General features: G+C 43.1%; 1 protein-coding gene across 1 annotated transcript; it reads right to left on the bottom strand.

Annotated features, from left to right (window-relative positions):
* Positions 1-20493: 20493 nt before the first annotated feature.
* On the bottom strand, positions 20494-69559 carry LOC146968249 (ephrin type-B receptor 4b-like). The gene is made up of 21 exons (XM_085759936.1): positions 69446-69559; positions 53155-53225; positions 52624-52766; positions 48107-48470; positions 45298-45460; positions 42387-42542; positions 39951-40084; positions 37236-37440; positions 35762-35889; positions 32027-32195; positions 30383-30476; positions 28946-29004; positions 28751-28864; positions 27032-27279; positions 26306-26452; positions 25260-25328; positions 25090-25139; positions 24799-24898; positions 24075-24268; positions 21848-22006; positions 20494-20629 (listed from the first exon to the last, which is right to left on the bottom strand). Exons 1-21 carry the CDS (start codon positions 69471-69473, stop codon positions 20524-20526), a joined length of 2901 nt encoding a protein of 966 aa, XP_085616062.1. The 5' UTR covers positions 69474-69559; the 3' UTR covers positions 20494-20523.
* Between the last annotated feature and the right edge of the window lie 2530 nt (positions 69560-72089).

The raw sequence follows: 72089 nt of genomic DNA, 5'->3' as shown, positions 1-72089 counted from the left end.
CTGCTGTTAGCTTAGCTACCGCCGTTAGCATAGCGACCGCCGTTAGCTTTGCTGCCGCCGTTAGCTTAGTTGGCGCCGTTAGCTTAATTAGCTACCGTCGTTAGCTCTGCCGTTACCTTAGCAACCATCGTTAACTTCGCAACCGTCGTTAGCTTAGCTGCTGTTAGCTGTCCCTGTCAGCTGAGCCACTGATGCTTTCTAGACATTGTGATTCCCTCAAACGTAATAAATACAACACATAGCAACACAAAACACACACAGATTAATAGTAATGTTTCTTTAATCATTTCAGATTTGTCTAAAAGGTGATAGGGCGTGAAAAATATGATATATTATACAGCTAAACTCTGGTTCGTTACTACTGTTCTCATTCAAATTACGTGCTGGTTTTCTACCCAGAAGTAGTTTGTTAACAACAGGGAGATTCGGTCTATTAAATGAAACATAAAGAGGATGGACAGGAAGCATGGATGTGTTATAACAGATCCCTGACAGGAACACTGCTCACCTCTCCCACAGAGCACCGGGGCCAGAGAGGGAGAGTTTTGGCGGGACAAGGGTCTTTATAGAAACATGGAGTTACACCGGAAGAGGACCGGGGGGAAACACAGGCTGATGAAGGTTCCACCTGAGGAGGACGAGGAGGAGGAGGAGGAGCTCACAGACATCAGGTATGGAAACAAAAAAAAATACATTTAGTGTAATTATATAATCGTATGCATAACGACATGTTACACTTTGAGTTGTTGGATTGTGTATTTGATGAGTTGTGAGGGAAGCAGTCCTAGCGTTGCATCCTGACAGACAGCGACCGAGACAAACGGCGATGAAAAGGTGTATTTATTTAGTTGATATGGACATCACAAATACATTGAGACTGTTCCAGTGGACAGACCAGATGCTTTTGCTTGAGTGTGTTTAGCACATGTGCTAATTTTCAACACCAGTCCATAGGCGGCTAATCTAAAAATACAGAACATATTATCAACATAAAGATATAAGATAAAACCAAGTGCATGACGACAGTAGCAGACTAAAAAATACAGAGCACAAGATCAACGAGAGGAGATTGAGCAAACAGAAATCATGATCCTAACAGTAAAAATAGTAACAATGAAAAAGTCCATATTCATATGTGAGCGTTGTTGTTTTGCTTTTACAGTTTTTCTCAATTGCTAAAACACTAAACCCTGTTGTCTGAACCAAATTCTCAGTTGTCTGAACCCACTGATTGAATCAGTCACTTCTTTTGGCAAAACCATCAGCACTTTTCACCTGTTTAGACACAACTTACCAACACATTTTCATTGTGATGCAGCTGTGTTGCATAATGCTGAGCACAGGTGGCAAAAGTCAAACACAAGTAAAGCACAAGTTTTACCGGTTGAACACAACAACTCAATCTGATCACACTTGTGTCCAATGATGTGAGGGAACATATACTGTAGCTAGTTCAGGATGAAGTCCTGTGGTCTGACCCAGTACAGAGAAACATTTATTTCTACAGTTTCATGTGCTGAGCATTGTGTTTTCTATTTGTCTATGTAGTGTTTAGTGACTGGCTCAGTAGTATTTTTAATTCTGATTGACTCGGGGCACGATTTGACAACATAGTTCAGTTTGGAGCACAGATTGAACTGTTTTGAGGTGAAAGTTTGGTTTTGCAAGAAGAGTCTGAGGTTTTGTGAATGTAGCTTGAAAATTGGGGGTTTGTGTTCACAGTTTAGAGAAAAGGAGAGACAGCAGCTTTCAAGAAATGTGTCTTAGCAATCGAGAAAAACTGTAATCCTCTGTTAAACGAGTTTGTATCAGTCTCCAGTTTCAGGTGAGTGGGTAAAGTGTTCCATAGGTTAACTAACCCCTTTTATCGAGAAGGCAGACTGTCCAGATGATGTTGTACACTTGGGAACAATGCAGTCGCCACTGTGGGAGGCTCGTGTGTTTACTCGGCTTGAGCTAGGGGAGTGCCGGGTCGATCGATTGATACACTTTTCATTTAAACGTCTTTTTCAAAGATGACACAAACATTTGTATCATGTGATCAACAACTCACATGTGTATTCTCTTAGTTACAAGTGTAATTTAACACATATGTTGGATGATCGCGCTGTTTTATAACTTTGAACGTAAGTTGACATTTGTCTCAAACGCCCCACCTACTGTATGCGGGTCGTTTGAGAGACAGAGGAGGGACGGTTGAAACAGCGTTTTAAACAGAAACTACTGACATTACTCTCGTTTTTATGCAGCATATCGGACAACATACTAGTGTACTCGTCATTGCCAAAATGTCACATAATTTCTCACAATATAAATAGGTCAAATAAATATTTTTGTCCTGTGCGTAATTGTCAAGATCCGCATTTCGATTAAACTCATCTTTCTTCTTTTGTACGAGTTGTTGGATGACTACATTTTCATTTTATTTACTTATTTCCCTGTCCTAAGTCATGTTTATGGAGACACAGTTGAACATATTGTCATTTTACCCTCGGCATTTTCCCCTCACTTTGCTGAATATCTGTTGATTCATGTCATAAACACGAACATTAAAAATATGTGGTGTTTATTAAAAATACATGTTGTTCATTCAAATCGGTTGTTGTTCATTGCAAAACAGTTAGGCTATTAATCCGGTGATTTATACAGATATTGATCGCGCAGTGTGACCACAATCACTACGCACGGTGGCGTGAGGGACATTTGAAACAGCTGCAGCGACTACTGACACTTCAACCTGTTTTGCCTCTAAACTTCAAAACTATGACATTGCATAGTTTAGGACCTGTTTATGTACGACTTCATCTGTTGTTAGGTCATATTATTATTGCATGAAACACACAATACAACTTTTGATCACAAAAAAACTACCGCACGTAACATTTTACTTTCCGTAGTAAAAAAACAGGTTCGCGCTAATAACTTCTGAATGACGTGACGTAATTTCACGAGCTTTCCCAGGATTGGTCGGTGTTGAGTGCTGAAGGTAGTGACAAAATCTGACGGCTCAAGCTTGTGTGGTTTTCGAGGAAATCGCTGTGTATCAATCGACCCGGCGCTCCCCTACAGCGTCTTTTTATCAGTGCAGAAAACAGGGCTGATACACAGTTATGAAGACATGTGCATAACTGTACAGAGTAGAGTAGAGTAGAGAGTGTATTCTACTGGTTTAGAGTCCAAACCAGTGTGTGTGTGTGTGTGTGTGTGTGTGTGTGTGAGGTCATTGCTGGGTCAGGAGGTGGTGATGAGGTGTCTTCCTATCAGCTGACAGATTACCTGTTGATTGACAGGTATGATCATTACCATGGCGACAGGCTGCCGGTCTCCTCTTTCAAAACACACATCTGTCAACTGTGTGTGTTACAGTGAAACTAGAGGACAGCAGATCAGATAACGTGTGTGTGTCTGTGTGTGTGAGAGACTAATGACTCTTCACACAGTCTGTACTTCTGTCTCATTATTTCCTCCTCACCTAGACCTGGACCTGCTTGGACCTGCTTGGACCTGCTTGGACCTTGGAGGTTCATAAAGTTTAAATCATCTGCCATTAGATCCACACGAGGTGCATCCAAAAAAGACTCTGCATCATCCCACTCAGGAAAACCTCGTTCAGCACAGACGCTGTTTTCTCCTTCAGAGCGTCACACCAATGGAACTCAGTGCCACAATCTATCAGAGAATCACCGTCATTTCACTCATTTACAGTTTTTCTCGATTGTTTACACACAATTTTTGGTGCTTGAGACACAATGGCCTGAACATCTAACTCATGCACCGACCCCCTGAACCAAGTCTGCTAAACTACAAGCACGATTCCTGCTTTACACTCAAATTGCATTTGGCTCAATTTTCATTAAGAAAATCTCTTGTTTTCACGAGTAACACACTGTTATTCAAAAGTCTAAAGTTAGTTTCCCTACTATGCACACCGACTCATCACATGGGTAAACACCTGTCACACACTTTTACAATTAGCAATCAGAGCTTTAGCAAAAAAGGGAAACATAACAGGCAGTGATGGACTGACACCAAAAAGAGAGACACCAAACAGAGAGGCCACACAACACAAACACACACACACACACACACACACATATATAGCAGTGATCATACTGTAATGATGATGAGAAAAGAAAATGCATTGATCACCAAAATTGCACGTTGATGGAAGGATTTGAACCCAGACTAGAACAAAGTCTTTGACTACACAGAGTGCTGCTCTACTAGGTGAGCTACATGTTACAGTAGTTTCATCTCATCAAAATTATGTTTTCAGTCTTTCAAAATTGTTCGGCCGTAAACCAGCTGACCCTGACCAACTTTTTTTCTTTTTTTTGTGGTCACATTAGCGCTGCTGTATCTTCACACGACCACCTCGGTCGCGTCTTCACGCATTTCATTTGTTACTGTGTATTGGAGTGTTCTGAGTATAAAAACAATATTCTAAAATATTTTACAACACATTTACATACTGTCTGTAGTTACTGTAAAAAAAAGAAAAAAAAGTCATTATGATGAATGGAGTAGAAGTGTTTTCCATTCATCCTAGTGTTTTACACTGAGCACATCAGTGTTCAACTGGTTCTTATAAATGTCTAGTCATATGATGGTTTGTGTCATTTGAGACTAAAATAGCATTTTGAGAATAAGTAACATTGTTTTGAATGTAAAGTTTCATTTCGCAGGAGCAGTGAGGGGTTTTGCCCATTGTGTGTGTGTTTTTTTGGATGTTTGATGATTTGTGTGGAGAGTTCTGAGAGTATGAGGCATGCTTTCAGAAAATGTGTGTAAACAAAAAAAACTGTAAAGTTAACGTAAAGAACTGGCTCGTTGACAACCAAAAATGTGAGCACTAACTATGTCGTGCATTGAGTATTTGTCATGTATTTCCCTATATGTAGTTTAGACATTGAGTATCCTGTCATGTATTTTCCTATATAGTTTTGGCATTGAGTATTCTGTCATGTATTTTCCCACATGTGGTAACCACATAGTTATGTAGGACAGGCACTGAGTATTCTGTCATGTATTTCCCTATATGTAGTAACTAGATAGTTATTAGATAATAACCAGACAGTTATAGTGATTTGTTTAATGAATCCCATTCCTTAATACTATGTATTGCTGATGCCCTGTGACGGCAGCACTAAGAACCTATTAGCTATATTATGAGAGCTAACTACCTTGTGCCATCGCAAATGTGTGTTATGATCTTACAAATATTTATTAATGTGTACCAAACGTGTCCTTGGTATTTTGGTGCCATCGCAAATGTGTGTTATTTTAATGTGTACCGAATGTGTCTTGGTACTTTACCTCATTGTTGCTCTTTCTTAAGGTTGCCCTTTAAAGGACAATTCCAGGCGAATTCAACTCAGGGGTGTATTTTCATATCATTTTAGGTCTAAAAGAATGAATCTGAAGATTTTCAGTTTAATGTCTCCTATTTTGCGGTAGTGGCGTCTGTCCCTGCATCGCCACGGCAGCGATGAATGGGAGTGGATGTAAGTTCCGCTGGTTAGACTGTTTACATCCCTCAAAGCTGCAATTTTTTTCCACAGACAGCGTCAGATGGAGACTCAAACATGCACCGAGAAGTTTATTTACTTCAACAAGCCGACATGTTTGTAAAACTAGATCTAATTCAAAGTCTCCCGGAGTCTCGCGCGAGACCCAGTTGCAGTGCTGGTGTGTTCAGGTGCAGTAGGAGCTACCGCTTGTGTCATAAACACAGGAATATCAACTCTTGACTTGCTTGAAGTGTACATTTTTTTCCACAGACAGCGTCAGGTGGCTACTCAAACATGCGCCGAGAAGTTTTTTTTACTTGAAGCAAGTAAAGAGTTGATATTCCTGTGTTTATGACACAAACGGTAGCTCCGACTGCACCTGAACACACCGAGCGTCAACTTGGGTCTCGCGCGAGACTCCGGGAGACTTTGAATTAGATCTAGTTTTACAAACATGTCGGCTTGTTGAAGTAAATAAACTTCTGGCTGCATGTTTGAGTCTCCATCTGACGCTGTCTGTGGCTTTGAGGGATGGAAACAGCCTAAACAGCGGAACTTACATCCACTCCCATTCATTGCTGCCGTGGCGATGCGGGGACAGACACAACTACCGCAAAACAGGAGACATTAAACTGAAAACCTTCAGATTCCTTCTTTTAGACCTAAAATTATATGAAAATACACCCCCCAGTTGAATTCGCCTGGAATTGTCCTTTAACATCGGGCAGAGGGACTGGCGATGAAAACTAGCTTTTTAGCTAACTCAGGTACATTTACATATGTTTTTTTGTTTTTTTTACAATGTTTTATTAATGTACATTGTCCCTTGACATATAAATTAAACTGAAACTGAAACCTGACTGGACCTGATTGGACCTGGATCTGGACTAGTACCAGATAAACGAGGTTAGAGAGGGAAGTCCAAGTAATGTGACATATTTGAGAGTTTTATACAATAGTAACGCAATAGTTCCTTCGTAGCGTAGCTCTGAGCAGCTCGCGGCTCTGCTCCGCCGTTCTAAAAACAGCTTGCACCGACAATTAAAGGTAACGAACCTTTACTTTACTTTATTGTTTTATTGGATAGAACAGGTAGGCATCAGTACAATCATGCAGAGACAGCACATAGAAACATACAAGAGCAGCACATGCAATATACCAGCACATACATGTAGGGGAGACCGGGGTTGGTTGGCACTTTTCACTCTCTGCCATAGCACTCTGGCATCATTTATGTGAGAATATTCAAACCAGCATTAAATGAAAGGTTAAGGTGTCAGCTTTAACTAAACACATTTCAATGTCCACAGTTATATTCTAAAATTAATCAATTTATGAATAAAATCATACTGTGCACTTGTGCCAACCAGCCCCGACACGGGGTTGGTTGGCACACTTCATGGGGTTGGTTGGCACAATGTAAAAATGAATGGATGAAGCAACCAATATAATAATAAATTGGAAATTTAATTCTAATATATTCAAATTTAAGAAGATATCATGTATATGCATGCATATATTTGCATGTATAACACTAAAACAGGGCATTTAAGGCCACGAACAAGATAACACATACACAGAACATCAAACAGTAAATTATTTGAGCTTTTTAAAGAGAAAATATTCACTGAACATAGAATTTATTCTTAAATATAGCATATCACCTCTTTGTATTTTTATTTATTTCCATCTCACTGTGTTTTACAGTTTCATCAGTTTCATCCCCCAGGCCATAAGACTGCTGAACCTCCAATACGGCTGATTTCTTAACTTTTGCACATGCCACTTTTAACTTTTAACATGTTTAACATTTTAACTGTGATCCTTTTAACATTTTTAACATTTTAATTGTGATCCTTTTAAATATAAAATAGTATTCTGTTTGCACATATGCAAATAGAGCACTTTATTGATCGATCAACCTCACTTGTTTTGTTTTTTTTTAATTTTAATTTTATTTATACATATCAAGAGTCAGTGAAACGAAATTTCGTTCTATGCACACTGTGTATTTTTGAATGACAATAATGTAGCTATTCTCTTCTATTCTCTTTAGATTTGCTGTGTGGGGTGGATGCAGATTATTTACATTAAGGCCTATAGCCTATAAAACAGAAAACAGGGGTGTGCCAACCAACCCCGGTCTCCCCTACTACACATTCTGGGATGCAGACAGACAGGGCTGCATGCAGACATCACGTAGACAGATAGAACACAGGCAGGCAGCATGATCATGGCGCAAATAGCACAATATCTTAGTGGGTACAGGTGTAGTTATGAGCGAGCCATGTTTTAGTTTGGATGTAAAAGTACAGTATGTATGTTTCTTTAATATGGTGGGAAGTGAGTTCCAGTTTTGTAATGCTTTAACAGAAAATGATAGCTGGTCAAATGTACTTTTCCTGAATGGGACTGTTAAGTCACCACGAGTGGCGCTTCTAGTGATCTGACCAGTGTTATTGCGTTGGTTTATGAATGAGTTCAGTGGTGGAGGAGCTAAACCATGCAGGATTTTAAAGACCAGGGGCCTCATTTATCATTGTGGATACACCTTTTTTTACACCCTTTTTCCCCCGTTTTGTGCGTACGCACTTTTCTCCGCCAAATTTGGGATCTATCAAACCAAAACCTGACAGGGAAAAGTGCGGACATTTACACCCATTTTGACCCTGGCGTACCATGATTTACACCTTTTTTGAGGACCAGGAGGAATTGGCGACACCGTTGCTGAGTCAGAGAACTGCAGTGTGAGAGGGAGAGAGGAGCGGAGTACATTTAGAAGAGACAGTAGGATTTTTTGAAGTAATTGTGGTAGTGGTGGACCGTTGATGCTGGCAATCCAACCCGCTCTTTAATAACACTAGGCTTTATGTTAATTGATAAACAGAGCGGATTGAGGATTTTGCTTTTTTGATTAGGGTGTGTGACGTCCGACAAGGATCAAACCATCCAAGTTTAAAAACACACCGGCAGCAGCACACACTGATCTGCAGCTACTGAGACTGTTATTATTCTGTCACCTGAGTTAACGAGGTGCACGTGTGTTTGGAGCTGACGAGAGAAGAGAATAAAGAGTGAGACAACGCGGCCCTGAGGAGGAACTGTGAAGGACTCAGCTTTATGGAAAATGACCTAAACCGAGTCCAGTAGAGCTGTAACTGTGTAGTGGAAAGGCCTGCAAAGTAATGGTAACTATCGTTGATTTAGCCTACATTGTTTTAACATCAAGGTAAAAAGAAAAAAAAAAAAGATTTTCTGGGATAAAGGGGCAGATTAGGAAGATTCTTCTTCTTTCTGCTCCCTTTTGTTGAGATTTGGGAGGTTTTTGTTTTTATTGTAGCTTATTAAAATGCAAGATCATTTTTCTGACTGAGTTATTGCCCGTGTATCTGCTTTCGGAGAAGCGGAGAAGTTCCGCTTCTTTCCCCCGTCCTCCGCCCGTTGTCTCCGTTGTCACCAGGGCCGGCCCTGTACATCTGGGGGCCCTAAGCAGGATAAAATTGGGGGCCCTGCCTCACAGTGTATATATGTACGATCAAATATTCATAAAACCAGCTACCGTATGCAACCCTTGCATATTTTATTGTACCTCTATCAACATGATGGCGAGCATATATTTTATTACTAATTAGAGTCACTGAAACACTTCAAGCTGTCTAATTGCACTTGTCATTTTTTCTTCTACTTTGTTTTTGTCTGAATGTTAATGTTAATATTGTGAATGGCAATAGGTGGCTCCAAACCGGCAGTATTAAATCACTACTTTTGATGTAGCAGAAAGATAAAAGATTCTACAAAAGATTACAGTTTGAACAGATTTATTTTCTTTAAATTATCTGTACAGCTAAATTCTAGAACCCTTAAAACAAAACTTCAGTTGAGAAGAAGATAGAGGATGTTGGTTGGTCAGCAGCATCATCAGCAGTAACCATTGGAGCTGTGGAGAAGATTAGTAGAATTTTTTAGCCACTTGTGTACACACAATTTAATTTTCCAACAGAGATAAACATATTGTGGCAACATGACATGTCTAATCAGCCATTAATAAATGGGTGATTGATCCTTTATCCCCTCACAGGAAAACAGCTGTTATCTTTTCACTGTAAGCAGACCTTAAAATCAGCCAGGACATGTGAACTACAGCAGGCTACATGTAGCAGCTAGCCAGCTAAGTGAGCTAACACAAGCACCGACATGTTTTTCGGCTAAACGTACATCTAGTAAACATAACATTAATTAGCCTTACCTTGTCCTTGTTTTTTTTTCATCCTCGGCCTTCTTCTTTTTCCTATTTTCTGCACCTGACGGATATATCCTTTTGGACATCGTCGCTGTCCAAAAGCCAATCACCTCCTCGCAAATCGCGATCTCAGTGAGTGAGGGTGGGAGGGGGCCAGGGGGGAGAGAAGGGGAAGGGGTGGTGCGCTCGTTACCGGACAACGGCCACAGTCTGCGTTACGTTTACGTATGCGTGTCACGGTCATTGTTGCCAGTTGGGTCAAGGGTTACACGTTGCCGTTGTCAGAGACGGTTAGACAAATGATTGAGCAAAGTTTGGGGGCCCCCTAGTGGTTGCGGGGCCCTAAGCAGCTGCTTAGTTCGCTTATAGGGAGGGCCGGCTCTGGTTGTCACCGATGTCACTTTGTTGTCACTTTGTAGCCGCTCCACAGAGCGCACATGGCTAATTAATATGCACGTGCTGACCATATATGGCATTCTGGGGGTGGAGCAAGAGGTGTGTTCACGTGTGCACCATTCTTGGGTCCGGTGTGATTTACCAAAGGCAAATTGCGGAGAGTTGTGCGTACGCACAGTTTGATTGATCTGAAAAAGGTGTAAATATTTTGAGTGTACGCAATTTTCGTCTTTTCGCCGTACGCAAAACTTTAGTAGCAGTTTTACACCCTCTTTGATAAATGAGACAGATGTTCCTATATTTTATGATATCCTCCCAGCTCAGAAGCTGATGTTTGTGTAAGATGGTGCAAGGATGTGAGCTGTTCGGTTTCTGGTCCAAAACTTTAAGGGTTTGCTTGTACAGCGTTTCCAGTGGCTTCACGGGCTATACAAATAAAATCGCCTTGCCTCGCCTTGAGCTGTTGGTTTGTCCCCAGCTTGTGAGGCGGTATGTTATGTGCGACATGATCATTGGCATTCACATATAATTTGGCAGCATTAAAGGTCACCTACTGCTATGACTATAGGGGTTATGGCAATGGGCCAATTGGACTAAATGTTAAACTATCCCTTTAAACGGGAATTCACTGTTTTTTGTTTTTTTTTGTGATCAATTTTTTATTTTGTTTTATTTCTTTACAATTCCGTTTATCCATTCCCCTTGACCCCACCCTTGTCCCGGGTCCCGGGGGTAACATTAGGTTAGGGTGATTACAGGGCAAAACAACAAACAAACGAAAATAAATAAATAGTTATCAATAATTATCAACAGTACATAGCAGACATATTCATGAAACAGAGAAAAACAAAACAAAAAAAGCTTGTGAGGCAGTATGTTATGTGCATATATTCACATATAATTTGGCAGCATTAAAGGTCACCTACTGCTATGACTATAGGGGCTATGGCAATGGGCCAATTGGACTAAATGTTGAACTATCCCTTTAAAAACGGGAATTCACTGTTGTTACCAGGCCCTGAGGCAGACGACTGTGTCTGTAGCAGCAGTGGATCTAACAGAGGAGAGCGTCTAAGTCTTTATAAACACAGACGGATTAACCCTTTAACTACACCAACAACTACACAGAGAGGAGGAGATCTCAGGAGCCAATCAGAGGTCAGAGGTCGACCGGGACCGACCTGAGTCGTGATCGAGTCCTTCAGATGGAGATCAGGAGCTGGTCAGAGACTGGAAAATATTAAACACACACACACAGAGACACACACAGACACACTAAACACACACACACATATTAAACACACATGTATCCAGGCACTTCAGAGCTGTCAGTATTGATCGGCTTGGAGAGAAGAGACACAGAGCAGGAGGGCAGCCAAACTCTCTCAGGATAACACACACACACAATTTAAACACACACACACACACGATGAAACACACACACACGATGAAACGCACACACACACACAGACACACACAGATGAAACACAACCCTTGTGTTTTTTTCATTTCCCTGCGTCGCTGCCAACAATGTGCTCATTAAAGTGAAATAACATGTCGACATGTTCCTTCCTATACATCACACACACACACACACACACACACTGAATGCACCTCACACACACACACACACACACACACACACACACACACACACAGACACACACACTCAGCTGCTCTTCATAAAGCCTCTCAGCGTCTGGAAGTGATTTCTGGGGGACGAGCGGCGGCGGCCGATGATGATGGTGATGATGATGATGTGATGAAGACTGAAGGGTTTCAATGGGAGGAGGAGGGGGAGGGGGGGGGGGGGGGGGGTGAGGGGGGGGGTCAGCACATTCCAACCAGCTCAGCTCAGCCAATCAGAGGCCAGATGTGACCCATGTGACCAGCTGTGAGATCTCATCGTCCTGGATACGACTGGGTTTTTCCTGGAGTTTCCTGTTTCTGAGAACTCCTGGAGAAACCAGCTACTGAGTCGACACCTGAGGAATAACTGTGGTGATGAATTAAGAATGTGTAGTTCAATTTCCTCTTTCAAAAATATGTTTAAAGGGACAACCAACGAGGAGTTTTGTAAAAGCGAAGTGTTTTCACACTACATTTATGAGCCTCCGCACCGTGAAATTCTTTGACCGGCGCAAGACAGACTCATGTTTTCATTCATCAAGAATTAAAGTCAGAGGCTGTCTTTCCACCACTGATGCGCAGAGGGTCAGAGGTGTGTGGGAGAAGGAGTTGTCGGTAACCATAGATGAAGAAAAGTGGGATACCATTTGGTCTCTTGCAAAAAGGATTTCAATTTGTACTCGGACAAGAGCAATACAAGTTAAAGGACAATTCCAGGCGAATTCAACTCAGGGTGTATTTTCATATCATTTTAGGTCTAAAAGAATGAATCTGAAGATTTTCAGTTTAATGTCTCCTGTTTTGCGGTAGCTGCGTCTGTCCGCGCATCGCCGCGGCAGCAATGAATGGGAGTGGATGTAAGTTCTGCTGTTTAGGCTGTTTCCAGCCCTCAAAGCCGCAATTTTTTTCCACAGACAGCGTCAGATGGCTACACAAACATGCAGCCAAAAGTTTATTTACTTCAAGCAAGTCGACATGTTTGTAAAACTAGATCTAATTCAAAGTCTCCCGGAGTCTCGCGCGAGACCCAGTTGCCGTGCTCGGTGTGTTCAGGAGCAGTGGGAAAAGCTACCGTTTGTGTCATAAACACAGGAATATCAACTCTTTACTTGCTTCAAGTAAAAAAAACTTCTCGGCGCATGTTTGAGTAGCCACCTGACGCTGTCTGTGGAAAAAAATTGCGGCTTTGAGGGCTGGAAACAGCCTAAACAGCGGAACTTACATCCACTCCCATTCATTGCTGCCGTGGCGATGCGGGGACAGACGCAACAACCGCAAAACAGGAGCGATTAAACTGAAAATCTTCAGATTCATTCTTTTAGACCTAAAATGATATGAAAATACACCCCCGAGTTGAATTCGCCTGGAATTGTCCTTTAAGATTTTACACAGATTACATATATCCCCTCACCGCAGGCACCTCTTCAACCGCTCTCTTTCCCCTTTGTGTCTCAAGTGTAAAACTGATGTGGGAACTTTAACTCATTGTTTCTGGTTTTGTCATAAACTTCAAAGATATTGGGTTGAAATTATAAGTGAAATGGAGAGAATTTTTCACATTAATATAGAAATGGATCCCATATCACTGATTCTAGGTTTTCCAAGTGACCGTCTAAAAACAGCAGTCAACAAAAGATTGTATAACATTCTAACATTTGCAGCTAGGAAAAATATTCTCTTGCAGTGGGTCAGTGATAAGATTCCCTCTGTCTGTGGTTGGCGTAAAATAATTTTTGAACTGATCCCTCTAGAATATCTTACCAACGTCATACACCACAGCGTAGATCAGTTCTACAGAGTGTGGCGCCCCTTTTTGGACTATATCGGACCGGACCTTTCCTCCATTCTATTGAAAGGACTATTGTGCACTTGATCGTCATCCGGGCGGGTACTGTAAGAATGAACCTCTTGTATTACGCCATATGTTGATTTCTTATGTAAGAGCTATTGTGTACGTTTTGTGTTTGTTTTGTTGTTGTGTGTCTAGTTTTGTAGACACTGTTTTGTTGAATGTAAACAAAAACTGCAATAAAAACAATGAAGAAAAAAAAAAAGTCAGAGGTTGGAAGACGATCACATACCGTCGTAGTTCCCACCATAAACGGAGATTCATACGGCGGCGTTATTCTCATGACTCGCCACGAAACCGAAAGTAAAGAAACGCTGGTCGGCTCGCCCAGCATTTCCACCACCACTAATAATAACAAAATAACCATAGAGACAAAACCATAGATTTATCTAAAATGGACCATTAACAAGTGGTAACGTAGATTCATCCACATTAATATCAGACTTTTTTATTGTTGCGGAATTTTTTGTTCTGCCGATGGAGAAACTCCTGGTTGTCCCTTTAAAACCAAAGTACTAAAAGAATATACGGTACAAATTTGTTGTGAAAGCTAAATGCTTGTTTGATCTGAATTCTTATGGTGTAACTCGGACCATGTAGTAACTCCTAGACCTAGAGAAACCAGTCAACACCTCATCCTGGTTTCTGACGGCTGACGCTGAGCAGGTCTGACGCAATGAGGAAAACACACATCGTACGTCACCGTGTCACACAGTCGACCAAAGAAGCCCTGGAAGTTTTCCCTCCACTCACATGTCGTCACTCTCCCCCCGTTGGTAAATATAAGATGAATGAGTCGTATATGTCAGTGGTTCTCAACTAGTCTCACTCTGGGCTCCACATCTTCCCATGGTCATTAAGTCGCGACCCACTTTTATAGAATTCAAACCAAGATTATTATTTTTTAAAGCCTTTAAAAACTCATTTATCTCTTTATTGAGCAAAGTGCATTTCAGGGCACATGAATGAAACTGAGGAGTTACCATGACAACTGCATGTACGGAAGTGAATAAAATAATATCAAACTGCACAAAATGGAGACCAACAAAACGATATTTGACTTCTAATGCATCTCTGCATTCAGAGCATGTTCACTAAAGTGAATCAATACCAAATTGCACAAAACAAAGACCCACAAAACAAAACAAGATTCACTGCATCAGGCCACATTAATAAGAAACTGATATCTTTGCATTCAGAGCAAATAATAAGAAACCAGTTCTGCATGTGTTCACGTGTCTCGTGTGCCTTTCAATATAAGTTATTTTTCAAAATAAAAGACATGTCCAACATCAGATGTGCATTAAATATTATTTACTTTTCTGACCAGCTGTCTGCGACCCATCCAGAACGGGTCTAGACCCACTTTGAGTTGAGAACCACTGGTATATGCAACGTGATCACCGTTTAACAGCAACAAACCTGCAAAAGTTTGTGTTAAATAAACTAATGAGACACAGAGACCAGGAACCAGGACGCTGGTGTTCATCATGTCAACAGGAGGTTAATAACCAGGTTTCTCTGTCTGCATGTGAACACAGCTTCCTGTTTATGATCAGAACCAGGAAACTGCATTGACTGCTTCTCCTTGGATCACTGAGCCGGCTGGTTGGTCTATATAGGGCTTAAAGTGAGGAAGATTTTTTATTTTCTGGGGGTGCGGTGCACATTTGGACTTTTTTTTCTTCCTGACCATAAATCGATGCTGGATGCTGCAGGATTTCTCCCGTGGCTCTGCTACATTTTTACCTTAATTAAAAAGCTCTGTAGTAATTGTGATAGTTAAAGCAGAAGTAAGTGATATATTTGTGTTAATATAAGTCTTAAATAGTTGTATCTTCCGACAGCAATCACTTCTATAGAGTGTTTGGTCTGAAACACGGGTCTGTCAGTCACTCTGCTCTGCTCTGAGCCCAGGAGAAAACTTTCCTCGTATCCTACAACCTTTATCCAATGAGGAGAGAGAACGGCATGCAGGGCTGTGTGTGCAGCCAAGGGACGCCGTGAATGTGGTGACGTAGCGACGAGGACTGTTATGGTGCGTTCAAGGAAACTCGTATTTTTCCGACCGTGAAGTGGTACCAGTTCGATCTGGTACGAGTTCACGGGTCAGAAGTTACGAGTGGCCGTTATAGTGACTTTCACAGGTAAAACAGGTCGGAAAAACACGAGTGGGTTGCCTGGAACGCTACAAAGTCGTAAGTTGTGACTTGAAGCTGTAATTTACGATTTCAAAAGCCTGCCTGGAACGCAGCATTAGCGAAAACGACCGGACCACTCACTTCTGCTTTAACTACATGACTTGTAACTTGTTACAGTGAGAATGGAGGATCTCTGTCTTCACCTGGCCTCTCACAGCGCCCCCCGGTGTCCCAGCTCTCGTCTCTGCACACCGTGACACAAACGCGCTCCGTAACACGCAATCTTTTGTTTATGACGTTTAAAACTACACAAATATACACTTCGTAACATCGTATATGTTATGTAACGTTATCCACCGCTCCATGTATTGATTTTTCGCCGGCTTCGTTGTCAACAAACGCACACGGCCAGACGGAGCGGCAACAAAACAGCTGAAAAGCGACCAGACTTGCATAGTTTGTTCATTTTAAAACATTTATTAATTGAAATGTGGTGATATCTGATGACCCGCGGCCGCTGGTGACCACTCTCTGACCAATCAGCGCTCTGCAATGTTTACACGTCACATTTTAGTACATTTAGTACCACTTCAGCCGTTTTGGAACCGCGGCCGAGCAGGTACTAAAAAAATAGTACCGGGTACCAGATTCCAGGTACTTTTACATAGTGGAAACAGAAAAAGGTCGAGTCGAGTTGAGCCGGTACCATGTAGTGGAAACCAGAGGTGGGGACTTGGACTCGAGCCCCGATTTTGATGACTTAAGACTTGCTTGGTCAAATCAAAAAAAGACTTGGACTCGCTTGGGACTTGATGCCAAAGACTTGAGACTCTACTTGGACTTAACCCTCTTGACTTGAAATTCAAGTCAAGTCACATGCAGCACAAATATTAAAATATTTTTAAAAGTGTCACATCAATGTTACTGTAGCAGCCAGCCAGAGACGTTCTATATAGAACCCACTCCTTATCAGTCTTGGCTGTATAATTAATGCCAACACACTAATTCCTACCACACATAAAGATAATCTGGCTGATTTTGCCCCGATTTTCCCTCTTCCGACCAAAGACAAAAATCGCCCAATTATCTTAGACTTTTAAAATTATCTTATGAGATTCTCCTGTAGTGTGTGGTGTTTTAAGATTTAAATTCTCCCGACAATCGGCTCGTAAAACGGTCGGCGCCGACAATCATGAATATTAAACATGTTCAATATTTACGATTGTCGGCCCCGACAGTCATCAAAAGTCGGCTTGTGTGTGGGGGAACACGACAATCCTGAGTCACCGTCTAAAAATCTTAGGACTTGGTTGGGACTCGAAACAAAAATCTTAGGACTTGGACTTGACTTGGGACTTGGGAGCAAAGACTTGAGACTCTACTTGGACTTGCAACATAGGGACTTTCTCCCACCTCTTGTGGAAACGCGGCTTTAGTTCCTCTCCAAACGGGTGTATTATTTTCTACTTCTTGAGTCAAGTAACGCTGATAACGTTGCATCTTATTCTCAGTGCCAGTAACGGCGTTGTAACGGTAGAAACAGTAACGTCTTTGATTACTGTTACCGTATAAAGTAGTGCCGTTAGTAACGCTGTTTATTTTAACGCTGTTATTCCCATCACTGTCCCTATGTGTAGTCCCTGCAGCATGCTGCGTGTCCTCCCTGTCGTCATGGTAACATGCTGCCGTATACCGACACTTGAAATCAGATACAGGACTTCTCATTGGGCGGGACGATTCATCTTTATTGTGATTGGCTGACGGATGCACATTCTCCTTTATAACACCAGTAATAATAAAGTAATGACCGTCACCTGGAGGCTAACGTTAGCAGAAACAGAAACCGGCTGCTGAACGCACCAATCAACAGCCTCAACGACGGTGACATCACTGCAGCAGCCTCACGGACACCAACTCCCATGATGCAACAGTACAATCAATATAAAGACAATTCAATCTTTAGGTCAGTCAGTTTTATTTTGTCCCACAGCTTCTCTTCCTGATCTCTACAGCTTCAGTTTAACGTCCAATCAGCTCTCAGAGTTACTGTGGTCATAAAAGCCTGCAGGGAGGGAGGGGGGGGGGGGGGGGGGGCATTAGTTTAATAGTGTTTTTTGTTTTTTTTCCCAGCATCCCTTGAGGCTCCAAGGACAGATCCAAGAACAGAGTGGCTTTTACTAAACAGACAAACTGGATCTTTGGTCGTCAACGGCTTTTACACTTTTATACTTTCTTTACAAAAATTTAAAAAACACAGATTATTCTGAAATGAAATGTACGTTTAGTATAAAAAAACATTGATCTGCTGCTTAAAAACATCAGGTATAAAATAAAAAAAGTGCTAAGATACAAAAAGTCAGTTCCATTGGTTCCTGTGTGGGGGAATCGAACCTGAAGCAGATCCTCCACTCTGGGTTTAGTGTTTGGTTTTAACAGTCGCCGTCACTTTAAGGCTCAACAACAACTGTAGATCGATCAATCAATCAATCAATCAACCAATCAATCAATCAATCAATCAATCAATCAATCAATCAATCAATAAAGGACGTCACAGTGATGCGGAGAAGACCTTCAACATGGACAGAGTTCCTGAAGGTCCATCCCAGAAACGTCCTCACAGATTATAAGTGTCCCCATGGTGACGACGTTCCCGTGTCCTCGTGTCCCAAAGGTAAATATTCCCACTCCGATGAGGCGACGAGCAAACATATATAACATATCACATATCACATATATAAACACGTCCGTCCGCCGTGTCGTCCCAAACTCCTGAGGATTCACCAAGAAGTCCACTAGAGACAAGTCAATAAGAGACAAGTCTATTGGAGACAAGTCAATAGAGGGTATGCGTTTACGTCACGTTGCCCTCGGCAACGCCCCGTTCGATCGGACTGAGTGGCAAAACAAGCGTCCCTCAACGTGCTGGTGGATAGCGGTGGACTCATAGACTGGATAAAATATCTTATATCAAAACAAATTGATGTCAAAAGGAATCGACAACCAGCTCCACAAAAGTGTCTGCTCCACGGACACTGACAATCCTGTAACCATGGTAACACACTGACAATCCTGTAACCATAGTAACACACACTAGTGACAATCCTGTAACACACAGTGTGACCGCGGTACCTGCAGAGTGACTGACAGGCTGCTGTTACTGTGCAGAGGGACGAGATTACAGCTGTTACTGTCGTCCTGACACTGACTCCCAACGCTAAAACATGAGCTGCTTTTATTCTGAAAAACTCTTAACAAGTCAGACTGTAGGATGTGTTAGAGGACTAGCTGCTTTTATTCTGAAAAACTCTGACCAGTCAAACTGTAGGATGTGTTAGAGGACTAGCTGCTTTTATTCTGAAAAACTCTAACAAGTCAAACTGTAGGATGTGTTAGAGGACTAGCTGCTTTTATTCTGAAAAACTCTTAACAAGTCAGACTGTAGGATGTGTTAGAGGACTAATTTATCTGTCTAAACATCAGAACTTTGACACCTGAAACTGTAAACACAGCTGATCCATCGAAAAAAAATGACCGCTCCAGTGAATTTACTTTCCGTCATTGAGAACAGGTTGTTGAATGTAACTCGGTCAAAGTGAGACGTATCCTCTAGATGTCTAGCAGCTCTGTTAGGTCATGCTGCTTTACCTGCTGGTAAAGCTAGACATGTCAGACTTGTGTGGGCTCGGAGGAAATCGCTTTGTTACTTGCATCGTTTTTAAACTTTAGCGGCTCTGCCACTCGTCTTTTTGCCACTCAGTGGACGTTCCACAGCGACTTCTGAGTACCGTGACGTCACGTGCATACCCTCTGTAAGAGACAAGTCCACAAGAGACAAGTCAATAAGAGACTAGTCCACTAGAGACTCGTCCACTAGAGAATAGTCCACTAGAGACTTGTGGTTGTCCCTGGTGGAGGACGGAGACACAGGTTTGATTCACATGATCCGGTTTTGGACAAACGTCCCTTCAGTTCTTAGTCTGATCCTGGTTTGTCTTTGGTTTGTGTGATGGACGGGCCTGAGAGCCAATCACAGCGCTGCTCTCATGAAGTGGGCGGGCCTTAGAGAGAGTTCCAGGCCTGAGAGCCAATCACAGCGCTGCTCTCATGAAGTGGGCGGGCCTTAGAGAGAGTTCCAGGCCTGAGAGCCAATCACAGCGCTGCTCTCATGAAGTGGGCGGGCCTTAGAGAGAGTTCCGGGCCTGAGAGCCAATCACAGCGCTGCTCTCATGAAGTGGGCGGGCCTTAGAGAGAGTTCCGGGCCTGAGAGCCAATCACAGCGCTGCTCTCATGAAGTGGGCGGGCCTTAGAGAGAGTTCCGGGCCTGAGAGCCAATCACAGCGCTGCTCTCGTGAAGTGGGCGGGCCTTAGAGAGAGTTGCAGAGCCTCGTCCAATGAGAAGTGTCGGCTGAAGTAAATCCGTGCTCGGTCAGTGTTGATTGGCTCATTAAAACAACCAATCAGGTTAAGAGGAGGCGGGGCTTTGGTTTCCTGAGAAGTGGATTGGCCGGTCTGCGTCCGTCCGTCCTGAGTGGCGTCCAATCAGCAGCTCCCTGTGGCTGCTCGTCACCTCTGATTGGTCAGAAGAGTCTTTGTGTGTCTTTGTGTGGCTGAGTCCTGAGGTCCGACCAGCAGGAGGCGGAGTCTAAGTGGTCCTGAGGCTTTCTGATTGGTCAGGACGACGGGCAGGGTGAGAGTGGGCGGGGCTTAGCGACCTGAGGGTTGGGTTTATGTTTCTTTGGACAGAAAGGCTCTGATTGGTCAGTACAACAGGGTGGGCGGGGCTTTGTGTATCCTGAGCGTCTGAATGGAGGAGAGGATTTTCTTCTGGTGGCCGGCGAGGGTCACGCCCACTCGGAGCAGGTCTCTATGGAAACGGACAGAGACAAACAGTGAGTTTATCTGCTTTTAAACTGTTTGACACTGTTCGACACTTTGGGCTAAATCTGCTTTTCACTTCATTTACACTTAGAGGTGTGTTTTTATCAATCCAGTTTTTATTTTTCAATACTTCAAGTTGTCATTTCATTCATCATGTGGTAACTCTTTAATTAACAGGCTGTTAATTATGTAGTAATGTCAAGAAATAGCTAAGAAATAACAATTAATCACATGATAAAGTCTAGAAATAGTCAAGAAATAACGGTCGATTTCATAGTAACGTCATGTTTTCCATAAAGGTAAAAGGTTACACATGCTGCTTTTCATGCTTTGAATTCTTTGGGAAAAAGCCAGAATTTTTTTCCCACCAAGTCGTTGCAATTCAAGACTCAAGACTCTTTTTTGACCGAATTGACCGATATGTCTGGTCTAATTCTACACAATCAATCATTATTTCTAGGCCATATATCTCTACGTTACTATGAAATTGACCGCTATTTAAGCTATTTCTAACCAGTATGATGCAATCACTTGTTATTTCTTGGCTATTTCTAGACATTACAGGTTCCATCAAAACTCAATTCAAGACTTTTTAAGACCATTATGAATGAAATGTAAGAGCTATATCATGACAAAAAAAAAACGTACAAAAAAAAATGCAGAGTCACATAATTACTTGCAAAGGAAATTGGCTGCAATATATAAATTGTGTGTTGGGCTTGTTTGTAGTTGTAAATACATAATAAAGCATAACGAAGTGTCGCGGGAGCATTTTATTGAGCATTTGAGGTCCGAAAATTAAAACCTGTCCAAAATTATTTAAGACTTGAACACAATATTTCAACGAATTTAAGACTTTTTAAGGCCTAAAATTTAGATTTTCAAATTTTAGACTGTTTAAGACCCTGCAGAAACCCTGATTATGATGCAATCAATTGTTATTTCTTGGTTATTTCTTGACATTATCAGGTAATGAACAGCCTGTAGATTAAAGGGCTAGCTATAGATTATATATATGGAGCCAGTGGCAACGAAATGTCCTTCCACTTTGTTTGTAATGACAATAAAGTTGAATCTTGTCTCTTGCATCATGCCTTCAGCCTCAGTGTGTGTGTGTGTGTGTGTGTGTGTGTGTGTATCTGTGTGTGTGTGTGTCTCTATGTGTGTGTGTGTGTGTGTGTGTGTGTGCGGTTGCGTGTCGTACTCTGTGTTGAGCTGCGACACCACGTCCAGGCTGCTGAGTCCGGCCTGCAGGAAGCTCTGCTCGTAGCGCTCCATCTTGATGGCTCTCAGCCACTCAGACACCGAGCCGCAGGCCGCCAGGGAGGGGGGGGGCCGCTGGTCCAACAGGGGCTGAGACGGGCTGGGGGGGGGACGGGGGGGGGGGGGGAGCAGGTCAGTCTGAGTATCACACACACACACTCACATAGGCAAGGCAAGGCATCTTCATTTATATAGCACATTTCATACCAAGGCAGCTCAGTGTGCTTTACATAAAGACAACACATTAAAAAAAAGAAGCATAAGACAGAATAAAAACAAACAAAACACTAAAAACAGAGTTAAAAGCAAGAGCAAATAAAAGTAAAATAAAAGAAAATAGATAAAGTTTTAAGTTCTTAAAGGGACAACGAGGAGTTTTGGAAGAGCAAAGTGTTTCCACACTACATTTATGAGCCTCCGCACCGTGAAATTCTTTGACCGGGTCAAGACAGACTCATGTTTTCATTCATCAAGAATTAAAGTCAGAGGTTGGAAGACGATCACATACCGTCGTAGTTCCCACCATAAACGGAGATTCATACGGCGGCGTTATTCTCATGACTCGCCACCAAACCGAAAGTAAAGAAACGCTGGTCGGCTCGCCCAGCATTTCCACCACCACTAATAATAACAAAATAACCATAGAGACAAAACCATAGATTTATCTAAAATGGACCATTAACAAGTGGTAACGTAGATTCATCCACATTAATATCAGACTTTTTTATAACCGATTAGAAACTCCTGGTTGTCCCTTTAAAAGAGCTCAGCTATAAGCACATGAAAAGAGAAGAGCTCTGCTGGGTTTAGACTCTACTAACATGTCATTCATGTATTCTGGACCTAAACCATTCAGTGGTTTGTAAACCAGTAGCAGAACTTTAAAATCTATTCTGTAGCTGACTGGGAGCCAGTGTAAGGTCTGAAGAACTGGGCTGATGTGAGACACAGACACACACACAGACACACACAGACACACACACAGAGGCAGGATATTGCTCCGTCCTCAGGAATGTGACCTGCACCTGCTCATGTAAACAACTCTGTCTGCATCAACTACAGCTGTCAATCACACCGCTGGCCCCGCCCCCTCTGCACGCTCTGACCTTTGACCCCCGAAACCGCCAGCTGCTGCTGCTGCTGCTGCTGCATGAATTACATTCCTCAGCTGCCAATCAACCCCCCCCCCCCTCCTCCTGTATACAGGGTAAATACAGGAATCTTGAAGTTAATTCTAAAACCTTTTGAAAGCAGAACTCTGCAGGATTTGGGCTGTAATTATTGTGGCTCAGAGTCACTGTGATGGTTGAGTGACCTGTTATGAGGTGAATGGGGTCTAGGTCAATGCCCCCCCCCCCCCCACCCCCACCCCCCACTGGCTGAAAACTGCACTTGCAAGATCAGTCGTCCGTCTCGGTGTCACAAATCTCGTCAATGGATAGAAGTATCAGAAACATACGAGATAAGGACGCAGGTGACGTCATGCATGTCATGAATCGTGATTGGTTTGAGTTCGGAAAGTCGGAGGAAACCATGGTAACATGAAATGTTTGTACTGATGAAATTCGGCTTGTGGCTAACACGGAGCTATTGCTAACACAGATACACACACCATGGATCTTTTATAAGATAATGTAATACATCATGACACACACACACACACGCCTTCACTATGATGCAACAGAATTCAAAATAGGCTGGGATAATAAATCAAAGGCAAAGTTGATATAAAAAAAAACAAAAAAAACAATCTTCTTTTCTTTTTTATATACCGGTTCATCTTTGTTTTTTAATAAAATGAATAAATTCACACACTTTCACAATGTGTTTTAGGACTCAAACTCTTGGACAGCTAATTCAGAAAAAAAAAACTTCAAAATTTAAGACTTTATAAAGTCGTGGAAAGACTTTTTAATACTTTTTAAGGGTCTTCATTTTCCCAAAATTGATTTATCACCTTTTAATACTATTCAAGTCCCGGCCGGTGGATATAAATTGTTCTCTCACCGAACGCAGCTGGTGATTCTACTGTAGTGATGTGATTTGCCAAACAGTTTCAGCTGTCTTTATGTTTGTAAAAAGAGATTCTGAATCTCAATGGGATTATTCCTGGTTAAATAAAGGTTAAATAAAATAAAATCAATATAAATCCTGGTATAAATCCTCACCTGGGCCCGTCGGGGTGCGTGACCTTCAGGGAGGCGGGGTTTCTGATCAGCCTATCGAGCGCCGCCACCACGTCGCAGAACCTCGGCCGATTGGCTCGTTCCTTCTGCCAGCAGTCCAGCATGAGGGCGTGGAGCGAGGAGGGGCAGTCGGGAGGGGGGGGCAGCCGGTAGTCCTGCTCTATGGCGTTGATCACCTGGTGGACACACAGACAGACAGGTTAATGAGACAGACAGGTAGAGACAGACAGGTAGAGGTAGTCCTGCTCTATGGCGTTGATCACCTGGTGGACAGACAGACAGGTGAGAGACAGACAGACAGGTAGAGACAGACTCTTGTTTCTACTGTGTATGCAGCAGTTTGTGTCTGTGCTTCTGCCCTGCTGTGGTGTGATGTGTCTTTGTGCTGCATGTGTTGGGGATGTATTGAATTATGTTTTCTGATTGATGTTATATATGTTCTTTTGTCAAGTTGTTAATTGCTGTGCATGTTTGTAGATTGCCTTGGCTAATAACTTTGTCATTTTAATCATATTCATATTCTGTTTTTAGGGTGATGTTTTAACATCCATCTGGGGACGACAGATGAAAAACAGCCGCTTGATCTAATTCCGACGCATTTACAGTGATGTTATTAATGTGCACTGTCCCTGTTTTCAAATAAACTTATTATTATTATTACAGGTAGAGACAGACAGGTAGACAGACAGACAGGAAGTGTCCTTACGTCCTGGTTGCTCATGTCCCAGTACGGTCTCTCTCCGTATGACATCACTTCCCACATGACGATGCCGTAGCTCCACGTGTCGCTGGCTGACGTGAACTTCCTGCAATCAATCAATCAATCAATCAATCAATCAATCAATCAATCAATCAATCAATCAATCAATCAATCAATCAATCAATCCATCAATCCATCCATCCATCCATCCATCAATCCATCAATCAATCAATCAATCAATCAATCAGTGACCGATCTGTGACATCAGAGGACAGGGCGACCTGAGGAGACACTCACCTGTAGGCGATGGCTTCAGGCGCCGTCCACCGGATGGGAATCTTCCCTCCCTGACAAACAACAAATGAATCTTAATGAATGACGGAAACTCTTTCATCTTTCAGAATAAAAGCAATGAGACGTGAGAACCAATGAGAAGTGAGAGCCAATGAGAGCCAATGAGCACTGACCAGAGAGCTGGTGTACGTCGGGTCGGACGAGTTCTCCGTCAGGAACCTGCTGAGTCCGAAGTCTGACACCTGGAAACAAGTCACATGACACCTGTTAGACCAGCTGGTAGACAGACAGGTAGACAGACAGACAGGTAGACAGACAGACAGGTAAACAGAGAGACAGGTAGACAGATGTACAGATGGCCGTTACCACAGCGACCCAGAGCAACCGGTGTAGCTACCAAATAAATGAAGTAGTGACCGGTGTAGCTACCAAATAAATGAAGTAGTGACCGGTGTAGCTACCAAATAAATGAAGTAGTGACCGGTGTAGCTACCAAATAAATGAAGTAGTGACGGTGTAGCTACCAAATAAATGCAGTAGTGACCGGTGTAGCTACCAAATAAATGAAGTAGTGACCGGTGTAGCTACCAAATAAATGCAGTAGTGACCGGTGTAGCTACCAAATAAATGCAGTAGTGACCGGTGTAGCTACCAAATAAATGCAGTAGTGACCGGTGTAGCTACCAAATAAATGCAGTAGTGACCGGTGTAGCTACCAAATAAATGAAGTAGTGACCGGTGTAGCTACCAAATAAATGCAGTAGTGACCGGTGTAGCTACCAAATAAATGCAGTAGTGACCGGTGTAGCTACCAAATAAATGCAGTAGTGCAGCAGCCTCAATAAATGTGTCCAGCTGCCAGAGTTGTCCGGTCGCGGCTTCCACAGACTCCCACAACAAATGTCGGAGTAAATTTCCTAACAAGCGTTATAAACTGACCACAGACTCTGGATAGCGATGCTAATTTCTGTTAGCCCGTCTATGGTGTTTTACATTAACGTTAGCATTAAGCTAGCGGACTTTATGCTTAGTTGTGACACTGGCTGTGTGTGTTTTGAACGTTGTTTCAAACTATGTGGGTTTGATTGAACATCTTGCTCAAATATATACATTACCGCTTAATATAATGCTTTACTCCTCTTTTCTATGCTAGTCACTATATTGAATTCACTATATAGTGAGTAGGAAGGAGGGAAGGAGGGAGGGGTTTCTGTCTCACCTTGCAGACCAGGTTGGAGTTGACCAGGATGTTGCGAGCTGCCAGGTCTCGGTGGACGAAGCTCATGTCCGACAGGTACTTCATCCCTGCAGCGATGCCACGCAGCATCCCCACCAGCTGGATGGTGGTGAACTGCCCGTCGTTCACCTGGTGAGACAGGTACACACAGGTCAGACAGGTCAGACAGGTCAGACAGGTACACACAGGTCAGACAGGTACACACAGGTCAGACAGGTCAGACAGGTCAGGCAGGTGAACAGACAGGTGACATGGCTTAAAGGGACAACCAGGAGTTTCTATTTGGTTATAAAAAGTCTGATATGAATGTGGATGAATCTCCGTTACCACTTGTTAATGGTCCATTTTAGATAAATCTATGGTTTTGTCTCTATGGTTATTTTGTTATTATTAGTGGTGGTGGAAATGCTGGGCGAGCCGACCAGCGTTTCTTTACTTTCGGTTTCGTGGCGAGTCATGAGAATAACGCCGCCGTATGAATCTCCGTTTATGGTGGGAACTACGACGGTATGTGATCGTCTTCCAACCTCTGACTTTAATTCTTGATGAATGAAAACATGAGTCTGTCTTGCGCCGGTCAAAGAATTTCACGGTGCGGAGGCTCATAAATGTAGTGTGAAAACACTTCACTTTAACAAAACTCCTGGTTGTCCCTTTAAAGCAAGAAAAAATCTTTTGACTGAATTTTTTTTTTTTGCAAGCTGTTACCCTGAGGAAGCTGTCCAGCGCTCCGTTCTCCATGAACTCGGTGAGGATCATGACGGGACAGGACGTGGTGATGACTCCCTCCAGGTGGATGATGTTGGGATGTTGGAACTGGCCCATGATGGACGCCTCGGACAGGAAGTCGCGCCGCTGCTTGTCCGTGTAGCCGCCCTTCAGCGTTTTGATCGCCACGTAGTTCTCCTTCCTGCCCGGCACGCGCAGCCGGCCGCGGCACACCTCGCCAAACTCACCTGCACAGGTAACAGAGAGGGAGGGGGAGGAGTCAGAGGAGAACACACCTCGCCAAACTCACCTGCACAGGTAAAGGCTCATTTATGCTCCACTTACGGACGTCATTGACCTATGGCTAAGCCACGCCCCCAAACACGATGAGCCAATCACAGTACACATAGCTAGCCCATACACTGGGACATTCTCTGCTTCCACGTCCATTGAAATGCATTGCAGTTAGTCAGTTTTCATTGGTTTTTATATGTTTTTTCTTGACTTTTTAAGTTTAAAATGGTCAAACGGTGTTCATGGGGTACATGCAGCTCTGACACTAGGTATCCTGAGAGGCCACGGGGGGGATTTTGAAACGTTTGAAACGGAAGTGAGTTTAAATTTCCAGTTTCTGATTGGTTCTTTGCAACACAGAACTAGGAACTAAATTCAGTTTCCTGTTTTTTGTTTTGTTTTTTGTTTTTTTACGTTGATCGATTCGATTGTTTTCCACCATATAAAAATATAATCATATGGGATATAACATTCACAGAATTGAGGGGTGAAGCAGTTATTATCCCCATTATGCTGTAGTGTAGCCTAGTGATAAGACGTGACCGTGACTCGGTCGCCGTGCTCTGGCCACTACGGAGGTCCGGGTCTCAGGAAACACTGTGTCGTGTCACAGCACGGTTCTGGTTCTAGGGTTCTAGGTTCTACCTGCTCCGATAGACCAGAGCGGCATCTCTATGCAAATGAGAATGACTGATGCATCCTGGGTAATTTAGGGGCAGCGCCCGGCGTTTTTAAATTGCACTCAGTGGCTTTTTGTGTTTTGATGGAGCGTAGACTAACTAACAATCAATTTGAATGTTTTATTTTGTGTTTCTTTTGTAGCACTATGTCTCATAATTATTCTGACACCCTCTTTGAAACCCACCGTTCACGCTATCTTGAAAAATTGCAATTAATTAATCTAGCGGTATGCTCCTTTAGCCTCCCACAGTGATCAATGACTCCACACAGTGGCCAGAAATGTCTGAATGAATCTACGGTATGCTCCTTTAGCCTCCCACAGTGATCAATGATTCCACACAGTGGCCAGAAATGTCTGAATGAATCTACGGTATGCTCCTTTAGCCTCCCACAGTGATCAATGACTCCACACAGTGGCCAGAAATGTCTGACCCAGACATCTACACGTATTTGGTGGAATCACCGGGAGGTTTTGGCTCAGTGTTGTCTGGAAACAGCCTGTTAATAGACAACTTTTTGTTACTTAGTTTGTCAAGACAGTTAGGCTGAACTTTACAATGGAGGGATGCCGGGCGCTGCCCCTAAATTACCCAGGATGCATCAGTCTTTCTCATTTGCATAAAAAAGCTGCTCACGGTCTAAGTGGTTGTACCTGCTCCGATGACCTCCTCTATCTTGACGTAGGAGGTTCTAGGTGGTTCTATAAGGATCTAGGTGGTTCTAAGTGGTTCTAGGTGGTTGTACCTGCTCCGATGACCTCCTCTATCTTGACGTAGGAGGCGTCGATCTCCTTGGTGAACTCCCTCACCGCCTCGTTGGGATCCTCGTAGGTGAACGGGTCGATGTACACCTTCATCGCTGAAACACCACGACATCATCGTCACAATGTAAAAAAGCATTCATCATCATCAGAGAGGAAACAGTGGAGGTGAGACTCACTCTGTCCCATGGGGTAGTGTCCACTCTTGTCCTTCATCTCTGAGCCCCTCCTCCTCCTGCTCCTCCTCTTCCTCCTGATGGGGGGGGCGGGGGGGGAGGAGAGAGGAGGAGAGGAAGAGAGGGAGGGAGAGAGAGAAAGAGAAGGGGGGGGGAGGGAGGGAGAGGAGGAGAGGAAGAGAGGGAGGGAGAGAGAGAAAGAGAAGGGGGGGGGGAGGGAGGGGAAAGAGAGAGAGGAGGAAGAGAGAAACAATGAGGGGGAGGAGAGGAAGAGAGGGAGGAAAGAGGAAGAGAGAGGTAGAGGAGAAAAAGACAGGTAGGGAGAGAGAAAGAGATAGAGGGGGAGAGGAGAGAAAACAAAGGGGGAGGAGAGAAGAGAGGAGGAAAGAGAAAAAGAGAGAAACAAACAAAGAGGGGGGAGAAAGAGAGAAAGAAAGAGGGAGGAAAGAGCGAAAAGAGGGAGGAAAGAAAGAAAGAAAGAGGGGAGAGGAGAGAAAGAAAGAGGGGGAAAGGAGAGAAACAAAGGGGGAGGAGAGGAAGAGAGGGAGGAAAGAGGGAAAGAGAGAGGGGAGAGGAGAGAAAGACAGGTAGGGAGAGAGAGAGAGGGGAGAGAAGAGAAACAAAGAGGAGGAGGAGAGGAAGAGAGGGAGGAAAGAGAGAAAGAGGGAGAAAGAGAAGGGGGAGGAGAAAGAGAGAAAGAAAGTGGGGGAGAGGTGAGAAACAAAGGGGGAGAAGAGGAAGAGAGGGAGGACAGACAGAAAGAGAGAGGGGAGATGAGAGAAAGACAGGGAGGGAGAGAGAGGGAGGAGAAAGAGAGAGGGGGAGAGGAGAAAAACAGAGGGGGAGGAGAAAAAGACAGGTAGGGAGAGAGAAAGAGAGGGAGGGAGGAAAGAAAAAAAAGAAAGAGAGGTCTTCAGTTCAGCAGCTGCAGGATTCTTCATTTCCTCAGGGACACACACACCACACACACACACACACACACACACACACCACACACACACACACACACACACACACACACTCCCTCTCTTTCTTCTCTCTCTCTCTCTCTCTCAGGAATGTTATTATCTCTCTATCGCTCCATCTCTCTCTCACAGTGTCGAGTTTCTCCGTCTTTATATAGTCGACATGTCCCACCCTGTGTGTGTGTGTGTCTGTGTGTGTGTGTGTGTGTGTGTGTCTGTGTGTGTGTGTGTGTGTGTGTGTGTGTGTGTGTCTGTGTGTGTGTGTGTGTGTGTGTGTGTGTGTGTGTGTCTGTGTAGGTGTGTGTGTGTGTGTGTGTGTGTGTGTGTGAACCCGAGGTCAGCGTTCCATTGTTCTGCAGGGAGGGAGCATCCTGAACACACACACACACACACACACACACACACACACACACACACACACAGACAGACACACACACACACACACACACACACACACACACTCTCTCTGTCTCACCGGTAACAGAACACGACGACCATCACCGTGGCGATGAGCAGCAGGATCCCCATGGAGACCAGGACCGCCGTCAGCACCAGCGTAGAGTGACCCGCTCCTACACACACACACAACAAGACCGATTAACAACCAATAATCAATAACCAATTATCAATTATCAGAGAGCAAGGAGGAGAGAGAGAGAAAGGGAGAGATAGAGAGAGACAAGAAAGAAAGAAAGAAAGAAAGAAAGAAAGATAGAGATAGAGAGAAAGAAAAAAGTAAGAAAGAAAGAGAGATAGAGAGAAAGAAAAAAGTAAGAGAGATAGAGAGAAAGACAGAGATAGAGAGAAAGAAAGAAAGAGATAGAGAGAAAGAAAAGGGTTAGAAAGAAAGAGAGATAGAGAGAAAGAGAGATAGAGAGAAAGAAAGAAAGAAAGAGATAGAGAGAAAGAGAGATAGAGAGAAAGAAAGAAAGAAAGAAAGAAAGAAAGAAAGAAAGAAAGAAAGAAAGAAAGAAAGAAAGAAAGAAAGAAAGAAAGGGAGACCAGTGGTGTGTCCCAAATTGTGCACTTCTGCCCTTACAGTTAATATTTTGAGTGCATCAGTGCGTTCACACTAGGGGTTGCACAGACTAGTCGACTAATCGACTAGTCGACTTTACTGCTCCACAATGACGTTTTGAGCTTGACGTCGACTAGTCGCTGATCATGTGACAGTAGGCTACAAGAGTAGCGGCTTGAAACAACAGCTGAGTGGCTGAATGAAAAAAATACGAGCGCCGTCAAGCTGGATAGAACCAGATCGTACCAGACAGGAAGTCAGGCACAGAAAAGGCGAGAGAATCCGGTCAATTTTCAAAATAAAATAAATGATGATTAAGTTTGCTTGTCCGTTAAAAAAAAAAAAAAACTCCGCTCATATCGACAGCTTTACGTCGCGCACAACAACAACAACCAACAACAGCAACAACCAACCAGTGAGCAGGACTGTGATGGTGACGAGGCCTGTGTGTCGTTTTCCTCCCTAATTGTTTAACGGACAGGAGCTACAGTTTTATCTTTTGCACTTGTATAGGAGTGCATGTTACAAAAAACAAACTGATTTACAGCTTGTTGTTTATAAAGCTGCTGTTCTGTGGACTCATTTCTGTGCATGCGCGTCTGTCAGTGAATACAGATTGTTGCAGAGCATTTCCCTCCTCCTGGGATTTATGATGGGAAAAATATGAATGACGTCATCAGCGACTAGTCGACGTCGACTCGACTTTCATAACATTAGAGTCGACTTTAAAAAATCTGAAGTCAGTGTGATAATGTAGTGCGCTATGAGCACTCAGACAGCCAGAACACTGAGTGTGGATCGATGCACACTTTCACAGTGTGTAGTTGTGTAGTTGTGTGTATTGTGTGTACCTGTATCAGGTTGTGTACTGAACACCCCCTCGGTGCTGAAGGTGCCTGTGTGTGTGTCTGTGTGTGTGTGTTGTGTGTCTGTGTGTGTGTAGTTGTGTACCTGTATCAGGTTGTGTGCTGAACACCCCCTCGGTGCTGAAGGTGCCTCTGTGTGTGTGTAGTTGTGTAGTTGTGTGTATTGTGTGTACCTGTGTCAGGTTGTGTACTGAACACCCCCCCTGTGTGTGTCTGTGTGTGTGTAGTTGTGTACCTGTATCAGGTTGTGTGTTGAACACCCCCTCGGTGCTGAAGGTGCCGTACCCGGCCTGGGACCGGGCTCGAACCTGGACCTGGTACCGTGCTGCTCGCCGCAGCCCCGACAGCACCAAGGAAGGAGACCTGGAGACCACGTACTGCCACTGCCCCGCCCCCTCGTTGTCCTGGCAACGTCACATCATCAACGTTAATAATAATAATAATACTAATACATGTTAATATTTGTCATCTTTCTTTTGAATGTGGTTATACTCATTTGTTTTGGATAGAACTAAAAACATGTTTAAATGTTTGACGGCATCAAGATTAAACTAAAAAAAAAAAGATATAATTCTCACTTATGATGAAAAAAGGAATTGTTTTTGTTGAATCTTTTTATTTTACAAGGAAAATATTAGGCCTACATCCATAAATGTAAATGGTCCAAAAAAACAAATTTTTATGAGTTTAAAATAGAAATAAAGCTATAAAAACCTTAGAATATTATAAATTATTGCAAACAACTATTTAATAATACCTATAATATATATAATATATAATATAGTGTTGGCACCCCTTTCAGTGTATATATGTATATATTTTTTGTTTGTCTGTTCATTGTATGTTTATTGTTTGAATAATATTAAAAAAAAAAAATACTAATACATGTTATCTATTGGTCCTGGCAACAGTGACATCATCATTATTACTAATACTAAATGTTACTACAGGTCAAAGGTCAACCACTGTGACGCCTCAGTACAAGAAGGTTTGGTCTAACACTGTGTTTTAATAAAGTAGTATAGTAATCCTGTTATTGAATGAGTATGGACTAGTGGCATTATGGGATGTGACCAGCCCTGACTGGACGGTTTGTAACAGTGAGTGAGTTAGAGTGGTAGAAATAAACATTATACTAAATATGAGTTTCCATTAAAAGTACCGACTTTGGTGAAAACTACAGAAGTTTACCGCAGGTTGTCATGGCAACCAGCCGGTAAACGGAGCGTGGGTCTGATCGTCTTCCAACCTCCGACTTTCATTCAGTGAAAACATTCCTGGAAAATGTTTTCACTTTAGTCCGTCCAAGAATTTCACCGTGCACGCTGAGGCTCATGGGAAACCTTTATTTCTCTCTTTCTTTCCTTCTTTCTCTCTCTCTCTCTCTCTCTCTCTCCCTTTCTTTCTTTCTTTCTTTCTTTCCTTCTTTCTTTCTCTCTCTCTCTCCCCCTTTCTTTCTCTCTCTCTTTCCTTCTTTCTTTCTTTCTTTCCTTCTTTCTCTCTCCCTTTCTTTCTTTCTTTCTTTCTCTCTCTCCCCCTTTCTTTCTTTCTCTCTCTCTTTCCTTCTTTCTCCCTTTCTTTCCTTCTTTCTCTCTCCCTTTCTTTCTTTCTTTCTCTCTCTCTCTCTTTCCTTCTTTCTCCCTTTCTTTCCTTCTTTCTCTCTCCCTTTCTTTCTTTCTTTCTTTCTTTCTTTCTCTCTCTCTCTCTCTTTCCTTCTTTCTCCCTTTCTTTCCTTCTTTCTCTCTCCCTTTCTTTCTTTCTCTCTCTCTCCCTTTCTTTCTTTCTCCATTTCATTCTTTCTCTCTCCCTTTCTCTCTTTCTTCTTTCTTTTTTCTTTTTTCCGTTCGGTGAATTTCTTTTCACCTATGTCTGCTTAGGCTTTTTCATGACAAATTCAACTTCTGATAGTGATGCAAACTCAGTTAAAAGGTTGAAGTCTTTTTCATGACCAAACATTTCAGTCTGACTTCAGTTCTGACCCTGATGTTAAAGGACAATTCTGGGAAAATTCACCTCAGGCTGTATGTTCCTAACATTTTAGGTCTAACAGAAGGAATCTGAAGGTTTTCAGTTTAATGTCTCCTGTTTTGCGGTAGTTATGGTCTGTCCGCGCATCGCCACGGCAACGATGAATGGGAGCGGATTGAAGTTCCGCTGCTTAGGCTGTTTCCATCCCTCAAAGCCACAGACAGCGTCAGATGGAGACTCAAACATGCAGCCAGAAGTTTATTTACTTCAACAAGTCGACATGTTTGTAAAACTAGATCTAATTCAAAGTCTGGCGGAGTCGAGACCCAAGTTGACGCTCGGTGTGTTCAGGTGCAGTGGGAAAAGCTACCGTTTGTGTCATAAACACTGCAAAAACTCTAAATCTTACCAAGAATATTTGTCTCATTTCTAGTCAAAACAAATCTCATTCCACTTAAAATCAGACTCATCACATAAAAAGCAGCTTGTTTTTAGACACTTTTTACTTCTTTCAAGCAGATTTTCACTTGAAATAAGTAGAAAAATCTGATAGTGGAGCAAGTTTTTCTTTCTTATTACAAGCACAAAAAACCTGCTTTCACTGGCAGATTTTTCTACTTATTTCAAGTGAAAATTAGTTTGAAACAAGTGAAAATGATCTAAAAACAAGTTGATTTTTAGGTGATGAGTCTCATTTTAAGTGGAGAGAGATTAGTTTTGACTAGAAATGAGACATTTTGACAAGAAATATTCTTGGAAAAATGTTGAGTTTTTGCAGTGAACTCATCAACTCTGGACTTGTTGAAGTAAATAAACTTCTGGTGCATGTTTCAGTCTCCATCTGACGCTGTCTGTGGCTTTGAGGGATGGAAACAGCCTAAGCAGCAGAACTTCAATCCTCTCCCATTCATCGCTGCCGTGGCGACGCGGGGACAGACCATAACTACCGCAAAACAGGAGACATTAAACTGAAAACCTTCAGATTCCTTCTGTTAGACCTGAAATGTTAGGAACATACAGCCCCCAGGTGAATTTACCCGGAATCGTCCTTTAAGCCAGAAGTGCTTGACTGCATCTTCTACACACAGTTCAGACAGTGGGTGGACGTCATTACAGTGCTGACATGTTTTAATGCTGTGCTTTGTTTTCTTTCTCTCTCCCTTTCTTTTTTCTTTCTCTCTCTCTCCCTTTCTTTCTTTCTTTCTCTCTCTCTCCCTTTCTTTCTTTCTTTCTTTCTCTCTCTCTCTCTCCCTTTCTTTCTTTCTTTCTTTTTTCTTTCTCTCTCTCCCTTTCTTTCTTTCTTTCTCTCTCTCTCCCTTTCTTTCTTTCTTTCTTTCTCTCTCTCCCTTTCTTTCTTTCTTTCTTTCTTTCTTTTTTCTTTCTCTCTCTCCCTTTCTTTCTTTCTTTCTTTCTTTCCCTCTCTCCCTTTCTTTCTTTCTCTCTCTCCTTTTCTTTCTTTCTTTCTTTCCTTCTCTCTCTCCCTTTCTTTCTTTCTTTCTTTCTCTCTCCCTTTCTTTCTCTCTCTCGCTCTCTCCCTTTCTTTTTTCTTTCTCTCTCTCCCTTTCTTTCTTTCTTTCTTTCTTTTCTTTCTTTCTTTTCTTTATTAGGATCCCCATTAGCACCTGCGGCACCATCTTTCTTTCTTTCTTTCTTTCTTTCTTTCTTTCTTTCTTTCTTTCTTTCTTTCTTTCTTTCTTTCTTTCTTTCTTTCTTTCTTTCTTTCTTTCTTTCTTTCTCTGTCTAGTAGTGTGTGTGTCTGTGTCTAGGTGTGTAGTGTGTGTGTAGTGTGTAGTGTGTAGTGTGTAGTGTGTAGTGTGTAGTGTAGTGTGTAGTGTGTAGTGTAGTGTGTAGTGTGTAGTGTAGTGTAGTGTGTAGTGTGTAGTGTAGTGTAGTGTGTAGTGTGTAGTGTGTAGTGTGTAGTGTGTAGTGTAGTGTGTAGTGTGTAGTGTAGTGTGTAGTGTGTAGTGTAGTGTAGTGTGTAGTGTGTAGTGTGTACTAATACCTTGGGGCAGTATCGTAGCTGGTAGTCCAGGATGTGGTGCTGGTTCTGCAGGACCGGGACGCTCCACTGCAGCGTCAGACTGGACTCAGAGGACGCCGTCCGCCGCACGCCGGACACCGGGGGAGGGACTACACACACACACAGAGACACACACACACAGAGACACACACACACACACAGAGACAGACAGAGACAGAGACACACACACACACACACACACACACACACACACACACACACAGAGACAGACAGAGACAGAGACACACACACACACACACACACACACACACAGAGACAGACAGAGACAGAGCGACCAATCAGTGAGCAGCAGTGTTCACCAGAGGCATTGTGGGTAACGTAGTGTTGCTTTCGTCAACGAAAATTATGACGAAATATCATCGTCAACGAGCCTTTATCACGTGAGGAAAACAAGACGAAACGTAAACGGTGGTCATGTCATGTCATGGTCAGCACAGTAGTCCACGCCTTCGTAACTACTCGGCTGGACTATTGCAATTCACTATATGTGGGGGTCAGTGCGTCGGCCATCTCTCGGCTCCAGATGGTACAGAACGCTGCAGCTCGTCTTTTAACCGGTACAAGAAAACACGAGCACATTACCCCCATTTTAGCCTCACTCCACTGGCTGCCCATACATTTCAGAGTTCACTTTAAAATTCTTTTATTTGCTTTTAAATCCCTCAATGGTCTTGCCCCGCCGTACCTCTCTGAGCTTCTGCACTTTTACACTCCTTCCCGGTCTCTCAGGTCAGCTGACCAGCTGGTCCTGAGAGAGCCGTCAGTCTGCCCCAGGGCAGCTGTGGTACACACGTAGTTTACCACCACCGGTGTGAATGTGTATGAATGAATAATGGTTACTGTACGCGCTTTGGGTATTGGGTAACGGTAGAAAAGCGCTAAATGTAATCCATTATTATTATTATTATTAGAGCCTAAAACAAAGCAGAAGCTCAGAGGGGATCGTGCCTTCGCTGTGGCAGCTCCAAAACTTTGGAATAATCTGCCTCAGCACATCAGACAGGCCTCCTCTCTGTCTGTTTTTAAATCCCACCTATTCTCCCTGGCTTTTAACACCCAGTAGGCAGTTGACTTCACTTATTTTATTTTAATGATTTTATTTATTTGTTGTTATTTGTTGATTTTAATTCTGTTTTATCGTATTTTATTTTATCTTATTGTGTCCATTGTTTTTATTGTGCTTCTGTTGTGTTACCTATTATATTTTATCTTGCTGTGCAGCACTTTGGAAACCTTTGTGTTTGTTTAAATCGTGCTATATAAATAAAATTGGATTGGATTGGATTGGATGTGACGATAACTATAATACAAACTAAAAAACTAAACTAAACTAAAAAATTGATTTATCACTTTTTAATACTTTTCAAGACCCCGCGGATACGCTGCTAAAACTAAAATGAAAACACCACTAGGGTAACGTGTCTCTCCATCCTACCGTCTCGGCTGGTGGTGACATTGACTCGGTCCGAGGCGGGCTCTGATTGGCTGAAGGCCGAGACGCCGTTCAGCGATTGGACGGTGAAGGTGTAGCTGGTGTGTGGGCGGAGCCCCCAGACGACCACGCGGCGCCGCGTCAGGCCGCGCTGCGCCGGACGGTACAGCACGCTGTCGTCACAGGGGGAGCAGGGCCCGGCCAATCCCTGAGGAGCACAGGGGGGGGGGGCGGAGTCAAGACACAGGTGGAGGTAGTGGTGATATGAACAACTTAAAGGAGAATTCCGTCCATTTTTGACCTCTAAATCGCTGACATGAATTGAAAGTCTTTATTGAAATTCATCTTTGGCCTCATCCAAGATAAAAGAGACATAGTAGTCACAGATATTCACAATAAAATACACAAAGACACACAAGACACAAGATACACAAGACCTTCACGCACCCTTCCTTCCAGGTGAGTGAATAAATAAACAGCTCTCAGTATCAAAGTCACCTGATCCTGGTTGATTCACTAATGTGGTTTAGCAAGACAATGATGTCCTGATGGTCACCTGGCGACCGTGGAGCAGACGGAGCAGGTCTACCTGCTCTAACCTGGTTCTGGTCCTGGTCTATCTAGTCCAGGGAGCCCCAATAGGCGGCCAGCGGGCCACATCCGGCCCGCGATGATTCACTGGCACTGACGCACCTCTTTATTAGTCAGGTGCAAATATGACTTGACCCTAAAAAAATTCTAACAAAAGGTTTCTCAGCTGTTTTTTATAGTATTAGATGTCCTTCAGTGTTTCCTCCAGGATTTTTTTAAAGAGTGGCGGCGAGGGTGACCAGCGACCGGATCGTCGACTAGTCGCTGATGACATCATTCATATTTTTCCCATCATAACTAAAATCCCAGGAGGAGGGAAATGCTCTGCAACAATCTGTATTCACTGACTGACAGCTCACGCACAGAAATGAGTCCACAGAACAGCAGCTTTATAAACAACAAACTGTAAATCAGTTTGTTTTTTGTAACACATAGCCTACAGGTGCAAAAGAAAATACTGTAGCTACTGTTCATTAAACAATGAGGGAGGAAAACGACACACAGGCCTCGTCACCATCACAGTCCTGCTCACTCACAGTTTCACTCACAGTTTTAGTTTTTCCTGGTTGGTTGTTGCTGCTGTTGTTGTTGTGCGCGACGTAAAGCTGTCGATATGAGCGGAGTGTTTTTTTTTTAATTGCCAGCAGCCTGGACACACTGCGGCGGAAGCAGCAGTTTCTCCTGCTCTCTCTCTCCACGCCGGTCAAACATCGACCCGTCTGTAGCTACTCGGTTTTCCACACACACAGGTCTGTCTCTAGCGCTGTATGTAGCCTATGGATGTGTCTTGTGTGCAGAACTGACAAATATTTATAGACGGACAAGCAAACTTAATCATCATTTATTTTATTTTGAAAATTGACCGGATTCTCTCGCCTTTTCTGTGCCTGACTTCCTGTCTGGTACGCGCTCGTTCTATCCAGCTTGACGGCGCTCGTATTTTTTTCATTCAGCCACTCAGCTGTTGTTTCAAGCCGCTACTCTTGTAGCCTACTGTTACATGATCAGCGACTAGTCGACGTCAAGCTCAAAACGTCATTGTGGAGCAGGGGACTAGTCTGTGCAACCCCTAGTGGAAAACCTGCTTTACATTGTTTTAACATTAAAAAAAAAAATAAAAAATCATCATTCTGAAGGTGTGGCGGCTTTTATTTTGCCGTGGCGGTGCGCCACGATCAATTACATGTAGAGGAAACCCTGTCCTTAATAACATACTAAAAGTTTACCAAAGTTTGACCACTAGAAAGGTGTTATTTTCAAGATGGCATCCAAGATGGATAGGAAGCCTGAGGAGACACCACAGGTGAATAGGGTAAAATTTTTAACTAACAGATATCACCATGAAACTTCCCAAGTTTATCACTTACATTAAGACAAATATTTTTTGTATTACAAGTTTTGTCAAATTGTATGTTTAAATATTAAAATGAGGCAATATCTCATTAAATATGCGCTAATTTGCATATCCGAAATCTGAACAATGGATAAAAGCCACTTTCAAAATTCTTGTTTTATTTTGTTGACATACTAGAGTCAGAAGTTTTTACAGAGGGGATTTTGGATATATGGTTCTGGTTCTGGTTCTGGTCTACCCTAGTCTAACCTGGTCCTGGTCTAACCTGGTTCTGGTCCTGGTCCAGTCTTACCTTACTGCAGACAGAACAGAGGACGGTGTAGTCCAGGTCTACCTAGTCTACCCTGGTCTAACCTGGTCTAACCTGGTCCTGGTCTAACCTGGTCTAACCTGGTCCTGGTCTAACCTGGTCTAACCTGGTCTAACCTGGTTCTGGTCCTGGTCCAGTACCTTAGAGCAGACTGAACAGAGGACGGTGTAGTCCAGGTCTACCTGGTCTAACCTGGTCTAACCTGGTCCTGGTCTAACCTGGTCCTGGTCTAACCTGGTTCTGGTCTACCCTGGTCCTGGTCTAACCTGGTCCTGGTCTAACCTGGTCCTGGTCTAACCTGGTCCTGGTCTACCCTGGTCCTGGTCCTGGTTCTGGTCTTACCTTAGAGCAGACAGAACAGAGGACGGTGTAGTCCAGGTCTACCTAGTCTAACCTGGTCTACCCTGGTCCTGGTCTACCCTGGTCCTGGTCTAACTTGGTTCTGGTCCAGGTCCAGTCTTACCTTGGAGCAGACTGAACAGAGGACGGTGTAGTCCAGGTCTCCTCGTCCTCCCCGGTCCAGCGGTTCGCTCCACTCCAGCGTTACCATGGTGTCGTTGACCTGGGAGACGATGGAGCGGGGGGAGGAGGGGGGGCCTGGTGGGGGGGGGCAGAGGTCAGAGGTCACACAGAGAGGACTAAACACACACACAGTAAACACACACACACACTGACACCTGAAACCAACACACACACAGGTAATGAGCCAGTTAATGAGGCCTGATTGGTGTTGCCGGGGGCGATGGAGCAGAAGGGGGCGGGGCCAGAGAAGACTAGAGGACTTCAGGTTTCTGTGTTTAGTTTCTCTATTTAAAAAGAGTTCAATCAATCAATCAATCAATCAATCAATCAATCAATCAATCAATCAATCAATCAATCAATCAATCAATCAATCAATCAATCAACCAATAGTAGAGTCTGAGGTGAAGTTGAAGCAGCAGCAGACTGTTAGACTGTTAGACTCCACTACAGCTGTAATAGAATAAAAACCTCCAGCTGTAAAGTAGAGTAGAGTCAGATAACAGTTTTCTATGGCTACGTTCACACTGCAGTTACAATCTGAACAGCCAGGTCGCATTTAATGCAACTTTGACGTCATTCTGACCCGCGCTGCACTGTTTTGTAAATGTATGACAAATAAAGTTGATTGAAAAACAAACAAAAAATGTGCCACAGGCGCATATTTCTGAGAGGGGGGGCGGGATTTTTGTTGGGAGAGTTAGGGGATGAGACGCACACTTATCAATGACCGATTTGATACGGGATTACCTCAAATAATAGCTGGTATTCATTTGTTTTAGGGATGGGCATTTTGAATAATTTTCTAACCGAGTATCCTAACCTTGTCGTAACCGGGTAACCGAATACTGTAATAAAAAATAAAATGAGGTCATGTCTGACGGACAGAGAGCAGCCGGGGCATAAATGCTCTCTGTCCGTCAGACAGTCACAGTTAGTCTGACACACAGCGTCGTCAGACTAAATATCAGGTGATAATAAGAGTAGAGATGGAGTTTAAGATGCATCTTTATGCCGACTTGATGACACCTGTCGTCTCCCTCCCGACGGCGGTCGCCGAGGGAACCACCACAGATTATTGTAAAAGGTTTGAAAGTCCGAGGCTCGATCCAAAAACACTTTTACACAGCAGAAAATCATGTTGCTTGATCCTAAACTGTTTAACACGACAAAAAGCTGAACCACGGCCTGATGATGTAGTTTGATCTGACACTAGACTGTTGCTCTAACGTGACGTTTTTTTAATCCTAGGTTAACCGGATAATAAATTCATAACCGGAGAGCAGACTGCCTACTCGGTTACCCACTACCCGGGTACTCAGGTAACCGTGCACATCCCTAATTTGTTTACACAAATAAATAAAGGCCGGCCCTAAATACAAGCCGGGTCAAAAAAAAAAACTCTGTCGCCTGGAAAAAACTGACAACGATATGATCAGAAACTCTTTCAACTTTGTGGACTGTCAGTGCAACGGTGACAGAGACCCGTGCAGGTCCAACAGTGCAGTGAGGACAGTAGGGGAGGAAGAGGAAGATGAACTAATGAACGATGAGCTTGGTCGCTAATGTGTAAAAATAAACTGAGGGATTTAGAAATAAAGGCCGTCGCCGTAGCGTCACACTGAGCTGTCAGATGATGAGCCAGCAGGCAGACTGCATATCACATCCATCAGAAGTCAGACATATGATCAGCTGCGCATGTGGGTCACTTCAGCAGCTTGATCTGTTCACACAGCGATCCATAGACAGGCCACAGTTAAAGACGTGATGTGAACAGCCAAACAAAACATCGGATTTGAGCATTAAGACCTGCGGTGTGAACGCAGCATCTGAAGCTGCAGGAAGAAAACTGTTCTTTTTGTCGCTGTCGCTCGTGAATTGTTTCAAACTGACGAGCGACTGCAGCTGAGTGACAGATAATAAAAGAAGAATCAAAGTTTTCTTCCTGCAGCTTTAGACGTCTAACTGTTATCTGACTCTTATCTGACTCTACTTTTACACCTGGAGGTAAAGTAACGCAGCTGACCAGAGGATCGTTACATTTTTCTCATTGAAAAACGACACAAATGGCATTTAGACGATGTTCTGCATAAAAGAATAAGTGAAATATTAAAAATTAGAAATCAACCACTTATAGTGATCACACTGACTCTGGACCAACGTGATCACTATAAGCAGTTTCCACTGTACTATTAATTATGTATAGTTAGTGTTTATATCATGTATTCCCTCTGTGTTGCTTCACTCACATCCACCAACACACACACAGCAAGTGTGTTGTGTAGTTATGTGTAGTGTGTGTAGTGTTGTGTGTAGTGTGTGTAGTGTGTAGTGTGTAGTGTGTAGTGTGTGTAGTGTAGTGTAGTGTGTTGTGTCTTACGGGTGCAGGCGGCGTGGGCGGGGTCAGAGTCGGCGCGGTGGTAACCATGGAGACAGGGGCAGTCGGCGGAGCCCGGGACCTTGGTGTTGCTGTTGGGGGGGCAGAGGCCACACCCCCCGAGGCCTGACTCCGCCTTGAAGTGGCCCGAGGGGCAGGCTGGTCGCCATGACGACGCCACGGGGAGACGAGAGAGACATTAACATGTTAACTTACACACAACATTATTTATACCTGAAGTCTAGTGTAATGTCGTTTATATGGAATATAGGCAACACTTTACTGTCATAACCATCAATGAATACTTCTGACAGCTGTGGTTAAGTGTCATTCAGTAAGTTATGTCACGTTTGATGCAAAGTTGACATTGTTTGAGATGTTTTTGTTCTGACAACTTGACATAAAGACAATTTAAACTGTCATAGCAGACCTAATGGACAAACTTTAAAAAATGATGTCAAGTTGTCAGAACAAAAACATCTCAAACAATGTCAACTTTGCATCAAAAGTGACATAACTTAGTGAATGACACTTAACCACAGCTGTCAGAAGTATTCACCAGGGCTCCAGACTAACTTTTTTGACTAGGAGCACAGTGGCCCCTAACTTAAAATTTTAGGAGCGCAAGCAGAAAATGTAGGGGCGCACACCGAAATCAACTTGCAAAGTAAATTTTCACATTTCCTCTAATTTTCACTGTATTATTGATAAATACTGCATAAATGCAGAAACTATAATGTTTTAAATTCACATTTTATTGTGCAACAGTTTAAATATTGAAAATATAAAGTAAAAATCTATCGATCAACAATCAATAATCATTTCCAAGCCTAGTCTGTGCAGCGCGTTCTGCAGTGTGAGTCAACCTGCTTCGTTGCCTTGTGATGATTTGAGTACCGCTGCTGAGAGCACGAGCATATTATGGGATGTTTAAGGTTTGTAGCGAGCCGTCAAAAAAAAAAAAAAAAATGCAGGTGACGTTCTGCGCGCACACACACGTGCGGGTCGCTGGTCTGTGTGTCTCCTGCTGTTTCACACGGAGCTCTGCTCAATCACATCATTAAAAAGAAATCTGCAAATTTACTGGTCGCACATGCGCGAGTAGATGAAAATTTTACTCGCATTGTATCAAATTTTAGTCGCAAAATGCGACCATTTAGTCGCAGTCTGGAGCCCTGTTCATTGATGGTTACGACAGTGTTATGTCAATCTTATGAACACCTATTCAAGTCAAGTGGTACCCAATATGGTTTATTTGTTATTGAATATTGACATATGTAATACTGTATATATATAGTTGTTATATTGAAATGTCTTTGTAAATAGTTTGTACGATGCTTTGGCAACAACACATTTCTGTTGGTGCCAATAAAGTTAATTGAATTGAATAGAATAGAGAGAGACAGTGGGAGACAGGAAGTGACCTCGCCTCAACCAGGAAGTGGCTGTGATGTCATCGCTGACAGCCGGCCAACCACGGCGAGGTCAGAGGTCAACTGCTGCTGCTGCTCGCTGTCACCACGGCGACGCTTCCTGGTCGCCGCAGTCAGTCAGCTGACCTCTGACCTCACACGGAATAACAGGAAGCTGAGACACACACACAGAGATACACACTAACAGACACACACACACACACACACAGACACACACACACACACACAGAGAGAGACACAGACACACACACACACACACACACACACACACACACACACAGACACACACAGAGATACACACTAACACACACACACACACACACACACACTGACACACACACAGACACACACACATTAACACACACACACACACAGACACACACACACACACACTCGTTCTACTGTTCAGAGAGAGAAAGAGAGAGAGTCCATCTCCTGTTACACCACAATGTCGTTCGCCCTCATTCCCTCTCTGCCTGTCAACACTCTCTCTTTCTCTCTTTCTTTCTCCCTCTCCTCTCTCTCTCCTTTTCTCTCTTTTCTTTCTTTCTCCCTCTTCTATCTCTCCTTTTCTCTCTCCCTCTCTCTCTTTCTTTCTCCCTCTCCTCTCTCTTCTCTTCCCCCTTTTCTCTCTCTTTTTCTCTCTCTCTTTCTCCTCTCTCCCCTTTTCTCTCCCCTCCCTCTCTCCTTCTTCCTCTCTTCTCTCTCTCTTTTTCTCTGCCTGTCTCTCCTCCCTCTCTCTTTCTCTTTATTTCTCCCTCTTCTCTCTCTCTTTTTCGCTCTGTCCGTCTCTCTCTCTCCCCTTTTCTCTCCCCCTCCCTCTCTCCTTCTTCCTCTCTTCTCTCTCTCTTTTTCTCTGTTTGTCTCTCCCCCCCTCTCTTTCTTTCTCCCTCTCTCCTTTTCTCTCCCCTCCCTTTCTCTCTCTCTCTTCTTCCCCCTCTACTCTCTCTCTTTTTCTCTCTGTCCATCTCTATCTCCCCCCCCCCTCTCCTTCTTTCTCTCCTCTCTCTCTCTTCTTTGTCTGTCTCTCCCCCTCTCTCTTTCTTTCTCCCTCTCTCCTTTTCTCTCTTCTCTCTCTCTAATCATCTCCAGCCTCCCTGTCTAAACTGCTGCTCTGTGTTTACACTGTCTGTGTGAGTGAGTGTGTGTGTGTGTGTGTGTGTGTCTGTGTGTGTGTGTGTGTGTGTGTGTCTGTGTGTGTGTGTGTGTCTGTGTGTCTGTGTGTGTGTGTGTGTGTGTCTGTGTGTCTGTGTGTGTGTGTGTGTGTGTGTGTGTGTGTGTGTGTGTGTGTGTAGAAGGAATGTTAAGTGCTGATAAAGGAAAATTTCACCTTTTACTTTGTAAACTCAGTGACCGACCGTGCTTTTATTTTGAAAACCAATAAAACACTCTCAGGTCCAATAACTAATAATCAATAATCAGCACTGTGACTTGTTGTGGCTCTTATTGTGAAAATCCAGACTGAGGCTTTTATTTTGTACCTCGGCAGCGCGTGTCGGTCCCTTCCGCCTGGTAACCGGGGCGACAGGCGCAGCTGGACGTCGGCTGCCCCACCCACTGGCCGTCTTCGCCGCAAAGCATGCTGGGAGGAGGCGACAGCTCCCCGGGCGGCGTCACGGCGTTCTCCACACACACACCCTGGGCCTGCAGCGCACACACACACACACACACGGTTAAAAGAGTTTCAAATTAAAAGTGGTGCTTAACGTCAATCGCAGAACTTTTATTTTGTAAACTAATGACAGTATTTTTATTTTGTTAAAGGGACAATGAGGAGTTTCTCCGTCGGCAGAACGAAAAATTCCGCGACAATAAAAAAGTCTCATATTAAAGGTGATAGCTACAAGTTTAATTCCTTCTGGCCAGTAGGTGTTGCTGCTCTCGATGCAAATAGATGTAAATATTTACATATTTCGGACCCGCCAAAATTTATTAAACAAGTATTTATATACTATTTTTTTTTTAATTCAGTAAAATTAATACTTTTATTCTGCACCTCTCTAGACATTCTGTGGATGCATTATTTTTGAAAAATTAATCCTTTTGATGAAAAAGTTGTAGCTATGACCTTTAAGTATTGATAGTACTTTTATTTTGTAAACATAATGACGCTGCTTTTATTTTGTAAACATAAAGATGATGAACATAATGACGGTCGTGCGTCTCCATGGTTACCTGCTCCACCAGCGCGTGCGGCACGGTCTCGGGGAACTGGGCGAAGGCGCGGCGCAGCAGAGGACACTTCCTGTAGACTTTTATTTCGTTAACTAATGACAGTACTTTTATTTTGTTAACTAGTGACAGAACTTTTATTTTGTTAACTAATGACAGTACTTTTATTTTGTTAACTAGTGACAGAACTTTTATTTTGTTAACTAATGACAGTACTTTTATTTTGTTAACTAATGACAGTACTTTTATTTTGTTAACTAGTGACAGAACTTTTATTTTGTTAACTAATGACAGTACTTTTATTTTGTTAACTAGTGACAGTACTTTTATTTCGTTAACTAATGACAGTACTTTTATTTTGTTAACTAGTGACAGAACTTTTATTTTGTTAACTAATGACAGTACTTTTATTTTGTTAACTAGTGACAGAACTTTTATTTTGTTAACTAATGACAGTACTAAAGACGGTGGTCGTCATGGTTACCTGCTCCACCAGCGCGTGCGGCACGGTCTCGGGGAAGGCAGCGAAGGCGCGGCGCAGCGGAGGACACTTTCTGTAGACTTTTATTTTGTTAACTAATGACAGAACTTTTATTTTGTAAACTAGTGACATAACTTTTATTTTGTTAACTAGTGACAGAACTTTTATTTTGTTAACATAATGACAGTACTTTTATTTTGTAAACATAATAACGATGCTTTTATTTTGTTAACATAATGACAGTACTTTTATTTTGTAAACATAATAACGATGCTTTTATTTTGTAAACATAATGACAGTACTTTTATTTTGTAAACTAATGACAGAACTTTTATTTTGTTAACTAGCGACAGAACTTTTATTTTGTTAACTAGCGACAGAACTTTTATTTTGTTAACTAGCGACAGAACTTTTATTTTGTTAACTAGCGACAAAACTTTTATTTTGTTAACATAAAGGCGGTCGTCTCCATGGTTACCTGCTCCACCAGCGCGTGCGGCACGGTCTCGGGGAAGGCAGCGAAGTCGCGGCGCAGCGGAGGACACTTCCTGTAGACTTTTATTTTGTTAACATAAAGGTGGTGGTCGTCATGGTTACCTGCTCCACCAGCGCGTGCGGCACGGCCTTTTATTTTGTAAACGGACAGACGGTCGTCTCCATGGTTACCTGCTCGACCAGCGCGTGCGGCACGGTCTCGGGGAAGGCAGCGAAGGCGCGGCGCAGCGGCGGGCACTTCCTGTAGACTTTTATTTTGTTAACTAATGACTACTTTTATTTTGTTAACTAATGACAGAACTTTTATTTTGCTAACTAGTGACAGAACTTTTATTTTGTTAACTAATGACAGAACTTTTATTTTGCTAACTAGTGACAGAACTTTTATTTTGTTAACTAGTGACAGAACTTTTATTTTGTTAACTAATTACAGAACTTTTATTTTGTTAACTAGCAACAGAACAGACGTTGCTTTTATTTTATTAACATAATGACAGTACTTTTATTTTGTTAACAGACAGACGGTGGTCGTCATGGTTACCTGCTCCACCAGCGCGTGCGGCACGGTCTCGGGGAACGCGGCGAAGGCTTTTATTTTGTTAACATAAAGACAGTCGTCTCCATGGTTACCTGCTCCACCAGCGCGTGCGGCACGGTCTTTTATTTTGTTAACATAAAGACGGTGGTCGTCATGGTTACCTGCTCCACCAGCGCGTGCGGCACGGTCTCGGGGAACTGGGCGAAGGCTTTTATTTTGTTAACATAAAGACAGTCGTCGTCATGGTTACCTGCTCGACCAGCGCGTGCGGCACGGTCTCGGGGAACTGGGCGAAGGCGCGGCGCAGCGGCGGACACTTCCTGTAGACTTTTATTTTGTTAACTAATGACTACTTTTATTTTGTTAACTAGTGACAGAACTTTTATTTTGTTAACTAATGACAGAACTTTTATTTTGTTAACTAGCGACAGAACTTTTATTTTGTTAACTAATGACAGAACTTTTATTTTGTTAACTAGTGACGATGTTTTGATTTTGTTAACTAATGACAGAACTTTTGTTAACATAACGATGTTGCTTTTATTTTGAAAACATAATGACGATACTTTTATTTTGACAGACAGTTGGTCGTCTCCATGGTTACCTGCTCCACCAGCGCGTGCGGCACGGTCTCGGGGAACTGGGCGAAGGCGCGGCGCAGCGGCGGACACTTCCTGTAGAAGACGCGCACGGCGAGCAGCGCCATGCACGCCCCCTGGCTGTGGAAGGCCAGGTAGAGCCCCGCCCCCCCCAGCGGCGCCAGGCGCAGCAGCTTCACGTTGGAGCGCCGCTCGCCGCCGCGCCGCAGCAGGTGGTCCGCCGCTACCGTGGCGACCTTGGTGTAGGGGTTCTCCATCCAGGCGGGGTGAGTGGGCGTGGCCTCGTCCGCCGCGCTCTGATAGGAGAACACGGTGAAGGTCTCCTTACAGTGGCGCTGGTTCAGCCCCGAGCACTCCATCATCGTAAACCTACAGAGACCAATCAATAACCGATCAATCAATCACTCCATCATCGTAAACCTACAGAAACCAATCAACCAATCAATCAATCACTCCATCATCGTAAACCTAGAGAAACCAATCAATAACCGATCAGTGATCAATCAATCACTCCATCATCGTAAACCTAGAGAAACCAATCAATAACCGATCAATAACCGATCAATCAATCACTCCATCATCGTGAACCTACAGAAACCAATCAATAACCGATCAATAACCGATCAATCAATCACTCCATCATCGTGAACCTACAGAGACCAATCAATAACCGATCAATAACCGATCAATCAATCACTCCATCATCGTGAACCTACAGAAACCAATCAATCAATCAATAACCGATCAATAACTGATCAATCAATCACTCCATCATCGTAAACCTACAGAGACCAATCAATAACCGATCAATAACTGATCAATCAATCACTCCATCATCGTGAAGCTAGAGAAACCAATCAATAACCGATCAATAACCGATCAATCAAGCACTCCATCATCGTAAACCTACAGAGACCAATCAATAACCGATCAATAACCGATCAATCAATCACTCCATCATCGTGAACCTACAGAAACCAATCAATAACCGATCAATAACCGATCAATCAATCACTCCATCATCGTGAACCTACAGAAACCAATCAATCAATCAATAACCGATCAATAACCGATCAATCAATCACTCCATCATCGTAAACCTACAGAGACCAATCAATAACCGATCAATAACTGATCAATCAATCACTCCATCATCGTAAACCTACAGAAACCAATCAATCAATCAATAACCGATCAATCAAGCACTCCATCATCGTAAACCTACAGAGACCAATCAATAACCAATCAATGATCAATAACTCATCAATCACTCACTCCATCATAGTGAACCTACAGAGAAACCAATCAATAACCGATCAATAACCGATCAATCAATCACTCCATCATCGTAAACCTACAGAGACCAATCAATAACCGATCAATCAATCACTCCATCATCGTGAACCTACAGAAACCAATCAACCAATCAATCAATCACTCCATCATCGTAAACCTAGAGAAACCAATCAATAACCGATCAGTGATCAATCAATCACTCCATCATCGTAAACCTACAGAAACCAATCAATAACCGATCAGTGATCAATCAATCACTCCATCATCGTAAACCTAGAGAAACCAATCAATAACCGATCAATAACCGATCAATCAATAACTCCATCATCGTAAACCTACAGAGACCAATCAATAACCGATCAATAACCGATCAATCAATCACTCCATCATCGTGAAGCTGCAACACATCAATCAATCAATGATCAATGATCAATAACCAATCAATCAATAACTCCATCATCGTGAAGCTAGAGACAACAGATCAATGATCAATAACTCATCAATCACTCCATCATCGTGAAGCTGCAGACAATAGAAGATCAATAACCGATCAATGATCAATCACTCCATCATCGTGAACCTACAGAAACCAATCAATCAATCAATGATCAATCACTCCATCATCGTGAAGCTACAGACAACACATCAATGATCAATAACCGATCAATCACTGGTCAATAACTAGGGGTGTAACAAAAACTGATTTTGATTTAAAGGGATAGTTCACCCAAAATTCAAATGTCCCTCATGATCTCCTCCCCCTCATGTGGACTAAGGGCTGGGAGAAGTTTCAGAGTCCTCCGTGGCTTCTCTGAGTTACAGGGGGTCTCGGCGTAGCAGTGCATGTCCATATGACGGTTGTGAATGGTCCTCACTTTTCTTCGTAACAAAAAGACACACCAAAAAACATCCAAATACCTCCATGCTGCTCGTCTGTAATGTCCCTCTTGTATTGAAGCCCCGACATGAGAAATTGTCCCGAAATAAATTTAATAAGTCTATATTTTAAGCTTGTTTGTAGCGGAAGCTCCCAGTGTCTCAGTTCACTGCTCTTCCTGTGTCAGTGCGCTGACCGGCGGAACAGTTTCTCATGTCGGGGCTTCAATACCAGAGGGACATTACATACGAGCAGCATGGAGGTATTTGGATGTTTTTTGTTGTGTCTTTTTGTTACAAAGACAGTTGGTATCCATTTGCAACCGTCATATGGACATGCACTGCTACGCCGAGACCCCCTGTAACTCAGAGAAGCCACGGAGGACTCTGAAACTTCTCCCAGCCCTTAGTCCACATGAGGGGGAGGAGATCATGAGGGACATTTCAATTTTGGGTGAACTATCCCTTTAAGATGCATTGAGATGTATCGCATTGTTAAATGATGATGGAAACACTGTGATTCTAATTAAAATCCCCTGATTCACACAAACTGAAACACGCTGCTACGGCCGGGTTTAGGTTGATTGGAATGGGATGGAAACAGCTGTATGTGAATTAAGTGACGTAGCCACTTTCACCCCGTCTGCTCCGTGTTGCAGTTCACTCACAAGACAACATCAGGGTTTCTGCACCGCCACGGCAAAATAAAAGCCCCCACACACCTTCATAATGTTACTGCACTTCTTCATAGTTCCTCCTCAGTAAAAACTAAACTTATCTACCAGCGTTTACCATTAATAACTCTCTCTCTCTCTCTCTAACTAGGGGGGGGGGCAGGTGAAAGGCAGAGAGCCTCCGTTCTCACTCGTAACCAGTCACAAGTCATGTAGTAGTAGTCATGGGAAAAAAAGCCTTTTATCCTCCATCTCTTCCACACACGGCTGATCCAAACAGCTGACGGCGGAGTGATACAACACTTTAACTACCTGTTTGTGTGGAGGAGTTGGCTACAGTGACTGAGCCAGTTGGTTAATTGCAGAGAAAGGGCTAGGGAGAGAAGTCTAAGGAATTTGACATATTTGACCTTTTTATTATTTTTTTTAAAGTTACTTTTCCTGGTAATTAATTACTTTTACCATGTAGTAACTCTGTTACTAACTCTACTGTAAGTGTTTTACATAATAAACGAAAGACAAAGTTATGTTTATTTGTATTGTCTTTTTTTTTTTTTTTGCTGATCCGAAAAACGATCCGATCCGTGAGTTTTTTGATCCGTTGCACCCCTAGTGACCAACCTACCGTATCTCTATGTTACTTAGAGCACCGACCAATCACAGACCAACCTACCGTATCTCTATGTTACTTAGAGCATCGACCAATCACAGATTAACCTACCGTATCTCTATGTTACTTAGAGCACCGACCAATCACAGACCAACCTACCGTATCTCTACGTTACTTAGAGCATCGACCAATCACAGATTAACCTACCGTATCTCTACGTTACTTAGAGCATCGACCAATCACAGATTAACCTACCGTATCTCTACGTTACTTAGAGCATGGACCAATCACAGATTAACCTACCGTATCTCTACGTTACTTAGAGCATCGACCAATCACAGACCAACCTACCGTATCTCTACGTTACTTAGAGCATCGACCAATCACAGACCAACCTACCGTATCTCTACGTTACTTAGAGCATCGACCAATCACAGACCAACCTACCGTATCTCTACGTTACTTAGAGCACCGACCAATCACAGATTAACCTACCGTATCTCTACGTTACTTAGAGCATGGACCAATCACAGACCAACCTACCGTATCTCTACGTTACTTAGAGCATCGACCAATCACAGACCAACCTACCGTATCTCTACTTAGAGCACCGACCAATCAGAGATCAACCTACCGTATCTCTACGTTACTTAGAGCACCGACCAATCACAGATTAACCTACCGTATCTCTACGTTACTTAGAGCACCGACCAATCACAGATTAACCTACCGTATCTCTACGTTACTTAGAGCATCGACCAATCACAGATTAACCTACCGTATCTCTACGTTACTTAGAGCATCGACCAATCACAGATTAACCTACCGTATCTCTACGTTACTTAGAGCACCGACCAATCACAGATTAACCTACCGTATCTCTACGTTACTTAGAGCATCGACCAATCACAGATTAACCTACCGTATCTCTACGTTACTTAGAGCATCGACCAATCACAGATTAACCTACCGTATCTCTACGTTACTTAGAGCATCGACCAATCACAGACCAACCTACCGTATCTCTATGTTACTTAGAGCACCGACCAATCACAGATTAACCTACCGTATCTCCACGTAGAGGACAGTGGCTGCTCTGCGAGGGATCCAGCGGGTCCTCAGCCAATAGGAGGAGGGGCTGTTGGGAGTACAGATCTGATAGGTCCGTACGCTGTTGGACTCATCGTCCAGTCCACTCACCTCCTCCCACTACAGCACAGACAGGGAGGTTAATGTTAACACACAGGGAACAGACCGTTAACACACAGAACAGACAACATCTCAGGTCATCAGGTTGTAACAGAAGAGTAAAGCTCCTTGCTCACTGAGTCTGTTGTGTTTTATTCACATTGTTTTTATTTTCTGTTCTAAACTTCGGAGAGGGAGACAAACATGGTCACGCACTGATGATGCACTTTGTTTCTCTCACTTGTAGAGAAATGAAAGAGAGAAATTTAAACATTGTGTCCATCCTGAGAGGAGCCAGTAGAGGGGATCTGAACTATCATCATCACTTCAACAGGTTATTATAGGATGTCAGTGATTATTAGCTCACACATTAAACAGAAGTGTAGTGGTTGTGTAGTAGTTGTGTTACCTCTGGGTCGTCAGCAGGATGGTTGGTCCAGCGCAGGTCAGACGTCTCCAGCTTCGTGTTCATCACCACCTCTGATGGAGAGACACACACACACACACACACACACACACACACACACACACACACACACACACACACACACACACACACACACAGACAGGGAGAGAGAGGGTTGATGAGCAACATGTCCCACAAACAAACTGACTGCAGCTGCAACAACAACAACAACAACAACAACAACAACAACAACAACAACAACAACAACAACAACCCTAACAACAGAGTGAGGCAGCAGCTCAGACTACAGGACGCTGTCTGTCCTGGTCTGGACAGTCTGGAGACACTAGGAATCTGACTGGAACCACCACAACATCCTCCATCACCATCCATACAACACACACACACACACACACACACACACACACACACACACACACACACACACACACACACACACCCCATTACACACCCAGGCCCCGCCCACTCTAAGACCCTGAACAACAGCAGGAGAGAGAGAGCAGCTGTGTGTCTGTACCCTGACCAGGCTGTAGGTGTGTGTACAGTTACACTACAGTACACACACAGAACAATACAGGTGATGGAAGCTTCAGACACTTCCTCTGGTCTGGGATCAGCTGCTGTGTGTCTGTTCAGTCACACTGACTCATTCTGTCACTGCTACAGACTGAATGATTTACCAACATGTCAACATGTCAACGTATCAACGTATCAACGTATCAACGTATCAACATGTCAACATGTCAACATGTCAACATGTCAACGTATCAACGTATCAACGTATCAGTCTGTCAGCGACCCAGTCCCAGTCGGCCCCCTGAAGACTCCCTAACGGCCCTGAGCCCTCACTAGCCATGTTTCCATCCAAAACTGATTCGCATTACTGGGCCGGTGCATATTCTCATTTGCCCAGGTCATAGTATTTCAAAGGAGGTTAAATCGAAAGCAACTGGACTTAGTTACCATTACTGGGCAATGCGCATTAAAAGAAATTTGAATCGTGTGTGTTTCCATCTACGGACTTTGCACCCCCCCGCCCCCGGCCGGACTGACGGTCTGATTTGAACACATTAGCGCGATTTAGCTCATGTTTATTACCGTCATAACGCAACCCGTGTGTGTGTGTGTGTGTGTGTGGGAGAGAGAGAGAGAGAGAGAGAGAGTTTATTAATGATAAACTCTGGATTCGCTGGTTGATCAGTTTGGTTTTTACTGAGGAGGAACTATGAAGAACTGAGCAGTAACATCATTATGAAGGTGTGTGGGGGCTTTTATTTTGCCGTGGCGATGCGCCACAATTAATTAATTGTTGTGTGACAGCGGAAACCCTGATGTTGTCTTGTGAGTGAACTGCAACACGGGAGCAGTCGGGGTGAAAGTGGCTACGTCACTTCATTCACATACAGCTGTTTCCATCCCATTCGAATCAACCAACACCGGCCACAGCAGCGTATTTCAGTTTGTGTGAATCAGAGGATTTTAATTTGAATCACGGCGTTTCCATCATCATTTTCTGATGCGATACATCTAGATGATCTAAACAGCTGATGGAAACGCACTTACTGACCTGAGATCAGCTCTCAGCTCTGTGAGGGTCCAGATGCTGTGAACATGAACAGCACTGACCCACTCTCACCACACGTTACCTTGACAACAACATGATGTTGACTACTGGACTGAAACCGTTCCAGCTCTAACACACAACCACCAGCCAGACTAGAACTACAGCTCCTAACCCCCCCCCCCCCCCCCACCCCAGGTCAGTGTTCTACACCAGACACCATGACGACACTACTGGTTATTATGGTCTGTTTACACTGGCAGAGGGAGTCTACTGGTTGATGTGTAGTCTGACTGGAGACTGGATCAATACACACACACACAGACACACACACAGGGTCATAGCCAGAGGAGCTGACAGCTGATTGGCTGCAGCCTCTCTCCTCTCTATAGTTAGTGGTTTACTATCAGCTCCTATCCACCACTTTCCGGAGAACGACGCTGGGTGTCGCCATGACACTCCATTCATTCCATTTTAGATTAACGTTAGCTGGGCTAACCGTTAGCTGTTAGCAGTGTCTTAAATAACTCAATAAACGCTCCATGAAAAAAATATTTTCTCCAGCGGATATCTGAGTTCCAACATGACTGAGCTAACTGGAGTAGTTTCATGTGGTGTCCCACAACGGGAGGGTTTTAACAGCTGACGTCCTGCTGTTAGCTTAGCTGTCAGCAGCAGCAAAGCTAACGGCTACGATAGCCATGACTAGTTGCAGAGGCGTACACACAGAGGTGGTGGTGTTTGTTTGGTAATTCGTTTTATAGACTTGACAAACATCAGATTAGTCAGGGCGGTTTTGGCAGCCCAGGAGCCCCCACATTTGGTGCCTACACCGGTGGCTAACGCTACCAGCTAGCCGCTTGCTAACAGTTAGCCGCTTGCTAAAATGCTACTACGGGGTTGAAAACCAACTTCCGTTGTGGTGTGACGCAATGGATCATGAGAAAATAAAGTGGTGGATAGCAGCAGTACTCAATAGGCGGCCCACTGAACCTTCCAATCAGGCCCGCAACTGAGTTCTACTAGTTTACATATTACTGTATACTGTATTTCTCGGGCTCCGTGCGCCTGTAAGTCAAAGCACTGGGACATGGAAACACGTGCGGAGCGTTTATGTGTGCCTGTGAGGCGCTGCACTGGGATACAGAAACGCTGACGAACCCAAATCACCATGCGTGAGTGTTTGGGGAGCGGGCTGGACTGCAGGGTTTCCCCTGCCTGTCTGCAGAGACCGTGGGTGATGTTGACCGCCGTCTTGGTTCAACTGTGTGTGCAGTAGGGGTGGGTGATATGGCAAAAATATCATATCATGATTTAAAAAAAATAAAATAACGATCTCGATTTTATCATGATCTTAAAGGACAATTCCAGGCGAATTCAACTCAGGGCTGTATTTTCATATCATTTTAGGTCTAAAAGAATGAATCTGAAGATTTTCAGTTTAATGTCTCCTGTTTTGCGGTAGTTGTGTCTGTCCCTGCATCGCCACGGCAGCAATGAATGGGAGTGGATGTAAGTTCTGCTGTTTAGGCTGTTTCCATCCCTCAAAGCCACAGACAGCGTCAGATGGAGACTCAAACATGCACCGAGAAGTTTATTTACTTCAACAAGCCGACATGTTTGTAAAACTAGATCTAATTCAAAGTCTCCCGGAGTCTCGCGCGAGACCCAGTTGCCGTGCTCGGTGTGTTCAGGTGCAGTGGGAAAAGCTACCGTTTGTGTCATAAACACAGGAATATCAACTCTTTACTTGCTTCAAGTGTACATTTTTTTCCACAGACAGCGTCAGGTGGCTACTCAAACATGCACCGAGAAGTTTTTTTTACTTGAAGCAAGTCAAGAGTTGATATTCCTGTGTTTATGACACAAACGGTAGCTTTTCCCACTGCACCTGAACACACCGAGCACGGCAACTGGGTCTCGCGCGAGACTCCGGGAGACTTTGAATTAGATCTAGTTTTACAAACATGTCGGCTTGTTGAAGTAAATAAACTTCTGGCTGCATGTTTGAGTCTCCATCTGACGCTGTCTGTGGCTTTGAGGGATGGAAACAGCCTAAACAGCAGAACTTACATCCACTCCCATTCATTGCTGCCGTGGCGACGCGGGAACAGACACAACTACCGCAAAACAGGAGACATTAAACTGAAAATCTTCAGATTCATTCTGTTAGACCTAAAATGATAGGAACATACACCCCGAGTTGAATTCGCCCGGAATTGTCCTTTAAATCAAAAATTGAAAAACAGACAATTTAGGTCAAAGAGCCTTTCTGAACAGATTTAAATGCACAGCTCCACTACTTCCTGAATTTAAGGCAGCTCCTTTATTTCCTGTCTTACATTATTGGACAAACTGATGAATCCAGGTGTGTCTGAGCAGTCACAATGATCAGACACACCTGGATTAATCAGTTTGGGAGCTGTCTTTCAGAAATTCAGGAAGTAGTGGAGCTGTGCATAGAGCCCATTTAAATAGTTGCAGTTTTGCCAACATGTGCAAGTAAACATCCTCTGATAAAATGCATCTGGCAACATAGAATGAGCCCAGACGATGCTACCATCTCTGCACTGTGGCAGATCGTCTACACGCTCTGATCCTTCACCATCTGATATCACCATGTCTCCCAGCCCTAGTGTGCATCATGCATGGGGGGCCGTTCAGATGAAGTGTTGGACCAACGACCGACCCCCCCCCCCGCCGCTCGGGCCATGGTCTCCTAGAATCCTGTGGGAAACACTGAGGACCAATGACTTGTCTCCTCAGAACAGAGTCAGACATGTCAAATGATGTGCTTACAAGTAAAATAATTATTTTATTTTATTTAATTTGAATGTGTGGCCCCCAGGGTGTCTGTTAAAGGGATAGTTCACCCTAGAATGATATTTCGCTCATTATCTACTCACCCTCATGTTGACTAAGGGCTGGAAGAAGTCTCAGAGTCCTCCGTCCCTTCTCTGAGTTACAGGGGGTCTCGGTGTAGCAGTGCATGTCCATATAACGGTTGTAAAGGGACACCAGAGCTCTTCGTAAAAAAACACACACAAAAAAACATCCAAATACCTCCATGATGCTCGTATGTAATGTCCGTCTTGTGCTGAAGCCCCAAATTGCGTAATTGTCCCGAAAAAAATTAAATAAGTCTATATTTTAAGCTTGTTTGTAGCGGAAGCTTCTCGAAGCTCCTCTTCCTGGTCCGTCCAAATCTCGCGTGATTTGCGCCGGCGTCAGTGCGGTTACTGCGAATCACGCGAGATTTGGACGGACCAGGAAGAGGAGCTTCGAGAAGCTTCCGCTACAAACAAGCTTAAAATATAGACTTATTTAATTTTTTTCGGGACAATTACGCAATTTGGGGCTTCAGCACAAGACGGACATTACATACGAGCAGCATGGAGGTATTTGGATGTTTTTTTGTGTGTGTTTTTTTACGAAGAGCTCCGGTGTCCCTTTGCAACCGTTATATGGACATGCACTGCTACGCCAAGACCCCCTGTAACTCAGAGAAGCCACGGAGGAATCTGAAACTTCTTCCAGCCCTTAGTCCACATGAGGGTGAGTAGATAATGAGCGAAATATCATTCTAGGGTGAACTATCCCTTTAAGAAACATTCTGGCCCTTCAACAAATGTATTTGAGTAGGCTACTCCTGGTCTATAGTATAGAGATGAACTCTACTGAACTCAGCTCTGTTCCTGTGTGTGTGTGTGTGTGTGTGTGTGTGTGTGTGTGTGTGTGTGTGTGTTCTCCAGGAGCCTGCAGAGCCACACACACACACACACACACTGAGATACACACTGAGACACACACACTGACTGGGAACACACACACACACACAGTGAGATAGTTAATTGTCTTGTTGGTTCATTAAAACGAGACTGAAGGACATGAATGAAACTGTGTGTGTGTGTGTGTGTTGTCAGCAGGGGTGGAAGTAACTAGTTACATTTACTCTCGTTACTGTAACTGAGTAGCTTTTGTACTTTTTAAAGTATTTTTTAAAAGCAGTAGTAGTACTTTTACTTTTACTTGAGTACATATTGTTGGAAGAAATGTACTTCACTACATTTTAAATAACTTCTGTTACTAAGTAAAGGGTTAGGGTGAACTTGCAGTGTGTCTGCCTGGTTGTTGAAGACAAAAGAGAGAGAGAGAGAGAGAGAGAGAGAGGGAAGAAGCTGAAATGAACGATGCTATGAAAGACAAGAGGAAGAGGAAGAGGAGGGAGGGAGAGGATGTGATGGCTAGAGAAAGGAGAGAAAGAAGGAAAGATAACGGCTTCAAACAGTGTTGAGGTTTCAGAAACAGAAGATTTGACTCTGCAGGGGGGGGCTGATTTTTTTTTTCTTCAAAAATCGATTAAAACTAAATAAAAAATAAAAAAAATTGTGAAATTTCTTCTTTTTTTTGAATGTTTTTAAATATTGTGCCATGTGCATTTGTTCTCCTTTTTACATCCAGAGAGTCCAGGTGTTGAAAAGGCTTTAAGTTCACTTTATAATGGAGTATGTTAATTTCTAGGCTCTTACAGTATTTGTGTGCAGATAAATGTTAAAAATGCTAAAGACTAAAAATCATAGATAGTGGGGCGGATTAGCTCAATATTTTACACCAATCGTTCACTTTGTGATAAAAGCATGAAATTTGGTGGATGTGTTGGTGAATATGTTTCAAACAAATCTGGATATTGGGCCACCTCAAAAGCGCCCCCTAGTGGCCGTGGCAGCCATTTGTTATGCGAATAAATGAATGATGAATAAAAACTGCCCTTTTAATAATATCAACTGGTGATGTATTGTATATTGTTGGAAAGCCTGATTAGTCACCTTTACAACGAGGTACAGCTTGTAAGGATCGTGCATTCATGGAATGAGTAACGGGGCTAAACGTGTGGGTAGCGCCCCCCAACAATGTGCATCCCCTGTGGGGCAGATTAGCTCAATAAATCACAAGAATGGTTTATTTTGTGGTAGAAGCACAACATTTGGTGGAGGTGTTGGTGGATACATTTTTGAAACATGGTTTTTAAGGACCCTTAAGATGTCTACTTAAGATTTTTGCTTGTAGTTGACCCGGGCAACAAGCAAAAATAAACAATTGTTAAATAAACAATTCTTGTGATTTATTGAGCTAATCCGCCCCATAGGGGATGCACATTTTTGGGGGGCGCTACCCACACGTTTAGCCCCGTTGCTCCTTCCATGAATGCACGATCCTTACAAGCTGTACCTCGTTGTAAAGGTGACTAATCAGGCTTTCCAACAATATACAATACATCACCAGTTGGTATTATTAAAAGGGCAGTTTATATTAATCATTCATTTATTTGCGTAACAAATGGCTGCCACGGCCACTAGGGGGCGCTTTTGAGGTGGCCCAATATCCAGATTTGTTTGAAACATATTCACCAACACATCCACCAAATTTCATGCTTTTATCACAAAGTGAACGATTGTTTAGCTAATCCGCCCCACTAAGAGAGAACCGGCAATATCGTAGAATCACAATTTAAATCGAATCGCCATCCAAAACATCGTAGAGTGTGTTTGTGTGTGTGTATTGTCAGTGTGTGTGTTCTCAGTGTGTGTGTGTGAGTCTCTGATCTCCTGCGGCTCCTGAACGTCTCACTGACCTGACGGGCTGTGATGTCACAGTGATGATGTCACAGTGATGATGTCATGGTTCAGGTATGTGTTACTGTTTCTACCTGAAGTAGTAGTGGTAGTGGTAGTAGTTACATCTACTCTGACTATGACATCACATCACAGCCTGCAGCGTCAGAGCAACTGAGGTCAGTGAGACGTTCAGGAGCCGCAGGAGATCTGAGACTCACACACACACACACACACTAGGGCTGCACGATTATGGCCAAAATGATAATCACGATTATTTTTGTCGATATTGAAATCACGATTATTAATCACGATTATACATTATGTTAGATAAAACGTGTTTTTATTGCACTTTCTATTTGAAACAAACAATAGGCTATGTGAACAAGGCTTTCAGTTCAAAATGAAACGTAAAATAAAAATAAATAATAGCCTAAAATAAAAATTTACCCAAGGCAAAGGGCTAGCGAAAAATAAATGCCATTGCAGAGTGCAGAGGTGTCATTCTGTACAGTAGCGTACAGATACTTGTGTAAAAAACAAAAAATAAAAAATAAATCTGGTAGAAGTAGCTGCTGATTCAACTCCTTTACTCAAATAAAAGTAAGAAAGTACAGGCTCTGAAATGTAATTTCAAAGTAGGCTATAGGTAAAAATTAATGTTTGCCATCAATGATACACAGAGATGTGTGGGCAAGAGTCTGTCTAGCATGGACCAAAGCACAGCACGGGTGGTTCAGCAGCAATTTAGAACGAATTAAAAACATTTAATGAACAGACCAAGTGTTTTCACACAGGCAGCGTCCAGCAGGTCGACCTAGCGCAACTGAGCTGCCACCAAAACGGCCATAGATCGCCGTTACCGGCCGTTATGATCACGGTCGGAACGTTTTATTTACACGACGTATGTAATTAACACCAACACGGCCGCGTGGGGTGACGGGGTCTCGGTCCAGCTTCGAGACCACCCCGCAGCCCGACCTCCATCCGATCCAGAGAGACCGGCTGGGACACACACTCTGGAAAAGGGAGGATGCGCTTGCTTGTTAGTTAGGCAGCTTCATGGAGCCCTGACCTCTCGTTCGCCCCCTGGTGGTTGGCTGACTATTGGTTGAGAAAGCGCTTGATTTGATGCAGCACAGCCCGTTTTTTACATGTTAGTAATCGTGACGATCATCTTAATTTAATCATGGCAGCCAAAATCGTGATCGTGATTAAAATTCGATTAATTGTGCAGCCCTAACACACACACACACACACTGGGGTAATAAACACTAAACACAGTGAATGGATACTTGGTTCCATTACTGTAAAGTAACTCTACTCTACCTGAGTAACTACTGCTGGCTGTTCTAGAGCAGCTGGAGTAAAGAGCAGCTGGACTTCTTCTCTTTACTCCAGCTGCTCTAGAATGATGCTGCTTTCACACCAACACCAACACCACTAAACGCTGCATTCAGACCAAAGGCTCTGAGTGAGGTTTGTTTTTGTCGGTGTGGAAGCATCAATCCTACTCAAGTGAGCACTAAACCAAGCAGACTGGATCATGAGACCTCTGAAAGGGGTTAGGGGTCTCGGTCCCTCTGGAGAGAACGCGGACCTGGACCAGAGTTCTGCACGGGTCTAGTTTTGGAAACCCGCGCCCGCCCCACCCGTAGGTTTTTAATCCCGTGTCCCGACCCGTCACCTTGCAGGGTTTCCGCTACATGTAATTGATCGTGGCGCACCGCCACGGCAAAATAAAAGCCGCCACACCTTCAGAATGATGATTTTTTTTTTAATTTAAATTTTTTAATGTTAAAACAATGTTAAGCAGGGTTTCCACAACCAGTTACCATTAGGTAGCTACTTTGCAGCCCTTTCCACTACACAGTTACAACTCTCGACTCATGCTTTTCAATCACAGAGTTCTTTATTTCCTCCTCATTAAAAACGAAACTTATCAACCAGCGCATCCAGTGTTATACCATTAATTAACGACTCTGTGGCGGCCGGGGGACAAGCGCTTCGCATCTCAGCTCTGTGTGTGTTCATCTGTCGCGCTCTGTTTCGATTATTAAATAGGCTACAAACGTACACACATTGGCCTCACGTGTTTGTCATTCGCGGTGTTTTATTTTGAAAATTGACCGGATTCTCTCGTGTTTCTTTGTGTGACTTCCTGCCAAGATTGACACGATGGCTCGCGGCTCGGGCACAAAATAGACCAAACGCTGAAATGATGATGATGATCGCTGCATGCCGCGGAGGATTGGACGCCGAAATGCCCCCGCATCTCCGCGCAGCCCCCCCCCCCGTTGATCAGACCACCCTCGCCGCCACTCTTTTAAAAAATCCTGGAGGAAACACTGCCTTGATTACTTCTGACTACAACCCAGATCTGACCCAACCGTCAAAACTAAGGCCCGCTCGGGCCGGTGTTCAGCTCAGTTGGTGGAGCACCCGCCCCATGTGTTGAGGCTGTAGTCCTCGCTGCAGGCGGCCCCGGTTCGAGTCCCGCATCGGACGGCCCTATCCTGCATGTCATTCCCCCCATCTCTGCCTCCCATTTTCTGTCACACTCTCAACTGTCCTATCGAATAAAGGCATGAAAAGCTCAAAAAATATACTTAAAAAAAAAAAAAAAAACTAAGACCCGCTGCCCGTTAGATCGCCGTCATCACCAGCGATAACAGGGGTACAGCCGTACTCTTTAGGGAAAAAAAAGAGAAAAAAAAAGCCGTACTCTTTCGCAGCTATTCTAGGAACGGAGAATGATAGCGACATAATTCTTGTTTTTAATGAAAGCACGACCCTTCAGCCTTTACATCGATCCCATCGGTGTGTTTGTAGCTTTTACCCAGAAGCCGAGCACTGAGCAGTCAAGCCATGATGACAGGCTAAACTCCAGGGAAAGCTGTGAGCGGTCACATGATCGTTTATTTACATCAAGATGTTGCTATGCTCTGTTGTTGCCGTGGGTGATAAAAAATGATTTTCTACGCTGGTTCATGTAGTGTTGTACAGTGTTGTACAGTGTTGTCTCCAATGTTAAAGTCCTAATTGGTGCTTATTTCTACCAGAAGATGAGGAAACGTCGTTCAGACCAGTTCTGGTTGGTTTGCCTGTGTGAACGCAGACCAGACCACAGTCTGTAGATAGCACCTGTCACTTTGACCCGGCACTTTAGCAGCTTGCACTTTATCTCTCAGAAACTCTTTAGGCTCCACTACCCATGGAAGTGTTGTCAAAATGTCAATGTTTTATCTGGTTATAGTTGTTTTGTTGTGTCCTGGTTGTCTGCATTGTTATGTTGTTTATAATACTATGTTGTTCTGTCACTGTACTGTTTTTATGTTCTGGGACTCTGGATGGAAATGAGCAGCTGCTGCTATAATCTGGCTCATTTACATGTTTTTATATGTTCATTGATGTGCACTGTCCCACATAAAGTAAAGTAAAGATACGATGTAAAAGTTTGACTGTCTGGAGCAGAGCAGATAATAGAACTAGTGGTGTGATAGTTCTGAGATGAGCTGGATGAAGACAACCTTCACTCAGTACGTTTACATGACACTTGAAAAAAACAAATTATTGCCTTAATCCGACTGTAACTGGACAACTGAAGTGGAGGTAAACACCTTAGTCCGACTGAAATCAGAGTTGGAGAACTCTGATTAAGACACCCAGATAATGTGATTGGAATTAGATTTTCTCCGTCATGTAAACACCTTAGTCGGAGTAGAACTGGACAATGCATGTGTTCATGCTCCACAACAGTAGAGACGGCACCAAGTGGAGCAGAGAAGCCGCCTGAACCCGGCAAAGTAAAGAAAAAAACCCAACATCAGCGCAGATTCAATGCATTTCACACAGCGCCACCAGCAAGAGTGTTTTATTAGAGAGAGAGAGGAGAAAAGGAAGCCCGTATCCTATTCTCAGACTGCAGTTGAGAATTTATTATTAAGCTACTTAGTTGTTTATATTCAGTTTTTTAGGAGGTGACAGAAAAGTCAACATGATAGGCGGTGTATTAACCCGCTGAAACACCAGGTGACACCATGAGGGGGCGATGGACCCGTCAGTTATTACATTTTCTCAGTTGCATGTAAATTGAGACAAGGACAGAAGTCCGACTTGACGCCAAAATCAAGTTTTGAGCCGAGCTGGATGAAGCTCTGCATGTAAACGTACTGACTGACACACTGCTGCTGCTGCTGCTGCTGCTCTCTGTGTCTCTATAGAATCACAGTCAGTCTCTACTGTGACTCTACTGACTCACTGTAGAGAGAGAGAGAGAGAGAGAGACAGAGAGAGTGAATGTCTCTCCACCACAGAGTCTAAACATGAAGGAAACTCAGAGTTTACACACAAACACACACACACACACACACACGTTTCTAATCAGCAGCTACACACACACACACTGAGACACACGCTGACATAATTACACACACACACACACGGCGAGTGTCTTGTATAAACATCCCACCAGTGTTGTCATGGTAATTTCCGTGTGTCCTCGTCCTGCACCTTATCACTGTTTATACTGTGTGTGTGTGTGTGTGTGTGTGTGTGGTCTCATTCTGTTGCATTTTTTTTCTCCTGCGACCAATCAACCAATGAGATTCTGTTCAGCTAACGAGTCTTTATGACTGTTTGGCAGCATGGATGTATGTTATTCTATTATCTTCTTAGATAGATAGATGGAATATAATACAGTAGATCCCTGCTGTGTGTTTAACCCTGTTGACCTCTGTGTGAAGTTAAAGACTGGACACTTTGAAACAGTTTTCAATTCAAGTAGTGGATTTAAAAGTTCATGGCTTCTGTGTTTTGTTTTTTAATCGTGGCATCGAATTAGTATCGAGAATCGTAGAAATTCACGGCTGTTCTGTCCTACAACAGAAGAACGGGGTAAAACTCCTCAGAGTGCAGTTCTGAGAACAATGAGTTTAAAGTATTTTTGTTGTCCAGTCAACTGTATTGAACTTAGGATTCTGAAAACTGGTCAAATCCTTGCTTTTGCTTTTGCAATTAGTAGTCTCGCTGTGTAAAAATATTGAACTCAAACTGAACATTTAACCCTTATTACCCTTATTTCTGTCTGTGCATTGAGGCTAAATCTAAGCTGGCCATACAACACAAGAAAGAGGAAACTAACTCCTATTGGTTCATAATGGTAGCAGCCTGTTGATCATCTACACACAGAGAGAAGAAGGTAACTCTAGTTACTCTAGTTACTCTAGTTACTGTGTTCTCTGGTTGTTTCACAGCAGTTTTTGGGAGTTACTGTGAAAACCACCCGCAAATATAAATATATCCCAAATAAAATGTTGAGTCCAGATATTTATCCACATGATGCAGCAGCTGAACCTCTAATGTCCCAAAAATGACTAAATCTCATTTTTGACAAAAAATGAGTTACCCCTTTATTGCGTTGTAGAGCAGAACGGATCGGATCAAATCTCTAAATGAGTCGTTTCTAAACTAAAACCAGATCCTGAGACCAGACCAGACCAGGTGATCCAGTCTCAGTTCTGATCTGGATCAAAACCTCAATCAGTTTCTGTTGGTCAGAACTCTTTAGTGGGATCTGGAAAACTTTGATCCAGAACATCTGGATTATTCTGATCCAGTTTGGTGGATTCAGGAACAACATGGGATTTAGATTCAGTTCAAACTGGTCAAATAAATAACATTTTTAACCCCCTAATGTTTAAACCATCACAGTGATTAGTAAATAGAGTTCACTTCTGAATATTCTACAACTGAACAACTTTCCCCCAAACTGAATTTAATGAAGTTTGAAGTTTGGATTTGAAACACATGGAGAAACATTCACAATAGTTAAGATAAGTTTTATCCGGATTAACCCTTTAGAACAACTGGACCAGAACCAGAACCAGAACTAATGTGTTAGAACTGTTATAAAGTTTAAATGTTCCTCTGTAGTTTATCAAGGATCAAAGACCCATTGATTGATTTATTGATCTCCTATAATCAGCCAATCACGTGTCTATCTGTTTCCTCCTGAGCTGATCAATAATATTGATTATACAACAGCTGGACCAGGTCTGTTCGCTCTGAAACAACATGTTAATCCTGCTATCGATCTGCAGAGTGAGCTTATTGGTTATTGATCAGCAGCCTACTACAGCGGCTGGTGAGGACAAACTTCTGCAGAGTGAGTTATTGGTTATTGGTTATTGATCAGCCTGCTACGGCGGCTGGTGTAGTGTATTATCCACCTGAGCTTTGTTGCTTTAATATCTTAAATTATCTTATGTTCTTCATGGTGTTTTCTCAGCCTAAAGGTTAAGGGACAGGTCAGAGGTCATTCACCATGTGGATAGGAACTTCATTTATTCTATGTTTAAGTTGAATATGTTTAGCCTGGTCAAGAGGTTAAATGTCAGAAGGTTTAGGTTAGATTCTGTTTTTAGATCCTGTCTTTGTCTGACCATCTTGGACAGACATATCCTTATATTGGGAGAAGGTGGAGTTTTAGAAGACGTATATCAGGTTATAGAGCTTTAGGCCAAGAGAGAGAGATCTCATACTGGCCCCAGAGATGCTCTAGGATTCAGCATTTTTGAACACTGCTCTTTTTCTTGTAATAAACTCCTTTTTTCAACACATCCCTTACAGAACTGATTTTAAACTGTTAATGTTTGTTTTTAAAGCACTTAACGGCCTGGCCCCACTGTGTTTATCTGAGCTTTTAACTGTCTGAAGTCCTGGTAGAGCTCTGAGGTCAACTAACCAACTTCAGCTTGAAGTGCCCAGGTCAGAATAGAAACACCGGGGTGACTGGGCCTTTTGCTCCCAGGCTCTGGAATAAGCTCTGACCTGGGTCTGAGGCTAAAAACATCTTTATTTAGGATGTAGCATGGGCGTCGCACCCCTGGGGGATGGGGGTGTTTCGACACCCCCACTTTTATAGCAAAACATAATGGATTAGAATTAGAAGTGCATCTAAAAAAATGGATTTTTACACCTATTTTGAATTTTACTCAAACACAAATACAAATAGAAATACTCCCCCCCCTCAACAAATACAAATACCGGATGCTTTGCACACCCCTAATTGCTAGTATTAGTGCATAGGCTACTACTAAAATATTGATTGAGAATCGCATATAAGACCCAAATGACACGTTAAATAATAGGCCTACTGATAGCAATATACTAGGGATGTCCCGATCCGATATTGATATCGGATTTATGTCCGATATCAGCCAAAAAAACGAATATCGGATTATATCGGACTGCATCTAAAATCTCCGATATAAACGCTCCGATAAAAGCAGTCCATTATTCCGCTCCAGCACTTCTGTCCCATATGAATAGGTGACTCTCGTTCACACTCCAACACAGTAGGTGGCGTAATGCACCTTAATGTTGGTGCGCCGCCTGCCAGAGAAGAAGAGCGCCCGGCTCCAGCATGCAGAGATCACATGATCACAACAACAACAGCGTGTGTGCGACACACACACACACAGACACAGGTGCATGGACAGGTCGCGCTTGCCCGCTAATCAACGGTAAATGCGCTATATTGCTGTAAAGGTCGGTGGTCAGATTCTTCTGGAGGAAGACCAGCTGGTCCACATGTTGTGCCGTGTTAAGGTCAGGTTACGGTGCGTTCACACCGGGCGCGAGTAACAGTGCTAAAGCCAGCATTAAATTAACGATGCTAATTTCTGTTAGCCTGTCTATGGCGTTTTACATTATACGTTAGCATTAAGCTAGCGGGCTTTATGCTTAGTTGTGACACTGGCTGTGTGTTTTGAACGTTGTTTCAAACTATGTGGGTTTGATTAAACATCTTTGATGCTTAAATATTGCTGCTTAACATATTGCTTTACTCCTCTTTTTATTTTATGTATGCCATTTTTACTGTAAGGCAGGCTATAGTCTTCAATTTGGAGTGACAAATAAAACCTTGAAGCAAGAAGATTTTTGCCTTTTGTTTGACATTGATGTACATACAGTAATTCAATAACAGTTGTAAATAAGGTTTAATTTTTAATATTTTACAGTTCAAAAGTAAGCTCACTACTGTCTGTCCCATAGAAGAACATGACAGCAGCAGCCTGTCAGTCAGCAACAGGAGGATCTCCTTGGTATTAGAATTTGAAATATATAAATAATCGTTTTTTTTCACCACCCCTAATATCGGATCAATATCGGTATCGGGCCGATATTGAAGGCTGCAATATCGGTATCGTATCGGAAGTGAAAAAGTGGTATCGGGACATCCCTACAATATACAGCACTTAAATGCAATTTTGACTTGCTTGGCTGGTAAATTATCTGCCTGGCTGGTAAAAAGATTCACTTACCAGCCTGAAAAAGTTAGTTTTGGACCCTGATTGGAAGCTTACTCTGTTGGCGATCTAAGGTGGCTCAGGTCAATTATATCTTTTCAAGAGAGTTTTCAATCCAGCCATGAAGTGCAGAGTTTTTTTCAGGAACGTCGTAGCATACAGTAGGTAAATCCACCGTGATAACTACGTGATGGTGATTAAAAATTGCATTTTGTGATTAAAATTGAAATTCAATTTCTGTTCTTTGGAACACCCCCACATTTAAAACCACTGCTCCACCCCGGCCCAGTAGTGTGATGACACTTTTATCTTATTTTAACTTATTTGATTTTGCTGCATTTTATTGTCTTCACCCACTGTTTTTTTAAAATAGTTTTTAATAGTTTTTTTATTTTGTTCTTCTCTTTAATGAGCCACTGTAAAGCACTTTGGTACCGAAAGGTTTGTTTTAAAGGGCTGTAGCCTATAAATAAAGTACATTTACATTTACATTACATCCATACACCACACTGCTGAGGAGAGGACAGTCTTCTTACAGAGTGAGGTTATTATTGGTTATTGGTTATAGGTTATTGATCAGTCTAGGACAGTCTTCTTACAGAGTGAGGTTATTATTGGTTATTGGTTATAGGTTATTGATCAGTCTAGGACAGTCTTCTTACAGAGTGAGGTTATTATTGGTTATTGGTTATAGGTTATTGATCAGTCTAGGACAGTCTTCTTACAGAGTGAGGTTATTATTGGTTATTGGTTATAGGTTATTGATCAGTCTAGGACAGTCTTCTTACCTTCCTCCGCTCCGCAGCAGCTGACCATCAGCAGCAGCAGCAGCGGGAGCAGCAGCAGCTGCAGGCCGCAGGACGAGCCCCTTCCCCGGGCAGAGGCTCTGCTCCGAGCCTCCATCCTGATCACTATCGATCACAATATCGATCCCCAGCCGTCAGCTGAGCGCGCTCCCGGTCTCGGTCTCGGTCGGCCGCGCGCACCTCATTGGAGCCTCCTCTTCCTCCAGAAGTTAGAATAATTAAAAAATAAATAAAATAAAAACTTGATATTAACTCCTGTCAGTTATTGATCCTCAGGTATCGATCCGTGTGACGTAGCAGCAGCAGCAGAGAGATAATCCAGACCAGAACCAAGATGGAGGCGGAGCTCCGAGCTGCTCCAAGTTTTCACTGAAAAACTTCCTCCTCTCCTCCGTCTGCTCCTTCTTCATCCCTCCATTCCTCCTCCTCTTCCTCCTATCTTCTCCTCCTCTCTTCTCTTCTCTCCTGGTTCCTCCGGCTGGTCAGCGGGGCTCAGCTCCCTCTCTACCCGGGATCAGAGCGCTGAGAGGCCGCAGGGCGACGGAGAGGGGTCGGTGGGAAAACTGGAGGGTGGAGTATGGGACTTTAACACAACACAACACAACACAACACACACACTAACACACACACACACACACAGACACAACAGACACACACTTTCTCTCTCTCTTTCACACAGTTCGGTGGTCGGTAGCTCCGTGTGTTATTCCGGTTATTCCCGGTTTTCCCAGTAGTTGTTCCCAGTAGTTCCAACAGTTTCTTCGGACAAAAGCAGCAGCGAACTAACTCCGTAGAAAGTTTTTCTGGCTGCGCCGAGGCCCCGCCCCCTGGCTGCAGAGAGGAGGAGAAGGGTCTGTCTGCGGCCTGCAAGAGGGAGGCGTTTCGCGTAGAGGCGTGACGTCACTACGCGACACGCCCCCTCCACACGGGAAAGTCACGTTGAACCACGCGAGATGTAAAATGAGACCGCCAAAACGGATAACAAAACAGGAAGTAAACCAGTTCCGCCGTAAAACTTGACTAGTCTGAATGGCCGAACATATGCAGACTGTAAGTGTCAGTGTAATTTAATTAATTCATCGATTAATGTATATAATAATTGTGTTTAGCGATGGACTAAGGAAGTAAGGCTGAAAACCTTTATTGTTCTTTTTTGACAGTGAGTTAAATGTGATGGCCGAAGCCCTGGTGGGGCACATGTCCAAGGAGGGAGCAAAGAAGCTCCAAATTTACAAGGAGAAACTGGAAGAAGCCCTCTCCTCTGAGGCATTTCTGAGCAGGCTATAAAAATAAATAAAAAAAATGAGCCTTGAAATGTTTTGGTTTGTTTTTTTTAAAATAGATCTCTTCTTCACTACAAATTTGACAGACCAAATATAGTTGAGATGAATTGCTACTTGTCACAAAACGACCATGACAAAGAAAGTTATGGTCTATGATCAGTGCTGTGAGTGCATGAGTACAGTAGTGTGTGTGTTGTAGGGTGAAATAAAGGAAATCAGAATACCAAACAAAGCCCAAGAGGTGTTGCAGGTAGGAGAGAGGGCGAGAGGGCCAGCAACTCAAGCTCCAGGAGAATGCTGCTGATGATCCCTGCTGATATCAAGAGAGAAAGCAAGGGAGCAACACTGCTCAGTAACCTACAGAATGGAGAGATTCACAAATGAATTCCCCATTAAGGAATAATAAAAGTTATTGTCATCACATTATTTTAATTTTGTTATGTAGGCCACTACTTTTATTTATATATATATATATATATATTTATTTATTATCTACACATTACGCTCTTACTCCCACATAAGCACTGACATTATTATTTACTACTTTTATTTATTTATATAAATAAATATAAGCTAGGCCACTACTTTTATATATATATATATATATATATGTATATATATATAATATATATATATATATATATATATATATGTATATACATATATATATATATATATATACATATATATATATATATATATACATATATATATATATATATAAATATATATATATATATCAACACATTAGCTCTTACTCCCACATAAGCACTGACATTTAGCTCATGAATTCCTGTCTGTTAATTATCTTGTGTTTTCTCTTGTGACAAAGTCAGAAAATTTTACATCTAAATTTTAATATAAATGAAATCCTGCCTTAATTGTTTTTACCCAATAAAAAATGTAATAATAACATTTGTAAGCTTTTGAATACATTCATTATAGGGCAAAGAACGCGTAGGCAAAGTCGTTAACTTTTGCATGCAACATGCAACTGTAGTGGGCTCATATCCCTTTAAGAACCGTGTGTAGGGCGTTCCCTGTAGTGGCGGGGGGCGTGTCGCGTAGTGACGTCATTACGCGACACGCCTCCTACAGTGCCTACTACTCGACACGCCTCCCTCTTGCAGGCCGCAGACGGATACACTTGGAGAGGAGCGCTGTGATTGGCTGTGATTGGCTCAGCGCTCAGAGAGAGAGGAGGGCTGTGATTGGCTCAGCGCTGCAGAGAGAGAGGAGGGCTGTGATTGGCTCAGAGCTCTGTCAGGGGGCGGGACTAAGCGCTGATTGACAGACTGAAGGACCAGATTCCTGTCTGTCGCTCTCTGCCTGTCTGTCTGACA

Source organism: Trachurus japonicus, chromosome 18 (assembly GCF_045865225.1).
Source record: "Trachurus japonicus isolate A0001 chromosome 18, Traja_1.0".
In the NCBI taxonomy this organism is placed as follows: Eukaryota; Metazoa; Chordata; class Actinopteri; order Carangiformes; family Carangidae; genus Trachurus; species Trachurus japonicus.
The sequence above is the reverse complement of the archived record's forward strand: the minus strand, read 5'-3'. Positions and strand labels throughout refer to the sequence as shown.

Excerpts from the sequence above, each read along its gene's own strand:
- LOC146968249 (XM_085759936.1), bottom strand. The coding sequence starts at position 69,473 with ATGGTCAGCTGCTGCGGAGCGGAGGAAG. Across the intron at positions 48,471-52,623 it reads GTCCTCTACGTGGAGATACG|GTTTACGATGATGGAGTGCT; the intron begins GTAGGTTAATCT and ends TGGTCTCTGTAG. Across the intron at positions 22,007-24,074 it reads ACGCACCCCGACGGGCCCAG|CCCGTCTCAGCCCCTGTTGG; the intron begins GTGAGGATTTAT and ends TCCCCCCCCCAG.